At 38.6% G+C, this 72,089-nt stretch overlaps 3 protein-coding genes and 2 long non-coding RNA genes across 7 annotated transcripts; 3 read left to right on the plus strand and 2 right to left on the minus strand.

Annotated features, from left to right (window-relative positions):
- Nucleotides 1–7,296: 7,296 nt before the first annotated feature.
- LOC128508008 (uncharacterized) lies at nucleotides 7,297–8,219 on the minus strand. The gene is made up of 3 exons (XR_008355849.1): nucleotides 7,985–8,219; nucleotides 7,512–7,604; nucleotides 7,297–7,393 (listed from the first exon to the last, which is right to left on the minus strand). It is a non-coding gene; the product is annotated as an uncharacterized LOC128508008 (long non-coding RNA).
- A 6,114-nt stretch (nucleotides 8,220–14,333) lies between these two features.
- Nucleotides 14,334–20,060, plus strand: LOC128507943 (tripartite motif-containing protein 16-like). Of its 3 annotated transcripts, none has more exons than XM_053479118.1 (6): nucleotides 14,334–14,990; nucleotides 17,519–17,614; nucleotides 17,798–18,031; nucleotides 18,161–18,332; nucleotides 18,553–18,612; nucleotides 19,160–20,060. In XM_053479118.1, exons 1-6 carry the CDS (start codon nucleotides 14,397–14,399, stop codon nucleotides 19,687–19,689), a joined length of 1,686 nt encoding a protein of 561 aa, XP_053335093.1. In that variant the 5' UTR covers nucleotides 14,334–14,396; the 3' UTR covers nucleotides 19,690–20,060. The 3 variants fall into 3 exon arrangements, with proteins under 3 accessions (XP_053335093.1, XP_053335085.1, XP_053335104.1); XM_053479110.1 differs by having other exon boundaries at nucleotides 14,354–14,990; nucleotides 17,798–18,043; XM_053479129.1 differs by having other exon boundaries at nucleotides 14,354–14,990; nucleotides 18,161–18,347; nucleotides 18,526–18,612.
- Nucleotides 20,061–30,691: 10,631 nt separating this feature from the next.
- LOC128508022 (uncharacterized) lies at nucleotides 30,692–50,618 on the minus strand. Its single transcript, XR_008355853.1, has 3 exons — nucleotides 50,479–50,618; nucleotides 32,651–32,725; nucleotides 30,692–31,228 (listed from the first exon to the last, which is right to left on the minus strand). It is a non-coding gene; the product is annotated as an uncharacterized LOC128508022 (long non-coding RNA).
- Nucleotides 37,457–41,229, plus strand: LOC128507854 (E3 ubiquitin/ISG15 ligase TRIM25-like). The gene is made up of 6 exons (XM_053478986.1): nucleotides 37,457–38,073; nucleotides 39,076–39,171; nucleotides 39,329–39,562; nucleotides 39,692–39,863; nucleotides 40,084–40,143; nucleotides 40,525–41,229. The coding sequence occupies exons 1-6, from the start codon at nucleotides 37,480–37,482 to the stop codon at nucleotides 41,055–41,057; spliced, it is 1,689 nt and encodes a 562-aa protein (XP_053334961.1). The 5' UTR covers nucleotides 37,457–37,479; the 3' UTR covers nucleotides 41,058–41,229.
- Nucleotides 50,619–51,577: 959 nt separating the features above from the next.
- LOC128507956 (tripartite motif-containing protein 16-like) lies at nucleotides 51,578–58,317 on the plus strand. The gene is made up of 6 exons (XM_053479142.1): nucleotides 51,578–52,204; nucleotides 55,680–55,775; nucleotides 55,919–56,152; nucleotides 56,282–56,453; nucleotides 56,674–56,733; nucleotides 57,274–58,317. Exons 1-6 carry the CDS (start codon nucleotides 51,599–51,601, stop codon nucleotides 57,804–57,806), a joined length of 1,701 nt encoding a protein of 566 aa, XP_053335117.1. The 5' UTR covers nucleotides 51,578–51,598; the 3' UTR covers nucleotides 57,807–58,317.
- The last annotated feature ends 13,772 nt before the right edge of the window (nucleotides 58,318–72,089 follow it).

Genomic DNA, 72,089 nt, shown 5'->3' on the forward strand with positions numbered 1-72,089 from the left:
TTGCGCGCACATGCAACGTGATGCCCCAGTGTGCACACCCGTACACTTTACACTGCATGGCTCAGGTTCTGTGTAGGAGAACAGAGAAAATTACTGCATTGAGTTTAATTATACACAAAACAGTGCATCACTACAATTTTCCTGTTTATTCATATGCAAAAAATGTAACTTAAAAAGACAAAAGCAAGTCATTAAGTGCACATTTTATTTCACACATTTACAGATATGCAATACAACCTTTAATTAAAAATCCAGTGCATCATCATCATCCTTTGTGCCACCACCGAGCGCTGGTAACTCAAGGCGTGTACTGACGGAAGAAGTCATGCAGACCCAACGTCACATGGTTCATGCTGTTAATGCGGTGTGTTCCGAACTGAAAGGAATAAAAACTATTTTGTCAGAAATAAGTGGTTTACTTAAAGAACTTGTGAAAAAATTCACTTGCCTTTTTACATTGCATTTATTACATTAATACGCCGCTGTATTGCCATAGCATTATGCACTGCATTAGGAGGGCCAGGGTCGGGTTCATTATCCTCAGTATGGGTGTTTGATGGAACAGGTATACCATTTTTTTGAGCAATGTTGTGCAACACTGCGCAAGCCACCACAATGCGGCAAACCTTTGTAGGGCTGTACAATACTGTGCCACCAGACGTATCCAAGCACCTCCAGCGTCCGGCATTGCTTCTCGTTATAACGCCGTTCTTGTTCGGTTTGGGGTCTAGTTAGTGGAGTTAGCAGCCACGTTCTAAGGGGATAACCACTGTCTCCTGAGAGGTAAAACATTTACAATTTTTTTTAAAGAAAATATAACAAAACAATGAATGTAAAAAAAAAGGAACAATTAATATAACATTTCAAGTGCTAGGCAGAGGTAACAATTATAAACAATATTATAAGAATATTTTAAAGAAAGTACATGCTTGTAAAATAGCCTCCAGATAGTTTTTTGTTTTTTCCAGGGCAATTTTGATTCAATATAACATTTAACTTAATTTTTAAATGCTATAAAACATGTTTTGTTTCCTGAAAATTTGCATTGATTGATGTGAAATTTTGCATTAAAAATATTAAAATAAGTGTGGGTTTGTTTATCATTGGAGATTATAATTATACCTAAAAGAAAAAACTTTTTTAAAAGGTATGCTTTAAACACATTTGCATCATTACTCAATTACAATTACATGCGCACTCCTGCCGACTTACCAAGAAGCCATCCATCACGCACAGCTCCTGTTTGCAGTCTGTTTCCTACACTGCTGTTGGACAAAATGTAGGAATCATGAGTTGACCCAGGCCATCTCACAACTACATTTGTCAGAGACATACGCGCATCACATATGATCTGCACGTTCAAAGAATGAAAATGTTTTCGGTTAACAAAAGCAAATTCATTCTCAGATGGTGCCTTTATTGCAACATGAGTGCAGTCAATAGCACCGATTACATTGGGAAAACCGGCGATTGCTGCAAATTGCATTTTGATGTTGGCTTGTTCAGCTTGCGTGTAAGGAAAACGGATGTATCGGGGTGCCATCCCCACTGTGGCATCCCATACATATGGCATGACACGGCTCAGGGATGACTGCGACATACCCGATCGGTCTGCCAACTCTCGCTGGAAAGTACCAGTGGCCAAGTGGCCTAATGTGGTCAATACTTGTACTTGAACACACAGTGTGGTTTCTCCGCAAGGGGCTTTCCAATACTGGCCGTAATTCAGAACACAATTCCAAGAGGATGGCTCTTGGGAATTGAAATCGGCTCATGAGCCAATCATCATCATGAGCAAGGAAATCTTCACGGTCTCTGAAAACACGCTCCCTCCATAGAGCGTCATTAGCAAGGTCTTCTAACAGCGCTAGAGCATCCATTATGATGATATGTTATATACGCACATACCTTTTTATAGCCCATTCATTAAAAAACATAGTAAATTCAAAGTATTTGCACCTGGTTAAGAATGCTGATGATAATTCAGGTTGATGCAATTTGATTTATTGGGTGATGTAATAGAATAATTTAGAAGTTTTTCATTTTAAATAGTTATTGCTATTTGGGCCAGTTGGTGTCGCCAAAACACATACTGTTCTAAAAGAGTGCGTACGCACGGTCAAGAGCATCCTTACGGTGCGCAGCTTACGTATTTACGCCAAGTTTATTTTTTATAAATCCCGATATGTGCGTGGGAAAATGCGTAGGCATATTTCTATGCCTATTTTGGGCGTACGCAACGTTTATACATCAGGTCCCAGGTCTTTCCAATTAAGGGCACATTGCATTCCACAGTATAAGGACGTTTAAGTGCAGGTGGGTATTGTTGTGTGTGCATGATTTGGGAAGTCGCTTAGAGGTGGAGCTTACCAGCTGGGACTAGTGCTATACTCTGGTATCTGTCCATCCATCAACAGAGACCTGATCCCGTTTCCCTGAATTTTAGTCAGTTTCAACCACTTGACTGCTCTGTGTCCTGTCACCACACACACAAAGCAATGGTTACACTCCTGCAAGCTTTGTTCTGTACAGTTTCTTTTGATTTGATTTTACTTTTATTGCAGCAAGTTTGCCTGAAGGTGTTTGAGAGGGAGGAGATGACAGGGTTTGGGCTGATTGTGCAAGTGAACAACTGATTATTATTAATGTTATAATATAAAATGACTTATGAGTTATCCTCATTCATTTAAGGCACCCTTTCAGTTTCGGAGCTAGTAAAATAAAAGTACTCCTTATACCTCACTACTATAAATCCAAAATAAACACAAAAATGATCACACAATGTATGTGCATGACAATTTATGTGCATCTAAATGCTCAATAAGACACTTAAGAGCTTTAAAACCTATTCTGTGTGTTCCATAAAATTGATCCTAATAAGTGTTATAGTTATGTGTTATGTGTTATACTGTAATTATGCACTGAAGGATGGTGAAACAGTTAACAGAGGATTATTCATCAATTCTCTGTCATGCTGCTCCTCCTCCTTCTCATCTCTCTCTCTCTTACACAGAGCGACCAGAAAGAAACTGAAACTGTTCTCTCTCATTCTTCCTTTTACTATGACTGCAGAAAAGTGGCTGAGGCCAGTATTTTAGCACCAGTGCAGCTGTAGATCAGCACCAGTTCAGCTGTCCAGTGTGTCTGGATCTCCTGAAGGACAGTCACAGTCACAGTTAAGGTGTGTATTAATGGTCACTGGGATCAGGAGGATCAGAAGGGCGTCTACAGCTGTCCTCAATGCAGAGACACTTTCACTTCAAGGCCTGTTCTACGCAGAAATAACATGCTGGCTGAAGTGGTGGAGAAACTGAAGAAGAAGACCGACATCCCAGATGCTTCTCCTGCTCAATGTGACACTGGACCCGGAGATGTGGAGTGTGATCCCTGCACTGAGAGAAAGTGCGAAGCCTGTATGTGCTGTATGATGTGTCTGTCTTGCTTTTGTTTAAAAAAAAATAGAACCAAATATACAATATTTGATGCAGAAAAGATCTGCTCTGAACACAACAAGATGATTGAGATTGACTGCTGCACTGATCAAAGCTATATTTGCTCCTTGTGCATGTTGAATAAACATCAAGGCCATGCTGTATCAAATGAAGCTGAGAAACAGGTGGGAACTTATCTTAATGATATTTTCTTAATGATTATCTTAATGCTTTTCTAATAAATGAGAATAATGTCTATGCCAGTAATCTTGCGGTTTTTTTAGACTATGAAAAGTGAGCCTTCAAAGGTGGACGGGCAGATCAATGTATGTTTATTCTTCCTGTTTAAAACCAGCCTAAAACCAGTTTGGCATTAATACCAAGCAGTGATGTGAAGTGCCACTATGAGATACAACATTTGATGGCGTGTAGTATACTCCTGATAGACTGTACAACTGATAGTCCAGTATGAGTCAGCAACCAGAGTCCTTTCACATTTATTTACAGCTAGCAGTGTGCAATGTTCACTTAAAGTAGAATGGGTTTAGGGGCAACACAAACAAAGCATTTACAGATGGGGTATTTGTAAAGGAATAATTGAACACGGTGGCTGAAACTTTGGTTGAGGGTAAATAAAAGAAAGCTGCTGATTCATTCCATTCCTCATACGTTATATCAGAGAGCTTTCAATAGAAGTGAAGCAGATCTTTCAGTGGGCACATGACCATATTGATCCCTGTTCTAACCAAGATAGCACTACACGTCGGGTTCGGATCTACTTACAGCTGTGAGTCAGCTTTTCCCACCTCAAACAGTTTTAAAACTAAGTATTGATCCAACGAGCACTTATTTTTGTGGATGCCATTTCTCTCATTAAACAGGGAAAGTACAGGTTTTAGTGGAATACAAATGGAAGGAAAATCGATAAAGATAATTATTGGTTTAAATAGTCTTTAAAGGGTAAAGGTGAAGTAGAAAAAGTGTGGTTGTGATTGGGCTACCTACGATTTTTATTATTTTAACATGTTTATTTAAAAAATCATTGTTTGTATTCTATATAAATACAAAGAAATATACAATACCAACAACCTGAGTGTACTTTATCTGCAATTAATATTTATCCTTTCATAATTTATAATCACATTAATGTAATTAATACAATTATTTTGTTCTCAGAGTGAGTTAAAGGAGAAGCAGAAGAAGGTGCAGGAGCTGAAACAGGCTGTGAACACTATAAAGGTGAGCAGTGAGCAGAGACAGAGCTGCTCCTAGAAACACACACAACATGGACAACATGGAGTCATTTAGAGTCGCAGTAAGAGAGGGAATGATAGATGAGCTTTAAATCCTGTGTGTGTGTGTGTGTGTGTGTGTGTGTGTGTGTCCATCCCAACAGGCAGCAGTGGAGCAAATCGAAGCTTGGGAGAAGACTGAACTGAGTCAACCTCAACATCAGTCTCCCTCATTTGATGGAGTGAGGAATTCTCTCTCAGATCTGAAGAAGAGACTCGAGGAATTCTGTGAGGAGGAATTCAACAAAATCCCTCCACATGGTAAGAAGAGCTGTTCCTGATGGTCCTGAACTCTGCACTGTTTCGAGTTTTTAACACTCGCCGTGAATTTGTGTTAGAGCTGAGAAACTCTGCACTCTGGTGCTTCAGGACTGAAGTCATGTGACTTACACACATTTCTGATTTCTAAATTTACTTGGCGTTTTACCATCTGACCTTTTTTCTTTCTGTCTCCACAGTGGAGAACGCTCAGAGTTTACTCACAGAGCCTCAGAGCAGAGACGAGTTTCTGAAATGTATGTCACACATACAGTACATGCATACATACACATACATATAGTAGGTGGACAGGCAGTATGCAACTTTTACCGTCGCTGTGCACGGCAACTGCATTTGGGTTTGTGTGTTTGCTGGCTTTTACCGCTGAGAGGCGCTATATAACTACAGACTGACTCCTCAGGCCTTAGTTCGTTCTCTCCAGGATTAATGAGTCGCAGCTCGGCTATAGTCGCATGTAGTTGCAGATAAAATCAAGTGAAACATTGTAATTAAACGAATTCATAATTACAGTATTAACATTACAGTACAAATTTATAATTACAATTATTTTAAAAATATTTTTAGGATTGAATTTAAGCAACGTAAACGTTAACACACTGAGCTTTTAGATTTTATGTGTAATTAGAAAAGCTACACGTGTAGGGTCTTGCGTCATCTTTTATTTTGTGTTCTTTAAATTTGTAGTAGATTTATTAACTGAAATAAATTAAACTAAACGTCCATAAAATTAAAACACTGTCAGATTAATGTGCAAAAACTATATAGTAAAACTATATAAGCTACACAGGCTTTATAAGACTCTAATTTTATTTAGGTGCGCTCACAATAACGAAAAAACTTTATGATTTTGTTAAATAAAGAAAGTAAACAGGGTGCGCTATTCTGTATTGTTTTCAGTGAACTTGAGCGCGTCAGAAAATGAGCCGAGACTCCGTGTATACTCGCCTCACAGACGTGAAAAATATATACTTATAGGAACCGAAATGTCTGCTTTTATATAAACCAATGAAAAACAAATTATTAGATTATGTAATTCGTATGTAAAGTGAATTGTAGGCGCGTTCACTTGTGCACAGACGACGAGATGACATTATCACCATCAGCACAGCCGAAACCAAAGAAATCACTAATTTATTTATTAATTATTAAAATGGTCAGAGTGAGTTTCATTGCTCTTTTTTCCCGAAGCATTCATAATCATTGCTCTACTTCTGCCGGTGCGCTCTGGAAAACTTTACGCGTGCTGATGCAGGATCACATACACATACATACACACACATACATACATACATACACACACACATACAGGTACGTCTGTATGAATAAATTGTTTAAATGTATGTATCTCATCGCTGTGCTGTTTGGGGAGGGGCGTGCTAATGACGATTTCGTCTGCTGTGTGTGTGTGTGTGTGTGTGTGAAAGAGAGAGAGAGTGAGTGTGTGTTTGTGTGTGTCAACTTATCAATGAATTATTAAAATGGCCAGTCAGTTTCCTTGCTGTTTTTCCCGACGCATTCATAATCATTAGTTAGCACTTCTGCCAGTGCGGTGTTTCTTATCCTCACCCCGTTAAAACGTCGTATTTAGACGCTCACCAGCGAGAGGTTGTGCGCGCGCGGTCCACTACAAAGCAAACATATGTTAATATATATTATAAAGCAGCTCACACCGGCGTGCGTTTTGTACAGCTCCGCAAAGACAGCGCTTATTTAACACGTATAGATGTGTGTTTGTGGTATTTCTGGGAAAGATAAATCTCTTATAAATCTCTCGATTCGACGTGAAGGAGCGCACACGCGCCATGTTCTCTTTGCTGTTTGAGTTCAGCTTCGTGTAAATTCATCCCAGTGGGCACAAACTCGTGGAAACCACGTGGAAAAGACGGGTAATTTAGGCGTAAAAGGCAAGTCGAATTCATTCGTGGATTTGACACATGGAATCCACGTGTTTTTTACCACTTGGAAAAGACATGGATATAAGCCCATGGAAAATACGTGTTGTGTTCAACGTAAATTCTGCAAAGTTCAAAATGTCCACAACATCCTGTGTAAAGCAGGTACAAATCACATAAAAGTTGTAATAACTAATAATTTATTCATATTTCAAAACAAACAATACAAAATGCACATAAAAACTGGGTGTAGTGCATAATACTAAAATATCATAAAAATGTGAATACTAAAAGACTAATTAAACAAACAAAACATCTAAGAGAAGATAGAAAACTGTCTCAAACAGCAAAAGAAACAAAATTACAAAAACATTTACTTAACACTTAATAAGTGATACTGCATCCAGCCTTTCTTTCCTCTTAGGTGCATTTCGTAACCGATTGGCAATGGAGCTGAGGGCAAAGGCTTCTGTAACATCATGCGCCTTTACTACACTGTCTGTCAAAGGACAAAAATGTTTAGTATAATTTAGATGCATGGACTGCAATTTATCAATACAATCATTGTGTTAATATAAAAAAAATACACGACCACAAGGGACTATTCAATTACTTACCAGTTATTAATTTGCACAGCGCTGTCAAATGATGTTTTATCCCCTCGTGATCCCTTCATGTTTAGTTGAAACATAAGTGAATTGGTAAGGAATCTAAAAGAAAACAAACTTATCTATTTATCTTCAAAGAAATAAATGGGTAGAGTAACCACATAAGTTACACTGAAAAGTTCCTTCTCCTATTCTTAGTATTTAATGGAACATATTCTGCAAGTGAATGTTAGTGTTCACTGTCAGAACTCCTCAGTGCATATAATATATTATACATGGTGCTGGTGTTGCATTTATGACAAATTATACCTGTTCATCAAATACTAGCCTGTTTTTATGATTTTTGACAAATTAACGTTTGCAATTGCCTGTTATGCTTCGAATCCTACGTTAGCTACATACATAGATTCACAATCAAGCTAACCGCGTCGGTTAGAACCTACACTAACTGCCACAGAACATACTAGAATATTACTGCTTACCTCAGTGCTCACCCTGTAACATCACACACAAATGTTCTCTGTATGAAACACGATTGCCACGGGTACTTTGTAACTTCAGCAGACCGCAAATTTAAACAAATTTCGAAGTTTCTAATTTCTTTTTATTAGCTATAAATGTTTCGCGCTTCCACTTAAAAAAACGGGATCCAGGAAAGGCTGATCACTGCGCATGCTCAGTACCACTCGCTAGACTGCAAAGTCACTCTGCGCAGCGACGCCTATGTGTCGCCTCTAATAGCACATCGGTGTTCTGAACTACTTTTTAGTTTGCAAATCCAGTGTACGTTGTAGTCAGATGTGGCATTTAGGCGATCAGTAATACATTTTGAAAATGCCATTTTAGAACACATTTTGGCTCATGTGTTCAACTTTAGAACACATTGGACGTGTCATATGCGTCATTTTATTTTAGAGTGTGTTTAATGTTAATTAATGATTGTCACATTTATGTAAAAGCGTACAAAATATGCATTCAAAATTAAATCCAGCAACCATCAATAGGTGGTACAAAATTATTTTTCACGTGATATCCACGTGGAAATGGGCGAAGAATAATGTAGATCTAAAACTCCATGTGGATTCCACATTAATTTAGAACAGGTTTTCCACGTGCCTAAAACCACGTGGAATCAACGTGGATATCAGGTGAAAATTGGTGGATCCACCACTTCACCAAATATCCACCAGAAATCCACGTGGATTACATGTCTTGTGCCCGCTGGGATTATACTGTATATATACATATGTGTGTGTGTGTGTGTGTGTGGGGGGGGGGGGGGGGGGGGGGGTGATGGTGAAATAATCTACGCTGCGAATCAGGTGGATGGTCACTCAAGGCTGTCTTTATCGGCCTGGGATAAACAGCACCATAAGTTGGTTATATTGCAGATCATTGATGATGTTTGAGTCTTAAATGAAGTAAACAGAGGTTCAGAGTTTACAAGCAGCCTAATACACATTATTCTTAATATGTTTTCATAAATAAACACATACTAGAAGCTCACAAACCGAAGTAATAACGCGTGTATAGTATAAAATGTCGGTTTTATGCTTGAAAATCTTTCCAAACCGAGTTAATAAGACAGAGCAATCATCAATGCGTCTCACCAGCAGAAAGTCAGTATGAAAACTGCTGCCGTTTGTGTAGCTCCGCCCCCTATTTGTGATGGACGTGGATACAGCAGAGCGCAACCAATGGCGTGTTTTCACAATTTCTGCATCAATTTAATCAACTTAATTAAACTCCGTTACATATGTATATGACCATTATTAAGTTAAAACATGTTTGTCAGTCAAACAAGCAAAAATTTCACAAAAAAATGCATTTTTTCTCTTTTAATCAGAACTCCTGTTGAAACAATGAACGATTTGCAAATAAAAAACAAGAACCTTCTAACAAAAAGTCTCTTCTTTTGCAGAGCTAAGCACCGTGTGCGTTTCTTTTCTTCTTCGCTTACCCCTGTCAGAAAATCAACATAGCGGCCTCCAGTGTGCAATCATGGTACTGCACCAACCCTTAAAGGCACAGTGTAAAACTTCACATTCCACATTTGATTTGTCACATACAGTCATACACAGTACGATATGCAGTGAAATGATTATACAACCCTCTGATACCTTAAAAATAAAAGCTTATAGATAAATAAATGTGAATAAAAAGAAATTCAATAGAAAATAAATTTAACTAGAGCCGTATAGGAACAGTGGCAGCTGGAACACCTAAAAATAGATGCAGGATTATTTTTAGCTATAGTCTAAATATTTTTACAATATTTCTTAATTTAATTTAAATGAGATGTTGAACATCGTGATGCTCCTCTTTAATTTCAACTGTACGTATAAAGTTTTTCAGAGTGCATCGACAGAAGTAGACTAATGTGTCGGGGAAAAACAGCAAGGAGACTGAGTCTGACCATCGTAATAATTCATTAATAAAATAGTGATGCCTTTGGTTTCGACTGTGATGAAGGTAATCATGTCATCTTATCATCTCCACAGAAGTGGACGCGCCTGTAATTCACGTTTCATTCGACTTACATAATCTGAAATTTCTTTTCCATTAGTTTATATAAAAGCAGGCATTTCACTTTCTGCAAGTATGTGATTTTCATGTCTGTGAGGCGAGTATACAAGGAGTTTTGGGGTCCTTTTTCTGATGCGCTCAAGTTCACTGGAACCAGAATAGCGCACCCTGTTTACTTTCATTATTTTACAACATCATAAGGTTTTGTCGTCATTGTGAGTGCACTTAAATAAAGGTAGAGTCTTATAAAGGCTTTGTAGCTTATATAGTTTTATTATATAATTTTTGCACATTTATCTGCTAATAACACACCCACTTTTTCTGATGCACACCCAGTGTCTGATTTCTGGCTACGCGAGTGTTACACATGATAAAATCTAAAGGCTCACTGTGTTAACATTTACTTTGCTTAAATTTGAATGTTGGCATATTCACGAATCAGGACATTCACATAGTTAACACTCAGATAGCCTACTATCAGGAAATTAAATTAATTTCAAGGCCATTTAAACAGAGACATTGCCATGTCTTTCACTGTGTTGTCCCTGTTAAGACATTACAAAAACTATATAAGAAACGTATTAGGAATTTTAAAGTACGAATTTGGGCATCTCATTTCATCATTATGAAAATAATATGAAGCACATATACACACATTCATCATGAAATATTTGTTGTAAAACAAAATAAAATTAATGTGTGCTTCAGCATTGGAAACAATATTGTTTTAGGCTAAGTAATTATACAGAGTTCTTCGTTGTACAGTACTTGGTCCGGCTTTTAGATAAAGTCTTTCCATGCGCCATCTTGTGGATATTAAGTAAAGCACAACACATTTATTTAAATTCCCAAATGTTGCTTAAGGCAAGCCGTGGCACGCCGCGCGCTAAATTGCGGCATCTGACGGGAAGCACGCGCAGTCTTAATGGCCACATCTGTAACTTGCTACAATCTGGACATTGAATGTTTAAGTTCTAACAGTAATTCAGGCTTTGTTTCAAAATTCTCTCCAAGATTACTGAAGAAAATTCAGAGGTGGGGTGTTATAGATCTCACACTGATGGAATTGACTAGCAACAAAATGAGTTACTGTCTGCTAAAGAGTTAAGATTATTAGTGCAGCTATATATTGATTATTTGGAAATTGCCAAACCTTTAGGGACATCTTGCAAAATTCATGTCAAGTCAAGCCAAGTAGACTTTTATTGTTACTTCAATGATATACAGTTCAGTACACAGTGAAAGAAACAACGCTCCTCCAGGACCAAGGTGCTACATACATCATAAATTAACAACATAAATTAACAAAAAACTAACTAGCTAACTTAGAGACATAATTAGCTAGCTAGCTGGGACAAGATAGATTGACATTGACATTTTAAGTAAACAAAGAACCATCTATGTTTTTCAGACAAAATAAAGTGCACATGCAAATGGGCAAATGCGACAAAATGATGACTTGGGCAATGTCTGGAGGAGCTGACACAGAAACCAAGTTAACATGCATCATGCACTACCCTTTTAAAGAAGCAATGCTTCCCCTCAAACTGCACTGTCCATAGGTTCACATGGGCCAAAATGACATTTTTTCGCATTGTGACTTTGTCACTCTTATACTGTTGATGGTACAGATTGCATGCTTAAATGGCATGTTTGTATAAGTGGGGAAAAGTTCCCCAAAACATTACTGACCTACTTACTGAATAATGAGGTTTCATTCCTCTCTACTGACTATGACTGGTGGTATGTGGAACACCTTCTTTGCTATAAACTGTCCCCTACTAAATTAGGACATCATCTCTCTTTTCACCTGCACTCACAACTAAATGATACTGTGACCGTGTGTGTGCCTACAGAATTGATGGACGCTTATTGTTGAGTACAAGGATGTCCTTAACAGTTGCACATAATAAAGACAAGTAAACAGTGAGTTAAATATGTAGCCTGTCTATTCTAAATATACATAGAATGGGGCCCTGAGTCCTTTTACAAAAAAAATAAAAACAAAAACAACATAGCCCAGCAATTATACCAGCACATGTTGTGTTTTGGTGCTGGTATGCTCGTGACCAGCATTATAGTGCCATGATGTTGGTGCTGGTCTGTCAGTCACTTTACTGATGCTGGTCCTCAGCATACCAGCACCAAAACATAACATATGCTGGTATAATTGCTGGTCTATGCTGTTTTTTCCCCCCACCAGCACTAGCATAAGCAGGGTGACCAGCATACCAGCACCAGCGACACAGCATTACGATGCTGGTCACCAGCATACCAGCATGGTACCATATTTATGGTAGGCTGTTCACCACCCCAAGAAATGTTGGTATGGTATAAAAGCTAGAATTCATGCAAATATTACAATACTTCTTTTGCTTCAGGTATGTTAGTAAGTTCCTAGTAACAAGACAAAATTCAGGTTTTACAAGATGGTCATCCAATAACTCTGTAAAATATAGAATAAAATCAGTATAAAATCATCTTTATTGGCCAATACAAACAGTATTAATGATGTGTAACATGTAAGCAATATATATATAATATGCACATTTGTAACAATATGATAATTTAACAATGAACAGCAAACAAGTTTTGATAAAAAAAAATAATAAAAACAAAACATGATAGCAACCTCTCAGGGACACAATTACACTGCTGTGGTGTGAAAGTAACAGTATAAATGAGTGGGTTTGGCCTTTACTCATTATTTAGGGGTCTGCAGGTTTATGGGCTCTGAAGTAGTTCTGACACGTCCTGACATTTGTGTATTTTTCGTACTTATAAACATATAAATGTCACCTCTTTCACCTAGTGCAAAGTAAATGTCCAGGATTGAGGGAAGAGGGAGACAGATGATCTTATACACAGAAGGCACATTTATGGTGTATACTGTAAATATGGCCGTGCAAACAAACATTCAGAGTGACACAGTGCGAACAGGAACAGTGCACTATGAAGAAGGAGTGTGAGGTTGTAAAAGCCCATTTTTACACCCTATACACAGTCATACATCTTTGTGCCTCTCTTAAAAAGCAGTTCCTGTTTAACTAAAGACACAAGTGAACACTGGCATTTTACACCTGTGACACAATAACAGTAATATTTCGAACATTCTGCAGGCTGATATTTGGAGAAACGAAAGAATAATGAATAAACCAGTTGTTGGGTCAAAATAACCCAACCAGGTGTTCATTTGTAAACTACATCTCATATGAGCCAACACGAGCAACCCAACAATGTGTTTAAAGTACCTAAAATAATCCAGAACTTAAATAACAATAAACAGATACAGAGATACGCTGTATAACAGTCGCTATTGTATTTACTGCAACGAGCGAAAATGTCACTTTGCGCCACCTGGCGGCCATTTTACGAATGACTTTAAAATGCAACTGATTTATTTTGGCTGCTGATGTTTTTACACGGCGGTGAGCGCGACGGTAATAACCATTCCAATTGATCAACTACTGTATATGAGACTGTCATAGTGTTGTCCACCCGCACTAGGACATAGTAGACTCTCAATTGCTGGAGGAAGTGCTTTGGGGCCAGAAATAGAGCCCTCGTTTCGAGGAAACGAGAACTCTGGAGTGATACGTCACATTAAACACAGTACTGATAAAGTACTGACTCAAACTGTCTCTGTCTATTTACCTACAATCATTAGAATAACTCTATTCAGACAGAATATGGATCTCAAAGTGCTTCACTACAGTTAAACAGTGACAGACAATAAATATAGTCATAATACCAATAGAGTTATTAATTACTATTTACATTCTTAATTCAATGAACAATATTTTAGCTGATTTTACTAATGTTAATATTGTGTGAATGTGAATCAAGCATTTGAAAATGTTTCAAAAACTATACTGTAAGTATTTGTTTCTTCCATTAGAAAAAAAAAATACATTTGACCAAAGTATTTTGTGCGCGATACATTATGTTATGGGTTTCACATACACACCACATTGAAACATCCACTGTGAGCGAGGAAAAGTAGTAAAAATTTGAAAACTATAAAAATAAACATAAATAAATGAATGAATAAATGAATAAATAAACAGTTAAAAATGTATTCATTAACAAGGCCAAATAATTACTTTATCTGTTTGTATATAGGGGAAAAAAAAACATCTCCACATATTCATGGACTAAAGTGTGATGAAACAGTTAACAGAAGAGCATTCATAACCACTCTCGATTTTAGCTCCTCCTCTCACACACTCTCTCTCTTACACACACACACACACAGAACCAGGAAGTTATTGTCAAAGAAAACGAAACTCAGACTGTCTCTCTCTCTCTCTCTCTCTCTCTCGCTCTCTCTCTCTCTCTCTCTCTCTCTCTCTCTGTGACTTCAGGAAAATGGCTGAGGCCAGTATTTCAGTAGATCAGGATCAGTTCATCTGTCCAGTGTGTCTGGATCTCCTGAAGGATCCGGTGACTCTCCCCTGTGGTCACAGTTTCTGTAAGGTGTGTATTAATGGCTGCTGGGATCAGGAGGATCAGAAGGGCGTCTACAGCTGTCCTCAGTGCAGAGACACTTTCACTCCAAGGCCTGTTCTACGCAGAAACAACATGCTGGCTGAAGTGGTGGAGAAACTGAAGAAGAAGACTGATGTCCAAGCTGCTTCTCCTGCTCACTGTTACGCTGGACCTGGAGATGTGGAGTGTGATTTCTGCACCGGGGAAAAACACAAGGCCGTCAAGTCCTGTCTCACGTGTTTAGCTTCATTTTGTGAAACTCATCTGAAACCTCATTATGAAGTTTCTTCCTGGAAACAACACACATTAATTGAAGCTTCAGCAAAACTCCAAGAGAAGATCTGCTCTGAACATAACAAGCTGATTGAGATCTACTGCCGTACTGATCAAACCTGTATCTGTTATTTGTGTACGATGGATAATCACAAAGGACACGACACCGTCACAGCCGCAGCAGAAAGAGCTAAGAAACAGGTGAGAATGAGAAAGATTTCCAGGATGAGGTTCTTAATTATAGTTTATATCTAGAAACATGTGCACAGTGTTGTGTTAGTTACTCATAAAAGTAATATTACTATTAATATTTAATGTATAAGATATGAAATATTAGTGTGTGACTGTTTGGCTAGATATTGTTTGAGATATACATGAATACACACACACACACACACACACACAGTTGCATCTCAGTAAATTAGAATGTCAGCAAAAAGGTGATTAATTTCAGTAATTCAGTTTTAAAAGTGAAACTCGTATATTATATAGATTGATTACACACAGACTGATATGATTGCAAGTGTTTATTTCTTTTAATTTTGATGATTATGGCTTACAGCTAATGAAAAGCCCAAATCCAGTATCTCAGAAAATTAGAATATTACTTAAGATTAATAAAAAAGGAGAAAAGATTTTAAACACCGAAATGTTGGAGTACTGAAAAGTATGAACATGTACAGTACTCAGTACCTGGTCAGGGCTCCCTTTGCATGAATTATTGCAGCAATGAGGCGTGGCATGAAGGTAATCAGTCTGTGGCACTGCTGAGGTGTTACTGTATGGAAGCCCAGGTTGCTCTGAAAGCATTTTTTAGTTCTTCTGCGTTGTTGGGTCTGGTGTCTCACATCTTCTTTTTACAATACTTCATACATTTTCTTATTGGGCTTTAGGTTGGGGGACTTTCCTGGCCAATCAAACACACATACACCATGGTCCTTAAACCAGGTATTAGTACTTCTGGCAGTGTGCCAAGTCCTACTGGAAAATTAAATGAGCTTCTCCATAAAGCTGATCAGCAGAGGGAAGCATAAAGTGCTCTAAGACTTCCTGGTAGATGCTGTTCTGACCTTGGACCTGATAAAACACAGTGGAGCAACACCAAAGAATGACATCGCTCCCCAAACCACCACCGACTTGGATTCTGTCCCTTTTCTCTCTTCCTTCAGATTCTGGGACCTCGATTTCCAAATGAAATTATCCCTGTTGCTTGTGCACCTTTTTCTATCACATTTTTTTTCCTTCTATTCATCTTTCCATTAATGTACTTGGATACAGCACTCTGTGAACAGTCAGCCTACTGAACCAGACTGAGAGACCATTTAAAGGCTCAGGAAATCTTTGCGGGTGTTTTAAGTTAATTATCTGATTAGAGTGTGACACCATGAGTCTTCAATATTGAACTTTTTCACAATATTCTAATTTTCTGAGATACTGAATTTTTGGTTTTCATTAGATGAGAGCCATAATCATGAAAATAAATAAATAAACATAAATATAAATATATAATTCTGTGAATAATTAGTCTGTATAATATATGAACTTTTATTCATATTCACTTTAATTTACGAGTCGCTTCTGGAATTAATTATGCTTGAGAGAAACTTAAAATACTGTATTACAACAAAGCCAAAATAACAGCATAATGTTATCACTGGAAGTTCCCCTGATACAGCGCTGGACCTCAATACAATCACAGAAAACCTTTATAATGACGCCTCAGTGAAAGTTAACTAAACATTATGTTGTTATGGTTCTGCATCAGGCTACAGACATTATCGTGTGAAACTGTAAAATCATCTGTTCTGTGTTAACCAGTGTAATGTAAGCTAGCAACACAGCACGACATGTTAACCCACATAGGTGTTATACTCACCGTAACTCCTTTTACAGCGGCATGAAAAACTTTATTACATACATACATTTATAAACTGGGCATCTGACATGGATTTTACATTTTATTATCTTTTCTTTTTTTCTATCTGGCTAATCTCAGGACAAACCATTTCATCACAGGAGTGTGTAGACTGGTTTTATATTATTATTAATAATTTTACACAAACTATAAGAATCCACCATGTCTGTGATGTTCTATAGTGTATGTAGACAGTATTATGAATGAACTGTGGTTTACTCAGTGACTGAGTGATCCTGCACTTCCCTGTACTCAGACTTCCAGTGGTGAGACCTGAGGTAGTGTCCACCTCTCCTCCCCTCCCCGTCTCGTACACTCAGTGAGAGATCTTCTTGGGCAGTAACCTGCCTCACAAACTAGAATCAGGGCACCAACCATACGGTGGCATGAAAAATGTAACCTCCATTGAAGGAACAGTAAACTGATCACACAAATGTCACCACCATTACAATTTATTTATTATTGTTTCACGTCTGCATTGTGCTGCTTCACCAACATGCTGTTCTGTGTGGCTGCCCATGGCACCGATATCTAAATCTGACTGTCAGCTTCTTATGGTTCCACATTTTGACTGAACTAACCACAAGCTTCACCTGTCACTCACATCTGAATATGTCACATGATATAAACATTCCTCTACATTCTGATAGGCGTATGTGTCACGGTCACCATCACTGCATGTGCTCTAGTGAATTATATGATTTAAACATCAATTTCAAATTCAAACAGAGAGAGAAAGAAAACATGTATGTAATGAATTATCTTACTATGTAAGTACTTTATAAAAAGCTGAATGTAACTGTTCTGTCCTCAGAGTGAGTTAAAGGAGAAGCAGATGAAATCCCAGCAGAGAATCCAGGAGAAGCAGAAGAAGGTGCAGGAGCTGAAACAGGCTGTGAACACTATAAAGGTGAGCAGTGAGCAGAGACAGAGCTGCTCCTAGAAACACACACAACATGGACAACATGGAGTCATTTAGAGTCGCAGTAAGAGAGGGAATGATAGATGAGCTTTAAATCCTGTGTGTGTGTGTGTGTGTGTGTGTGTGTGTGTGTGTGTGTGTGTGTGTGTGTGTGTGTGTCTGTCCTAACAGCTGAGTGCACAGACAGCAGTGGAGGACAGTGAGAGGATCTTTACTGAGCTGATCAGCTCCATGGAGAAAAAGCGCTCGGAGGTGACGGAGCTGATCAGAGCTCAGGAGAAGACTGAACTGAGTCGAGCTGAACGACTCCTGGAGCAACTGGAGCAGGAGATTGCTGATCTTCAGAGGAGACTCACTGAGCTGGAGCAGCTTTCACACACACACGATCACATCCAGTTCCTCCAGGTAACACTCACTGTCTGATCTACACACACAGCTGTTCCTCACACACTCTCTAAAACACCTCCTGTTAATGGAACAGTGAATGTCCTCTGATGTCACAAGTGTGTTTTACATTTAATCTGCTTTCTGTAGGCTTTAGCTTCTGGACGTCAGTCTCCTGAAATTGGCAGACCAGACTTTCAGACATCCAGCATCAGTGTCCATCAACATCTCTCATTTGATGGAGTGAGGAATTCTCTCTCAGATCTGAAGAAGAGACTCGAGGAATTCTGTGAGGAGGAATTCAACAAAATCCCTCCACATGGTAAGAGGAGCTGTTCCTGCTGGAGAAACACAATGATGGACGTCTTTACTCGCTCTGTCAAGTCTTATTTCTTAGCAATGCTGCTGCTGACCTTCCTGCAGACAGTTTGAACTAAAATACTGATTTAAAATGAATAAACTGACTGTATCACTTTAAACTGTTTCCATCTTTTACAACCTGATGATGCTTTTTGTCTTCATTTCCATTTTTCTCTCCACAGCTGCAGCAGTTCAGATCTTTTCACTACCAGAGCCACAGAGCAGAGAAGAGTTTCTGAAATGTACACACACACACACACACACACACACACACACACACACACACACACACACACACACACACACACAGGTTTATCAGGTCTATAGAGTACTGTTTCCTTTAGAAGCAGCTTAGAAAATATTAAATACAGACAAGTGATGTGCAGGAATGTTGTGTGTGTGTGTGTGTGTGTGTGTGTGTGTGTGTGTGTGCGTGTGTGTGTGTGTGTGTGAGAGAGAGAGTGTAACAGAGAGAACAGAGAAGATTTCCTGAAATGTATATTACACACATAAAAAATATGGATAATAATAATAATAATAATAATAATAATAATAATAAAGTATTATATCTTCCATTAGAAGAATAGAAAACACTAAATACTGACAAATTGGAATAAATAACAGTTTTTTATTTCTTTAGATTAAAATCTGAATGAACATTGAGACATTTCTCCCTCAGATATCAGCGCACACAGACAGCTGTCTCACTCTTCACATGAATATACAGTATTCTGTGAATTAAACCCAACATGTTCACATTGTTCAGTTTCTTTTTCTCTTTTATTTTAGATTTCTGTTATCTGACTCTGGATCCCAACACGACACATCGTAACCTCATTCTGTCTGAGAAGAACAGAGCGGTGAGATTCAGTGAGAGAGAGCAGCAGTACTCTGATCATCCAGAGAGATTTAACTCCTACTGCCAGGTGTTGTGTAAGGAGAGTGTGTGTGGACGCTGTTACTGGGAGGTGGAGTGGAGCGGTTCTGGTGTGTTCATATCAGTCTCATATAAAGACATCAGCAAGAAAGGACGGGGTAATGAATGTCTGTTTGGACGCAACAATCAGTCCTGGAGTCTGGAGTGTTCTTCTTCTTCTCTCTCTTTCTATCACAACAACATTAAGACTGATCTCAGAGCTCCATCATCCTCCAGAATAGGAGTGTATGTGGATCACAGTGCAGGAACTCTGTCCTTCTACAGCGTCTCTGACACGATGAAGCTCCTCCACAGAGTCCACACCACATTCACTCAGCCTCTGTACACTGGGTTTGGGTTCTATAGGTTTGGCTCTACTGTGAGATTGTGTGATCCAGAATAAAGTGTGTAGTGTTTTGTGTAAAATTCCTGCACATTGTCACATTGTTGCTCAGTCATCTGTCTCACTAACACACAATCCAGCTGCACAAACAGCTCAGTAATTTAACACAGTGACAATTAAAGAGTAAATATTAACACTGAATATAGTTTAATAAAAATAAACAGATGTATTATTAAATGTATTAAATGCATTATTATAAAGTTGTATCTGTGTGAAGAGCCGTGGTGAGATTCGGCACATCAGACGTCACTTTAGAATAACTTTATATTTACATTATTGAAAGTAGATGTTTAAAACTGACCACACACACACACACACACACACACACACAAATATATTTCAGCAAAGACTTTTTGTTTTAATCTGCTAAAAAAAAAAATTATATCTGAAGAAAATGTTTGTAATGCAGTGAATTTTTAAATCTTCTAAATAAATATCTTTATACTGTATGTATGTAACACCGTGTAAACACAGACTTAAATCAATATCTGTGGTTTATTACTCACAAAGCCACTAACCCTAGGCAACCTTCCTTCATTCATGTCATCCTGCAACACCTCTAGCGAGTCCTGTCCTAGAATTAGACCAAGAATTAGAATAACAGCTCAACACCATCACTGAGAAAAGTGGTGTAGCTTAAAACCATGAGCCCTTTCCACTCACTCACCCAGACTGAGGAGTTCCCTGTATCACTGTGAGTATCAATTCATAAGTGTCGTTATCTAGTTATGATTAATTTTTTTTTTTTTTTGCCAATTTATGGAGTCCTTATCAGTTTTTATCACCTCCTTACCTGTTCAGCAGCATTTGGCAGCCAAAAATCATTGGACTAAATGTAGATGGAAGTATTGATAAAATTTACAAAGTGATATTTTAAGGAAAACAGTCATGATTAAACACAATTGAAAGATATTTTACATGTTAAAGTTCGATGCACAGTAGAAATGTTTTAATGTGTTTTAATCATTCCTTTTAATTTCATAATAAAGTCTGTTGACAAATTTACCACATCATTTTTATCCCTAAAATACTTAATTTTATTCCTAAAATGCATTTCTGTCAACTTTTTAGAAAAGCTTGGAGTGAGATTTTAAAAATAAGGGCATTGGTTTTGCACACACATGCAACGTGATGCCCCCAGTGTGCACACCCGTACACTTTACACTGCATGGCTCAGGTTCTGTGTAGGAGGACAGAGAAAATTACTGCATTGAGTTTAATCATACACAAAACAGTGCATCACTATTTATATTCACGGCAACATTCTAGGGATAACACACTTGATTAAGAGAGAATCCTACAAAACACACAATATTATGTGTAATGTATGACGGCTCCTGTATACACTCGTACTGCCGAAGCTCAGAATCAAGTCACAAAATAAAAACAGAAATAAATCTTCTTTGTCTTTCGGCTGTTCCCTTTCAGGGGTCGCCACAGCGAATCATCTGCCTCCATCTAACCCTATCCTCTGCATCCTCTTCTCTCACACCAACTAACTTCATGTCCTCTCTCACTGCATCCATAAATCTCCTCTTTGGTCTTCCTCTAGACCTCCTGCCTGGCAGTTCCAACCTCAGCATCCTTCGACCGATATATTCACAATCTCTCCTCTGAACATGCCCAAACCACCTCAATCTGGCCTCTCTGACTTTATCTCCAAAACATCTAACATGGGCTGTCCCTCTGATAAACTCATTCTTAATCCTATCCATCCTTGTTACTCCCAAAGAGAACCTCAACATCTTCGGCTCTGCTACCTCCAACTCTGCCTCCTGTCTTTTCTTCAGCGCCACTGTCTCTAAGCCGTAGAGCATCGCTGGTCTCACCACTGTCCTGTACACCTTTCCTTTCATTCTCGCTGATACTCTTTTATCGCACAACACACCTGACACTTTTCTCCACCCATTCCAACCTGCCTGTACCCGCCTCTTCACCTCCTTTCCACACTCTCCGTTGCTCTGGACCGTTGACCCCAAGTACTTAAAATCCTGCACCTTCTTTACCTCTGCTCCCTGTAGCCTCACTGATCCTCCTGGGTCCCTCTCATTTACACACATGTATTCCGTCTTGCTGCGGCTAACCTTCATTCCTCTGCTTTCCAGAGCATACCTCCACCACTCCAAATTTTCCTCCACCTGTTCCCTGCTCTCGCTACAGAGCACAATGTCATCTGCAAACATCATAGTCCATGGGGACTCCTGTCTTACCTCATCTGTCATCCTGTCCATCACCAGAGCAAACAAAAAGGGGCTTAGAGCCGATCCTTGATGCAGACCCACCTCCACCTTAAACTCTTCTGTCACACCTACAGCACATCTTACCACTGTCTTACAGCTCTCATACATTTACATTTACATTTAGGCATTTGGCAGACGCTCTTATCCAGAGCGACTTACAAAAAGTGCTTTAATGTTTACAACATTGGATACATACTTACACTGGGTTAACTAGGTTAATAACCAAGTACCATTAGTCCAACACAACTGAGTTTTTTTTTTTTTTTTTTTTTTTTTTTTGGGGGGAGGGGGGTTAGTCCAAGTACTGGAGAAACAGATGCGTCTTGAGTCGTCGTTTAAAGATAGTCAAAGTCTCTGATGTACGGACATCTAGAGGAAGTTCATTCCACCATCTAGGTGCCAGAACAGAAAAGAGCCTGGATGAATGCCGCCCTCGATCCCTGAGAGATGGTGGGATGAGGCGAGCAGTGCTGGAGGATCGGAGGCAACGTGGTGCAGTGCGTGGTGTAATTAGCGCAGAGAGGTAAGTGGGTGCTGGGCCATTTTTGGCTTTGTAGGCAAGCATCAGTGTTTTGAATTTGATGCGGGCAGCTACAGGAAGCCAGTGCAGGGAGCGGAGGAGTGGGGTGGTGTGGGAGAACTTGGGAAGGTTAAAAACGAGTCGTGCTGCTGCATTCTGGATCAGTTGCAGAGGACGAATCGTGGACAGAGGCAGGCCTGCCAGGAGTGAGTTGCAGTAGTCCAGTCTTGAAATAACAAGGGACTGAACAAGCACCTGAGTAGCCTGTGAAGAAAGAAATGGGCGAATTCTTCTGATATTGTAAAGAAGAAATCGACAAGAGCGAGTAAGGTTAGCGATGTGTGGGGAAAATGACAGATGATTGTCCACGGTTACCCCAAGATTGCGGGCGGTGGTTGAGGGAGTGATTTGGTTGTTGTCCATGGATATCACAAGGTCTTGACCTGGAGATGAGTCACAAGGGATAAACAACAGTTCGGTTTTACTGAGATTGAGCTTCAGCTGATGAGCAGCCATCCAAAATGAGATGTCTGCCAGACATGCTGAGATCCGGGTAGAAACCTGAGTGTCAGAGGGAGGAAAGGAGAGGACAAGTTGGGTGTCGTCTGCATAACAGTGGTATGAGAATCCATGCGATGATATGACCTTACCAAGAGACCGGGTATAGAGGGAGAACAGAAGAGGACCAAGTACTGAGCCCTGCGGGACACCAGTAGAGAGTCTACGTGGGGCAGATGTAGATCCCCTCCATGTTACCTCATATGACCTATCTTTAAGGTAAGAAGCAAACCATTGCCACGCTGTACCACAAATTCCAAGGCTTGTAAGAATAGATAATAGAATCTTGTGGTTCACGGTGTCAAATGCAGCTGACAGGTCCAGGAGGATGAGGACAGATGAAAGTTTAGCAGATCTAGCAGCATGGAGCTTCTCAGTGACTGACAGAAGGGCAGTCTCTGTGGAATGTGCCACTTTGAATCCAGATTGGTTTGGGTCATTAAGGTTGTTCTGTGAGAGATAAAGAGACATTTGATTATAAACCGTTCTTTCAAGAATTTTGGAAATAAAAGAGAGCAGTGATACCGGGCGATAGTTGTTAACTTCTGATGGGTCCAGGCAGGGTTTCTTGAGGATGGGAATAACCCTCGCCTTCTTAAAAGCGGCAGGAACATGACCAGATGATATGGATTGGTTGATGATGGCTGTGGTGAAGGGAAGGAGGTCTCGTGAGATGGCCTGGAGCATTGTGGAAGGGATTGGGTCTAATGAACAGGTGGTGGGGTTAGATGACGAGATGATCTGTTGAATCTCGTCAGATGACAAGTTGGAAAATTCTGCTAAAGGAGGGAAGGAAAGGTCCTGAGGTTCTGCCGTAGGACTTTGGTTGAGAGCGAAGGACTGGCGGATTGCTACAATCTTCCCATCGTAGAATGTGGCAAAATCGTCAGCAGTCAGAGAGGAAGGGGCAGGAGGAGTCGGTGGGTTGAGTAGTGAGGAGAAGATGTTGTGGAGTTTGCCAGGATCATGTGCAGACGCTTCCAACTTTTGTCTGAAGAAGGTAGTTTTGGCAGAAGTCACATCACATGAGAATTTGGAAAGAAGAGTCTGGTAAGAGATGAGATCTGCATCAAGCTGTGATTTCTTCCATCTTCTCTCCGCAGTTCTTAATTCTCTCCTGTTGTTGCGCAGTACATCAGATAGCCAAGGAGCAGGACAAGATTTCTTCCTTGGTTTAGATGACAGCGGGCAAAGGAGATCTATGGATGAGGAGAGAGAGGAGAGGAAAGTTTCAGTCGCAGTCTCTAGTGGTAAAGAGGAGAAGGAGTCTGGGTCTGGGAGGAATGATAGGGTGTATGAAGACACAGAGGAAGGGGAGACAGAGTGAAGGTTTTTGCGGGTAAAAGAGACATTTTGGTGGTTAGGTTTACATAGAATGGGAAGGGTTATAGTGAAGGATACCAGGTAATGATCAGATTTATGAAGAGGAATAGTAGTGATATCTGTGACTGGGGAAGGGCGGCAGAAAACAAGGTCGAGAGAATTTCCTGCCTTGTGTGTAGGAGGGCAGCTGTTTAGGGTTAAAGAGAAGGAGTTAAGGAGAGGGAGAAGGAAAGAGGATTGGAGTTTATCAGATGGAAGGTTGAAATCTCCTAGAACAGTGAGAGGAGTGTTAGCAGAAGAAAAAAAGACTAAGAAGTATGTCCATTTCATCTAGAAAGTTTCCAAGAGAGCCAGGAGGACGGTAAATAACCAAGATGTGGAGGTTAATTGGAGAGGTTACCTTAACTGCATGAAATTCAAATGATGAAAAACTGAGATGAGACAGGGTGATGGGCGAGAAGGACCACCTCTTGGACAACAGGAGACCCGTACCACCACCTCTGCCAGTTTCTCGTGGAGTGTGAGAGAATACATAGGCAGAGGATAGGGCAGCCGGTGTAGCTGAGTTCTGAGGAGATATCCAGGTCTCAGTTAGTGCCAGAAAATTCACACCTTAAGGAAGCCTGAAACTACTCTTGATTAATTACCTGAGAACTAATTGCTTTAGACCTACTTCAATCACACTGCAATCAACACTACCAAACAGCAAAAACTAGGTACAGTATACAGTATGAACCAATTGTGTTTTCAAAAACAGTACAAAAGTTAAAAACCTACCTTACCAGTGGAGAAGAATCCAATTTAGAAAACTAAAGCACACTCTCATACATGTCCTGCACCACTCTAACATACTTCTCTGCCACTCCAGACTTCCTCATACAATACCACAGCTCCTCTCTTGGCACCCTGTCATACGCTTTCTCTAAATATAAAAAGACACAATGCAACTCCCTGATACCTTCTCTGTACTTCTCCGCCAGCATCCTCAAAGCAAATACTGCATCTGATGTACTCTTTCTAGGCATAAAACCATATTGCTGCTCACAAATGCTCACCTCTGCCCTTAACCTAGCTTCCACTACTCTTTCCCACAGCTTCATTGTCTGGCTCATTAGCTTTATACCTCTATAATTGCCACAGCTTTGCACATCTCCCTTGTTCTTAAAAATTGGCACCAATACACTTCTCCTCCATTCCTCTGGAATCCTCTCACTTTCCAAGATCTTGTTAAACAAACTTGTCAAAAACTCTACTGCCACCTCTCCCAAGCACTTCCATACCTCCACAGGTATGTCATCAGGACCAACAGCCTTTCCACTCTTCATCCTCTTCAACGCCCTTCTCACCTCACTTCTACCAATATTTGCTACTTCCTGTTCCACAACAGTCACCTCTTCTACTCTTTGTTCTCTTTCGTTTTCCTCATTCATCAACTCCTTAAAGTACTCCTTCCATCTTCCCATCACCCTCCTGGCATCTGTCAGTACATTTCCATCTCTATCTTTAATCACTCTAACCTGCTGCACATCCTTCCCATCTCTATCTCTCTGCCTTGCCAACCTGTACAGATCCCCCTCTCCGTCCTTACTGTCTAGCCTAGCATACAAGTCCTCATATGCTCTTTGTTTGGCCTTTGCCACCTCTACCTTCACCTAACTCTGCATCTTCCTGTACTCCCGTCTACTCTCTTCAGTCCTCTCAGTGTCCCACTTCTTCTTAGCTAGCCTCTTTCCCTGTATACACTCCTGGACTTCCTCATTCCACCACCAAGTCTCCTTGTCCACTTTCCCCTTACCTGATGATACACCAAGTACCCTCCTACCTGTCTCCCTGATCACATTGGCTGTAGTTGTCCAGTCAACTAAAAGCACCTCCTGACCACCCATAGCCTGTCTCAACTCCTCCCTAAAGACTTCACAACATTCTTCCTTTCTCAGCTTCCACCACTTTGTCCTCTGCTCTGCCTTTGTCCTCTTCGCCTTCCTCACCACCAGGGTTATTTTACACACGACCATTCTGTGTTGTCTGGCTACACTCTCCCCTACCAACACTTTGCAGTCACTGATCTCTTTCAGGTTACAACGTCGACACAAGATGTAGTCGACCTGAGTGCTTCTGCCTCCACTCTTATATGTCACCCTATGTTCCTGCCTCTTCTGGAAGAAAGTATTTACCACTGCCATTTCCATCCTCTTTGCGAAGTCCACCACCATCTGTCCTTCTACATTCCTGTCCTGAAGACCAAACCTGCCCATCACATTTTCATCACCTCTGTTCCCTTCCCCAACATGTCCATTGAAGTCTGCACCAATCACCACTCTCTCCCCTCTGGGGATGCTCTGCATCACTTCATCTAACTCACTCCAGAATTTCTCCTTCTCTTTTAACTCACATCCTACCTGTGGGGCATAACCACTAACAACATTGAACATTATCCCTTCAATTTCCAGCTTCAGACTCATCACCCTATCTGATACTCTCTTCACCTCTAGAACATTCCTTACAAACCCCTCTTTCAGAATAACTCCTACTCCATTTCTTTTCCTATCCACACCATGGTAAAACAATTTGAACCCTGATCCTAAGCTTCTAGCCTTGCTACCTTTCCACCTGGTCTCCTGTACACACAGTATATCCACCTTTCTTCTCTGCATCATATCAACTAACTCTCTTCCCTTCCCTGTCATGGTCCCAACATTCAAAGTCCCTACCATCACTCCTAAACTCTTGCCTTTCCTCTTCTCTCTCTGCTTACGAAAACGCCTTCCTCCTCTCCTTCTTCGACCAACAGTAGCCCAATTTCCACCAGCACCCTGTAGGTCAACAGCACCAGTGGTGGTCGTTGTTAACCCGGGCCACGACCGATCCGGTATGGGAATTATATTCTTGATTCGCATCATTGATTTGGCAAATGTTTTACGTCGGATGCCCTTCCTGACACAACCCTCTGCATTTATCCAGACTTGGGACTGGCACAAGAAGACACTGGATTGCGCCCCCCCCGTGGTTGCATTAAAAACAGAAATAAATAGATAAAAAAAAGAATACACACACATTTAACTGTACAATCAAACATAAAGTGATGTCAGGGATAAAAAACTAATGAAGATCAAAAGAAAAAAGCAAAGGAAATAACAATAATAATAATAATAATAAATAAGACCAATAATAGTACCCCAGTAAAACAAAACTCCCTAGCTGTGTTAGAGACGCCGTCTGTTTGGCCACTTTAGTTTCACTAAACTGAAATATATACTCACTAAATAAACGTTGGCTTTTGCACAGTGAAAGTGCCGTTGATGTGAGCAGCTTTATTTCAGTCATAATACACTCAGATTACACAAAAAATCAACAACAAATACAAAACATAAAGTGTAACATAATGACATCATTTTCATATTGTTAACACCTCCGTAATAGTTTGTTATAGTCAGTAGCGTTATTTTAATTTCTCTTTATGATGGTACTGTTGTTACTGGTTTCATTATCATTTATTTAGGGCTCAGTTAAATTCCTTAATGGCAGTTATTGAAACTTTATTATGTACATAACACGTCCTTATTTCATGTACTGTATTGCTCATGTAGTCTCGTTTTCATGTCCTTATGAGTTTGTTTCCATTGAACCAGTAGAGACCACAAAGACTTCAAGATTTTAAATCGGGAGACATCAGGAGAGGTCGGTAGCTAATTCAGCTCAGTGGAACAGGCTTACTTTTCTCATTAAACTCTGACCATTGGCTGAATCTGTGGAATACCCATCACACTCTGCTACCTGTTATAAGCCCTACAGTCTAGGGTTAGGGACCAGCAGCATTGTGGAGTCATGCCGTGGAAGTAAGAGATCCCAACCAATCATCTCCAAAAGACTTGTCAGATACTTCAAATTAATCTAGTAATGTTTAATTTACTAAAATGTGATTTTATGTACAATTAGGAATCGTGGTATAATACAAAGACAGATCAGGAAAATCTGACAGAAAGGCTGGACAATGGACGGTGCTGAAGAAAAGAAGAAATAAAAACTAAAGCTCAGCTTCACCTTCTCTCACATAAGTATTTGTTAGCTGGTAATGTAATGAAATGCATTAACCATATGGTAACACTGAGTTGTTGATCGTAGTTGATCTTTGTGATGTAAAAACTGTATACACAAACTATACCAGCAGTTCCCAGCCATAGACTGTATAAGAACTGGACAAACAATCCATGGTGTCACCCACAGGTTTTAATGAAGAACGGTTTTGAAGCTCAACAGTGGGAGCTCTGTAATCAGCTCGTTAATATATAAACTAATTACTCCAAACTGTGTAACATGTATTTTTTAACACAATCGTAATGGAACAAGTTCAATTTGAACAGATTTTATGTTTAGTGTTTAATTTGATGAAAGTTTTATTTGTTTATTAAGTACAATTAATTAATGACAGTAATTTTCCTATTGACTTTATTAATAATTTACAGCCCCATCTAGTGGCAGGTTTAGTGTTAGTTTAAACCACAATTCCAGGTGTTTACATGATGCAGAAAAATTTGAAAGTGCTTTATGCGAGCAGTAATAACTATGGCTCTCTTAATCTCTGTGCATCTCTGTAATATTTAACATGGCAACACCATCGCTTGTAAGTATTTCTGGAATTACAATAATGTTTGTTATATTTGTGTATAAATGTGACCTGTTGTGGTTAAAGTTAATTGATTGTCTATTTTAATTAAGCTGTAGTATTGGCCACGTTGTGTGTTGGCGTCATGTAGCTGTGCTGTATATTTGCATATAGAAAGAATGTTTGTTTCCAAGTATGATAGAATGTTATGACTGTAATTTTGTTCCTGGACATTATTATTTAATGTGTTGTTTATTTGTAGTTTCACTTTATACCCAAGACCATTAAACCTGTGGACACTCAATGCAAACTTCTTGTCTTCAGTTTAGTGTGAGGGAGGGGAGTTTATCTGACTGTCAATACCAACACCACAGCTTTGTTGAGGACAGTACAACAATAATTTCACGTTTTCAAGATAAACGTGATTGCTCATCATATTCGCATGAAATTCAACACACTCATGTTTATAAGATGAAATCATTTTGAGAAACTGAAACCAGAAACCAGAAAATCAAAGCAAGCATCGCGAGAAGAGAACACAAGACAAAATGTTTGGTGGACATGTGGAAAAGGTAAGCAGGAATTTATTATCATCTTTCTATAAATACAAACGAAATACTGAACATAAATGTCAGCACTGTTAGTCCGTCACGTTTAGTAATGTTTAGTCATGGTAGTTTGTTAATATTTTGTGTTAGACTATTTTGTGTATTTTTAAACACTTAAAATGCTGATGGACACCATATTCATGAGGCTTAACCTGCAGCTCAGTTCTAGTTTTGGTCCGTTCTTATGAGTTTTAAAGCAAAATTGACAAAACGATCAATATTCTAATGGTGTGAATTATTTTAAGATAATAATACCACAGCAATATCATTTCACCTAAACAATAAGGCTACATATACAGATTAATATGAATTTCATACATTTATTCTCATTGTTTTCTATCATTTTTCTGTCAGCTTTGGAGGGACAGGCTTGGTTTATCCCTTCTGTATTGTAACCATATGAAGCCTGGGATATGATTTTAGGAACAACACCAGACACAGGATAAAGAATTTAGATGGGATCTTTTATTCCAGACTGCACTTTAAATAGAGCAGTGTTTATTGTGCAAATTGTACAAAATGTACTTTTCAGTAAAACACACGTGAATCACGATTAATAACTCATTTTTGGAACAATAAAACTAAATACTTCACACTCACACTGGAAACACACAGATGGCCTATGGAGCGGTTTTCTTCCTTCATGAATAAACAAAATAACGATGTTTTAATGAAGCTGTTTTACATGGAGATGCACACAGAAACAGACTCAATACTCTGATAAAGTGGATTATGTCCAAGCAGTTACGCTTTAATCCACAGTGTTGATTTGGTTCACCCACACCAGCGTGTCCAGTTTAAATCACCAGAAATCACACGTTACACAACCACACTAACAAGCAAAACACTGAGGAGCTTTAATTTACCTTTGTGATACATGCACATTTAATGATAGTTTGCTATTTACTAAACTTTGATGTAAATTTTGCTCCACTGCACGAGCACACTCCGTGGTATGAGATCACACTGCTTTTAGGTAACTGCCGTGACACTTTTAGGTAATTACACACTCGTGTCTTGTCATTAAATGTAATAAAAAGTCATAATAATACAGTATGTTGTATTGAAGAAATACTACAGTGATGGGAATTTCCACATCTGAGTACTTTATACAACAAACTTGAAAATTGTAAACCAGAGCTATTGACATTTACGTTAAAAAAAAAACAAAAAACAAAACATTAGTTAGAAAAAGATCCCGTTCTGACAGTTTTATTTGTACAAAGAATGAACTGTTATATAGCTTATCTCTGTTTGTATCTGTTTATTGTTATTGTTTAAAAATACATTTAAAGACATCAAACTTAAAATATAAAAATAACTGGAAAAATAGACTCTGAGAATAGAACATTAGAATAACTCAGAAATACACTCTGTATGTTTGTTATTTCTGTAAATGTCATGTCTTGCATACTGAAGATGCGAACGCCGATGCAGTGTAAATTAGTACAATATTTTATTAATGGTCACGAGTCCAAAAAATAGAAGAAAACGAAAGAAAACACCACATGCTGGTTACTTCGCCAGGCTGGGTCTGCAGGTGGGCTATCAAGAACAAAAGAAAACAAACAAACAATAATCGTCTGCAACCTTGAGACGAAATGGGAGCTGCTATTCCTTCAGCCCAACCTTGACCTTGGAGAAGGACTTCCACACAAAGAGCCTCGCCTCCAGACACCGATTAGTCCTGGGATGGAAATAAACACAATCACACACAGTCAGGGATACAGACATGAGGGTGCACAACAGTGAACAGTCGAAGTGGTACGGGTTCGACTGGAATAAATAGTGAGACACACGGGGTTGACACAGGTGAACTTAATTTGGTGCTAAACGAAATTAATGGTGAACAATACACACGCAGACACACTAGGGGAGACAAAGCGGCGGCTCAGTAATCCGGTGAGCCAAATCTTATTCCCCAGGGCTGAGGTGGCTCAGGTGTGACAGTAAACACATTGTTGTGTTGCTCATGTTGGGTCAAATGATCAGGCTGTAAAAAGTAAAGGAGATCTCAGTTCTCACCAGCATGACATCCAACATGTGAATCAGTCTCTAAGATCTATTGTTGACACGCTTGGCTCCTTAATCACCCAAATACAGCAACTTCAGTCTTCTCCTTGAGGCTAGGCAGTCCACATTCCATCACATGCGCCATGATAGCCTGAACCTCAAGTTTATAATGGAACTTGCTGGTCATTCCTATTTCAGTGCTCCTTGCCATAGAGCTGCAATCATCTTATGGACCAATTGAAAGTGTCATAGTGTCATCACTCTTCTTTCAGGAAAAGCTCCTGAGTGGGGATCTGCTTTTTGGGATGCACATGTTGCCTGCATCAGTACTTAAAAAAAATTTTGGGCTGAAATGAAGTGGGTATTCGACAGCGCATCTTCTGGATATTAAGATTAAGGGAACAATTCTACATACATAATACATTTTGAGACCACTCCCACTTCTGCACAGACACTGGTCATATATCACTCTCAAAGTCATCACAGGTTTTCTGGATTCAAACAATAACTCTGTATGTGTCCTTCCCTTAATGCCTTTTTTCTCCTCCTCCTTGGCTTTTTCATTGAGGAGACATCTAAAGTCACAATGGTGATGATGAGGCATTCAATACAACATGGGTTGGGAATGTTATGGAGCCGAGGAGAGACGTTTGGTGCCAGCAAGATTTATACTGGATCTTTCTCTAATCACTGATTTCTATGGGCATCACCCAGAGGATATTGTCATAATATGGTCATAATATGATTCCGCTCTTTGACCTGTGCATTCATCTTTTTTTTAGACTTCACCACATACAAGTAGGAGTTCCACAGACAGACCATCAGCATTGGTCTTGGTGATAGTGATAAAAGAGAAGAGTACTAACCTACATTATCAGAGTGTAACAAAGGCGAACCACACATGAAGGTAGGTGTAAGGATGACTGATGTTTATTTACAGATCGGTAAGTCACAGTAGTTTTTCAAGATATGCAGTACTTTTAAAGGTAAGACTTTATTCAATGGTAACTTTAAATGGGTGGAAGGCGTTTACTGATATTCCTTTTTTTCTGTTCCTTAAGTACCACAGGAGATAAGGAGTTTAACTCAGAGATACCTGGGAGTGGCGATGGAAACACACACACCACAGACCCACTGAGACGAAGACGATGGAAACAAAACAGGAACACTTCTAGGGAAACACAAGGAGTTCAGGTAAGTAGTTAAATAAGTAATCTCTTTTACTTGCAAGTCAGAGATTTGGTCCACTTTCGTCGATACGAGCTTGGATGTTGAGTGTAGTGTGGTGTGTGTATTTATGGGTGTGTCCTGATTGACCTCAGGTGGCGGTGATTAGTATTCCTGAGATGGGGTGCGTTGTGTCTGACTTGGTTCGGAGCCTGGCCCAACTGTGACAGTGAGGTTGCCTATGGACCAGTACAAATTGTAAGATTTCGTTTGATTATTCAGGCTGGTTTAATATGATACCATCCCCACCTGAGATGAGACCAAAAAGGTCAACAGGTAGGTGAGGATGGGAAAAGCCTGTTAACTCATGCTTTAAGTGATCCTTCCAGTTATCCTTCTCTTTAGTTGGGTTGAAACATATGTAATAGGGTGAGATTTTGTCGCCCAGCAGATTTGCATTGTGGATGATATGGAGAAGTCCTGGAAGGGCCAACACTGGATAGCTGCCTATGTCTTCTGATCAGTTCAGAACTCATCCATGAATACTCAAACCTGGCAATATACTGTAATTATTGAGAAGCTGGGCTGCAGCAGTCTTGCCAGCATTATTCCTGGCGGGATAGGCCTGTGCAAAGCAGATAAGGTGGTCCATTACTATCACAGTACTTAACTCACCCTGACAAGCTACCAGGTTAAGGATGTCAATGCATATAATCTTAAGCGCCCAAGCTCTGCAAGACAGGTTTTTTTTTTGAGGAGAACTAGATGTTTTAGACTGGTAATTTTTTGGTAAAGAAGACCATCATCTATATGTAACTTATTTCATTTCCTTCATTCTGTGATTGTGTCAAGTTATCCTTTGTTGTTCACTGTTAGCAGTGTATTATTTTCTTTTAACTCTAACACCCTCCCGATGGCAAGAGCTGTCCTCTGCTGTTTTATTAATTCACTATTGCTGATGTTTTTGCTGATTGATGATGTTCAGAGCTCAGTAAGGGGGTCCCTGGATGAGATGATTTAACCCCTCCATTCTATTGCCCACATTTCTTCTTCCATTCCAAAAATGTTGACAATGGAAATTGCCAACTATAGTTCCGTATCACCAGGAGGTTTTTTTCTGTTAAAAGTGGCTTTAAGTACATATTACCTACTAAAGAGTGATGTAATGAAAGCTGAATAACCAAGAAGGGAAGTTGCATAGTGGTATTGGTGTTATTGTTACAGTGCACTAAGTTGATAGTGTGCTATTACAGTGAGTGTGCTAAGTTGACCAATCACAGGGGATGGCCTGTCCATTTACTACATAGACATCAATGCCCATGCCTGTATAATTAGCTACTAACTGTGTTATACTAACTGTATAATTAGTGATATGAGTGTCAGCTAATTCTCTCTAACCTGTAAGTCTGAATCCAACAGAAAAGCTACTGGATATCCATTGAGCTGACATTTAGGTAGGCCAATTCCAATTCCAGGTCTTTCCAATTAAGGGCACATTGCATTCCACAGTATAAGGACGTTTAAGTGCAGGTGGGTATTGTTGTGTTTGCATCATTTGGGAAGTCGCTTAGAGGTGGAGCTTACCAGCTGGGACTAGTGCTACAGTATACTCTGGTATCTGTCCATCCATCAACAGAGACCAGATCCCGTTTACCTGAATTTTAGTCAGTTTCAACCACTTGACTGCTCTGTGTCCTGTCACCACACACACAAAGCAATGGTTACACTCCTGCAGGCTTTGTTCTGTACAGTTTCTTTTGATTTGATTTTACTTTTATTGCAGCAAGCTTTCCTTCCCTTTTCCATGAAAGTTTGCCTAAAGGTGTTTGAGAGGGAGGAGATGACAGGGTTTGGGCTGATTGTGCAAGTGGACAACTGATTATTATTAATGTTATAATATAAAATGACTTATGAGTTATCCTCATTCATTTAAGGCACCGTTTTATTTTCGGAGCTAGTAAAATAAAAGTACTCCTTATACCTCACTACTATAAATCCAAAATAAACACAAAAATGATCACACAATGTATGTGCATGACAATTTATGTGCATCTTAATGCTCAAAAAGACACCGATGTCGCCATTAAGACTGTGCGTGTTTTCCCGCGAGATGCTGCAATTTAGCGCGCGGTGCGCCGCGACTTGCCGGAGGCAACATTTGGGAATTTAAAATAAATGTTTTGTGCTTCACTGAACATCCGCCAGATGGCGCATGGAAGGACTTTATGAATGCTGAAGCAAACATGAATTTTATTTTGTATTACAACAGATATTTCATAATGAATGTGTGTATATGTGTTTCATGTTATTTTCATAATAATAAAATGAGATGCCCAAATTCGTGCTTTAAAAGTTTTTTATAAAGTTTTTCTGATGTCTTAACAGGGACAAAATAATGAAAGACATGGCAATGCCTCGGTTTAAATGGTATTGAAATTAATTTAATTTCCTGATAGTACGCTATCTGATAGTGTTAACTATGCGAATGTCCTGATTCGTGAATATAGCAACATATCTTATTTAAAACATTAAATATTGGCAGGGGGAAATGGCAGAATTGAGGGGTTTAAAACTATTTAACAAGACTGAGCAGACGTCTCTGCCCAAAATGTATTTCGCCAGCAAAACAGAGAATAAATAGAAATAAAATGTTTATGGTACCAATCAAATCAGACTTTATAATTACTTTGAGTGTAATTCACAAATTTACTAAATATAGTATGTTTTTATGTGTATACAGCATGTGTTTGTATGTGAATATATTATATAAGTATGTGTTTGTACGCGCGTCTCATATGTAACATTCATATTAAATGCAATTCATGATAACATGAAGAGTTTCTGTTGATAAGTGTATGTGGATAAGTTGATAAGTGTATGTTGTCAAAGTATTTGTGGACATAAAATTAGGAGAAAAATCTCAATTAAGGATGTCTTGAAACATAATGCAGTAAGCATTTTAAGCCCGCAATCCTATTCACGTTAATTATCGCTAACCGGCACGAATAGGCGGCAAAGGGACGGAGCCTACGGAGTGAGCGAGTAGCGATAGTAGATTTGGGCGCACACCCATCACAGGCGCACGCCGTCACAGAAAGTAAAGTTGAGAATCACGATGCTCAACATCCCGGAGCCCAAACTCCATTTAAATTAAATTAACAAATATTGTAAGTAAATAACAATAGCCCACGTTTAGAAAAGCATTTTTATTTAGATTGTAAAAAAATAATCCTGCATGTGTTTTAGGTGTTCCAGCTGCCACTGTTCTGGTGGCTCTGTCAGAGTCAGTCATTCTGTAACAAACCTGTAAATTTCCATGTAAAACAGGAACATCTGTATGAATAAATTGATATGATGAGTTATTGATCAGTGACTTATGTGAACGACTCAGTTCAGATGTAAGGAAATGAAAAGAAAGTAAAAGGCTGCGCTGTTTGGGGGAGGGACGTGCTAATGACAATTTGGTTTGCTGTGTGTGTGTGTGTATGAGAGAGAGAGAGAGATGTCAAGAGGCCTTACATACTTACATACAAAAAGTCAAGAATTATTTAGTGAAACAGAGGATCTGCTGAAAAATGTTAGGCACATCAGTCACTTAACCCCAAATAAAAGGTCTTTCTGAGTGTTATGATATAGTTAAAATAACAGATGTACAAACGGTGCGCACTGAATACTAAACCTAAGCCAGGCACGAGGATTAATAAACCAAGATAGCCACATAGCCATTTTTTATTTTTTAAATAAAAATACCAAAGAATATTATTGTGTATAGAGTGTTTAAAAACAATGCAATTTATGCTATCATAAGGATAACCTCGATTTCTTCCATCCCAAGGATTAAAAATATTAACAATGTCAACTTTAGAATCTAGAATCCAGAAGATTAAAATTACACAAATTTAAATCACTGAAAGTCTTCAGAAGAGCCTCAGATTCAAGAGGTTTTTTTAAAGTGTAGAGAGGTGCATTACAGTTTCTCTGAATGTATAGGTGAGAACAGCTGATTCACACCTGGGGAGGGTGAATAGTTTGTATTTGAATGTTGTCTGGCATTGTAAAGCTCACACAGTGACAGTAAAAGAACAACAACCCAGGATTAATAGGGATAAGAGGCCCTTACTGCATAAATATTATTTAGTACAACAACATTCCTCCGCGCTCGGGAAAACGTTTTGGTGCGGTTAAGCGCTGATTAGACTGTAGGAAATGTAGGAAATTATGATGTGGGAAATTAAAAAGAGAGTTTTTATTTAGACTATAAAAAAATTAACCTGGTTCTATTTTTAGGCGTGCCAGCTGCCACTTTTTACGTAGTTAGAAGTTTTCAATACAAATCTTATAATGCCCACATGACATCAAACATTCCCCTTGTTGATATTTTAACTATTAATTTTACTATTTTAACTATTACTATTACGTTTACTTCCAAATAACATTAAAACAAAAATAAAACGTTTTATATATATATATATATATATATATATATATATATATATATACTGTATATATATATATATATATATTGTTGACTACATTTGGGCCATGTAACGGTTTTGAATCTAAGTGCACGGGCGGCACCATGAAGCACGGACTCGAGGGGGTTAACAGAGGAGCATTCATAACCACTCTCGATTTTAGCTCCTCCTCTCACACACTCTCTCTCTTACACACACAGAACCAGGAAGTTACTGTCAAAGAAAACGAAACTCAGACAGTCTCTCTCTTTCTCTCTCTCTCTCCCTCTGTGACTTCAGGAAAATGGCAGAGGCCAGTATTTCAGTAGATCAGGATCAGTTCATCTGTCCAGTGTGTCTGGATCTCCTGAAGGATCCGGTGACTATCCACTGTGGTCACAGTTTCTGTAAGGTGTGTATTAATGGCTGCTGGAATCAGGAGGATCAGAAGGGCGTCTATAGCTGTCCTCAGTGCAGAGACACTTTCACTCCAAGGCCTGTTCTACGCAGAAACAACATGCTGGCTGAAGTGGTGGAGAAACTGAAGAAGAAGACTGAAGTCCAAGCTGCTTCTCCTGCTCACTGTTACACTGGACCTGGAGAAGTGGAGTGTGATTCCTGCACCGGGAGAAAACACAAAGCTGTCAAGTCCTGTCTGACGTGTCTGGCTTCTTACTGTGAAACTCATATTACTCCTCACTATGAGTCTCCTGCATTTAAGACACATAAATTAACAGAAGCTTCATTAAAACTACAAGAGAAGATCTGCTCTGAACATGATGAAGTGCTGAAGATCTACTGCCGTACTGATCAAACCTGTATTTGCTCCTTGTGCATGTTGGATAAACATAAAGGCCATGACGCTGTAACAGTTTCAGCAGAAAGAGCTGAGAAACAGGTGAGAACTAGAAATTGTTAATATATACAGTATATATGAGCCTATATGGAAGCGTTGCCAGTGTGTGTTAATAGGGTGGCTTCAGACTTCAAACTACGCACTTGAGTTTCCAGATATGTCAGGTAGAAGAAAGGTTATCATGTTGCAAACATGTAGAACTCTTAAAATGATGTTTTATTGTGGATACAACCAAAAACAAAAATAAAAAATATTACCAAATATTAAGAATATGATGACATTTTTTGCTCAGTCACATTTGTATAGTTCATTAAAATGAAATCAAATTTATTTTATCATATAGTATATTTTGTGCTAGAAAAAAATGTCACTCTATACTGCACAATCCTAAACCCTATACACTATGTAAAAAACAGCAAAACAACACATTTCTTCCACTACACTCATTCTTTTTGTCAATTCATGTTTCAGTCAGTTATCAAATTAAAATGCAGCATTAATGGCCCCATTCAGCAAAATAATTTTAATTTGTCTTAAAATGAATGTGTTTGAATAATCATGCATTAATTGACTCAGAGTTAATCAGATCAGAATAATCAGATATTTGGATCATAAAGCATGAAGAGTTAGTGCAGTAAAGTGTTTAATGTATTTACCGTTATACAGACAAAGTCATGTCTCTTAACACCTTTAACTTCTACTTCTAATTCATTAGTCAGTATTTTGCACATGGACTATGAAGTAACAACAGCATTAAACAAAACCGAGTGTTAAATAATAATGTGTGTGCATTATGAAGAGCTTAATAACTGTTTTATCCCCAGACTGAGTTAATGAAGGAGAAGATAAAGTCATGTTTGTCATTGTAATCTTTTATACAAACCACATGTGGTCAAGTGATCATGGCTTTATGTCTCAACTCTTTAGTTAGTTATAAACATGCAGAAAACGCAACAAATATGTGGACAAGGCTGTGTTGTGGATTGATGATATACATATACACATACAGTATACACAATATCCATTACATTGTTTTATCCTCAGAGTGAGTTAAAGGAGAAGCAGATGAAATCCCAGGAGAGAATCCAGGAGAAGCAGAAGATGGTGCAGGAGCTGAAACAGGCTGTGAACACTATAAAGGTGAGCAGTGAGCAGAGACAGAGCTGCTCCTAGAAACACACACAACATGGACAACATGGAGTCATTTAGAGTCGCAGTAAGAGAGGGAATGATAGATGAGCTTTAAATCCTGTGTGTGTGTGTGTGTGTGTGTTTGTGTTTGTGTGTGTCCTAACAGCTGAGGGCACAGACAGCAGTGAAGGACAGTGAGAGGATCTTTACTGAGCTGATCAGCTCCATGGAGAAAAAGCGCTGGGAGGTGACGGAGCTGATCAGAGCTCAGGAGAAGACTGAACTGAGTCGAGCTGAACGACTCCTGGAGCAACTGGAGCAGGAGATTGCTGATCTTCAGAGGAGACTCACTGAGCTGGAGCAGCTTTCACACACACACGATCACATCCAGTTCCTCCAGGTAACACTCACTGTCTGATCTACACACACAGCTGTTCCTCACACACTCTCTAAAACACCTCCTGTTAATGGAACAGTGAATGTCCTCTGATGTCACAAGTGTGTTTTACATTTAATCTGCTTTCTGTAGGCTTTAGCTTCTGGACGTTGTTCTCCTCCAATTGAGAAACCAGACTTTCAGACATCCAGCATCAGTGTCCATCAACATCTCTCATTTGATCGAGTGAGGAATTCTCTCTCAGATCTAAAGAAGAGACTCGAGGAATTCTGTGAGGAGGAATTCAACAAAATCCCTCCACATGGTAAGAGGAGCTGTTCCTGCTGGAGAAACACAATGATGGACGTCTTTACTCGCTCTGTGAAGTCTTATTTCTTAGCAATGCTCCTGCTGACCTTCCTGCAGACAGTTTGAACTAAAATACTGATTTAAAATGAATAAACTGACTGTATCACTTTAAACTGTTTCCATCTTTTACAACCTGATGATGCTTTTTGTCTTCATTTCCATTTTTCTCTCCACAGCTGCAGCAGTTCAGATCTTTTCACCACCAGAGCCACAGAGCAGAGAAGAGTTTCTGAAATGTACAAACACACACACACACGTGTGTCCTTGTGTGTTCGTGTGTGTGTGTGTGTGTGAGAGAGAAAGAAAGAGTGAAAAATAGAGAAAAATGTATATTACACACATAAAAATTATGGATAATAATAATAATAATAATAATAATAATAATAAAGTACTATATCTTCCATTAGCAGAATAGAAAACACTAAATACTGACAAATTGGAATAAATAACAGTTTTTTATTTCTTTAGATTAAAATCTGAATGAACATTGAGACATTTCTCTCTCAGATATCAGCGCACACAGACAGCTGTCTCACTCTTCACATGAATATACAGTATTCTGTAAATTAAACCCAACATGTTCACATTGTTCAGTTTGTTTTTCTCTTTTATTTTAGATTTCTGTTATCTGACTCTGGATCCCAACACGACACATCGTAACCTCATTCTGTCTGAGAAGAACAGAGTGGTGAGATTCAGTGAGAGAGAGCAGCAGTACTCTGATCATCCAGAGAGATTTACTTATTGGGAACAGGTGTTGTGTAAGGAGAGTGTGTGTGGACGCTGTTACTGGGAGGTGGAGTGGAGCGGTGAGGATGTGTCCATATCAGTCTCATATAAAGACATCAGCAGGAAAGGAGAGGGTGATGAGTGTATGTTTGGACGCAACAATCAGTCCTGGAGTCTGTTGTGTTTATCTTCTTCTTCTCTCTATTTCTATCACAACAACATTGAGACTGATCTCAGAGCTCCATCATCCTCCAGAATAGGAGTGTATGTGGATCACAGTGCAGGAACTCTGTCCTTCTACAGCGTCTCTGACACGATGAAGCTCCTCCACAGAGTCCACACCACATTCACTCAGCCTCTGTACGCTGGGTTTGGGGTCTACTGGTCTGACTCTCCTGTGAGATTGTGTGATCCAGAATAAAGTGTGTAGTGTTTTGTGTAAAATTCCTGCACATTGTCACATTGTTGCTCAGTCATCTGTCTCACTAACACACAATCCAGCTGCACAAACAGCTCAGTAATTTAACACAGCGACAATTAAAGAGTAAATATTAACACTGAATATAGTTTAATAAAAATAAACAGATGTATTATTAAATGTATTAAATGTATTATTATAAAGTTGTATCTGTGTGAAGAGTCGTGGTGAGATTCGGCACATCAGACGTGATTTTAGAATAACTTTATATTTACATTATTGACATTGTTTAAAACTGTCACATCTGCACCTCCACAGTCCGGGGGGTTAAGATCTGGGTCTCCGGACTACTGAGACGCAGCTTTGTCCCCCCCTAGTGTGTCTATGTTGGTATGTCTCCCCATCACTAATCATGTTCACCTGTGTCTCTCCCCTTTGTGTCTACTTAAGCCAGTCGAACCTGGAGAATCACGTCCGTGCACTGTTATAGTCATGTTTGTTTGTCTCTAACCCTTCATCTTTGCATATTTCCTCCTCAGGGCTGAGTCAGAGTCTGCTAGCTCGGGGTAAGTTCTGTCATAGACAGACACGCTTTTTCGTCAAGTTCAAGTTTGAAAACACCAGACAGCGGGCTGGTAAGCCCTAGCGTATGTCTCTCTTTTGTTGGGAATTAATCTTCTAAGTATAAACATTCATCCGCCTGCAGACCCCGCCTGAGGAGGCTCGGAAGAAGCCTGTTGGGCTGATTTTGTTATTTTTTGTGTGTTTTTGTTTGATATTGTTAAAAGAAGAAAAAGAAAGAGACTGTCTGAAAAAATAAACTCTATATTCACCATTCCTGCGTTTGCGTCCTCTAAATCCATACCCAGAACATGACAAAAACTGACCACACACACACACACACACATACTAATAAATGTATGAAAAATAAAAGAATTCAGTAATAAATCAATATCTGTGGTTTATTACTCACAAAGATTTTGCCCATTAATACATTCTGTGATATAAACTGTAGGAACTATGATGGAGGTGGGGACACTGGGACACAGAGACCAGTGGAACAGAGAAACATGAGCTCTTTTATTATCCAAAGCTAGGAATGTGGAGAATCCAGTGCAGGCGTCTTTGCAGTGCAGGGAGACAGTTGAGAAGCAGTGACTCAGGTGGCAGTGTAGAGTTACCTGTGTCAGTACACCAGTAAAGGCGGGGTGGCAGCCAAGTCGAGGCAGTGAGGCAGCCAGTTCTCTGTGGTCTGGTGTAGTAAAAGAATCAGTGTAACTATTTTTAGACAATAGGGTCAAGTCTGATCTGCAGCTACTCAGTGGCAACCTTCCTTCATTCATGTCATCCTGCAACACTTCTAGCGAGTCCTGTCCTAGAATTAGACCAAGAATTAGAATAACAGATCAACACCATCACTGAGAAAAGTGGTGTAGCTTAAAACCATTAATGTGTTTTAATCATTCCTTTGAATTACATAATAAAGTCTGTTAACAAATTTACCACATCATTTTTATTTCTAAAATACTTAATTTTATTCCTAAAATGCATTTCTGTCAACTTTTCAGAAAAGCTTGGAGTGAGATTTTAAAAATAAGGGCATTGGTTTTGCGCGCACATGCAACGTGATGCCCCCAGTGTGCACACCCGTACACTTTACACTGCATGGCTCAGGTTCTGTGTAGGAGGAGAAAAAATTACTGCATTGAGTTTAATCATACACAAAACAGTGCATCACTATTTATATTTACGGCAACATTTTTAGGGATAACACACTTGATTAAGAGAAAATCCTAATCAGAACCTAGAATCAAGTCACGAAATAAAAACAGAAATAAATAAATAAAAAAAGAATACACACACATTCAACTGTACAATCAATCATGAAGTGACGGTAAGGATAAAAAAAAAAAAAAGCAAAGGAAATAATAATAATAATAATAATAATAATAATTATAATAAATAAGACCAATAATAGTGCCCCAGAAAAACAAAACTCCCTAGCTGTGTTAGAGAGGCGTCTGTTTGGCCACTTTAGTTTCACTAAACTGAAATATATACTCACTAAATAAACGTTGGCTTTTGCACAGTGAAAGTGCCGTTGATGTGAGCAGCTTTATTTCAGTCATAATACACTCAGATTACACAAAAAAATCAACAACAAATACCAAAACACAAAGTGTAACATAATGACATCATTTTCATATTGTTAACACCTCCGTAATAGTTTGTTATAGTCAGTAGCGTTATTTTAATTTCTCTTTATGATGGTACTGTTGTTACTGGTTTCATTATCATCTCTTTAGGGCTCAGTTAAATTCCAGTTATTGAAACTTTATTATGGACACAACACATCCTTATTTCATGTATTGCTCATGTCAAAATGTGTATCATCATGTATAAATGTGACCTGTCGTGGTTAAAGTTAAGTTAAAGTTCTGAGGTGCTTATGTTACCATAACAGGAAAGTAAAGTTGTTCAGCTGTGGTAGATCTGATTTATTCAAACACAATAATAAAGCTTTATATCCTCAGGAGGGGTCATTACATTGTTTTAGCAATGATTTCACGAAAGCGAGTTCAGAACTAATCTAAAGCACTGTCACACTAAAAAAACATCCAAAAAGTTCAGAAGCTTCAGATAGAATGAACGAACTAATGAATTTTCTTAAAACGTTATAAAATTAAGTAGAGCTAAATCCCTAAAGATTCTTATAAAATATTGCTGATTATCAATGCGGGAATAAATGGCAAATTGTCGATATTTCATGGTAGCATATATATATATATATATATATAAATGAAACCTGAGATAGTTACATTTCCACACCAAATGGCGCGATAGTATGTGCGATCCCTTGCGCCATCTGCTGAGAGAAATGAGAATCGCAGGTTGGAAAAGGCAGGAAATGTCATGCCGCCGCGCAGCTGTCAGCAATTTCACATAAATAAGAGCAAAATAGCTTTATACTGGCTTTTACCTGTGTGATTTTGAAAATTTAAGCATGCTGGGTGATTAAGCTCACAGATCTAGGAAAGGTCATGAAGGGAGGGTCCTGGATTTTGATCGAGTGTGGAGTATTTTTTTCCCCCATAGCGGTCAAATGCCCAGTGCTCTGCGCTTCTAGTGTTAAATCACCAGAAATCAACACGTTACACGACCACACTAACAAGAAAACACTGAGGAGCTTTAATTTACCTGTGTGATACATGCACATTTAATGATACTTTGCTATTTACTAAACTTTGATGTAGGGTGAAAAGTGGTAAAGTGGGACAGTTAAGCTTAATAATTTATATCCTTGCATGGATATGTTTTTATTAAAAATCAACAATGAGTTCATCATTAGCAAGTATGTGATAAAAAAATAAATAAATCTGTGGCTATGACATCACTTCCGGGATGTGGCACATCATATTTAACAACCATTTTCAGAAAGTGTCCCACTTTACCACTATTCACCCTAAATTTTGCTCCACTGCACGAGCACACTCCGTGGTATGAGATCACACTGCTTTTAGGTAACTGCCGTGACATTTTCAGGTAATTACACACTCGTGTTTCTTAAAGGGTCAGCGTTACATTTCCTCAATGAATTAAAACCCCAATAATACACACCACATATGCAGTGCATTCAAACAGGGGCACGAATAACCATTCCTGTGATTAACAGGTCGGCTTTTCAACCTGGTTACACATAATTTTCCAAATAACAAAAAACAAAAAATAGTATACATTTTAGGTGCCTGTTTTATGAGTAGTATTTTCTGATGCGTTATACATCTACTTTACTGCATTTCATGCAATTGTAAGTGTATTTTGAATCAATAAGTCAATGAGAATGCCTATTACTGCTGTGCTGACCGCCGCGCAAAACGACAGCGACCAAAATAACTCAGCTGCATTTCGTGTCATTTGTGAAATGACCACCAGGTCCCCCTGTTCGCAGCAGTTACTTTTTATATGATAGAGAGTTTACTTGAGCAGAAGTGGACGATTTCAGCATATGGGGCTGATCATGACCTGCCAGCCACTTTGACAGCCAACCAGTGGGCTTTGCTAGAAAAAGCGGTTACTGTTTTGGCACCATTTGAAGAAGTAATTAAACAGATTAGCCCCTCCACCTCATCTGTAGCGGACGTGATCCCCTCACAGTTATAAAACGGCTACTTGCTCGAGAGAACCAGGAGGACACTGGTATAAAAACAATGGAAACCACCCTTCTTGAGGCCGTCAAGTAACGATTTGCAACCATCGAGGAAGAGCCCTTGTATGCAGTTGCAACTCTCTTGGATCCACGCTTCAAAGAGAGGTATGTCTTTAAAAAAAAATCATGTCCATATTGATTATTGTCATTGCCATATTGAGTATATCAGTTCACTTATGTATTATTTTAAATGGTACTGTATAATTGCTATTTTAAGTTTTTTTTGTACCTAATAATTCAATAATTACAGATGCATTAAGTCTGTTATAAGTAAAGGCTGCTTTGAAGAAGATTATCTATTTGTTACATGTATTTACTGTTTTTCTTATTGTTTCTTTCAGATACTTTTCAAGTACAAACAACATCAAACATGCAAAGGATGCTCTGACAGTAGAAATGGAGAAAATTGAGAAGTCTACAACTGTAGCAGAGACAATAGTAGAAAACCCCAAGAAAAGGCCACGAATGGAAGTGCAGGTAGGTGGCAGCAGCAGTAGAGAAGGTAGCTTGAAGGGCCTGTTTGAGGACATCCTGCAGGAGCATGATGAGGAACATGCAGGTACAACTTTTAACTTCAGACGTATATGATGGAGCAAACTATCTCACGCTCAGACAGCCCATTCCAGTACTGGGCAGTCGACCAAGTTTGGTTTCCCACTCTGGCTGCCACTGCTGTTTCTCTGCGCCCCTGGTACTAGTGTGGGCAGTGAGAGACTGTTTAGCACAGCATCTAATAGTGTGGATGCAAGGAGAAACAGGCTGGGAGGAGAGAGAGAGCAGAAATGCTCATTTTCCTGAAGAAGAACTTGCTACTGTTAGTGAAATTGTGAGCAATACTAAGTTTCCACAGCAGTGCGAACCTAGTTTAAGTTACTTGAAATATTTATATTTTCATTCTGGGTTTAATACTGCTCTTGTTGAAGCTTAACTTGTTCAGTTTAGGTTTATTTTTGTACTCTATTACTTAAGTCTATTATTTTACTACATTGTGGCTGCACTTACTTTTTTAAAGGACTACACAGATTGAGTACAACTTACTGTTGCACTTTTTTTGTACTTTTATATTTAAAAACTAAAATGCCTTTTATTTAACAAAATTGTTTGTGCACTTTAAGCTTTAAAGAGATTATTTTCTTATATTATTTATATCTTTTTTTTATATTCCTAGATTTATTTGTTCCACTGTTTTTATACAGTTATATTGTAAAAAAAATACTAAAATACCTTTTTTTTCAGTTTGCAGTGTTAGAATTGTGGCTGCATTTGAAGTTCTTTTTCAGATGTTGAAGTTCAGTTTCTTTTTCAAAAATAAGTAATACTGTTAAATGTATGTCAGATAATAAAACATTCTAGTTCACTATATGTACTTGTTCATGTTTTATTATAGGGGTCATACAGGCCTACATGCACTTTTTTAAGCTGTTTGGACTGAACTGTGTGTTAGGAGAGTGCGTACACAACCACTCTACGATGATAAAGAGCCGCCCAGTGGTTTTCTTTTCATTTATTACAATAACATGCCCCTTCTGAAATCAGGCCAATCGCAAATGCCTTGCCGTGTGACGCCACACCACAAGAGGCCGTTCCTACACAAGTTGATTGACACTGGTGTTAGCAAAGACCCGCTCCGAGTGAGAAGAAGCTGTAGGCCATTGTTTTTCGCCGCTGGAGCAAAATGGCGCCTAAGCGAGCGTTGTGTACAGTTGTTGGGTGTAATAGCGAACACAGCAGTCGTCATTCACTACCTAGGGTTAGTGACCTAGGGTACCTACCTAGGGTTAGGTATCTGAGCCACTGAGGACGCAGTGGCTGAATTTAGTTTTTGAAGCTAACGTCCCCGCCGATTTACCTAAATACGTTCATGTTTGCGATAATCATTTTTCACCAGACTGCTTTATAAACACGAGTCAATATAAAGCAGGTTTTACTAGGGAGCAGCTCCTGAAAATCGGATCTGTACTAACGCTTCGTGTTCCTGCTTCATCTTCACCAGGCTCGGTGAGTGTAATTCCTTTTACTATGATTCTTTGCAGATCGCCTTTTCTAATAATCACGATAAATGCGGAGTGTAAGTTAACTTATACTCTAATAGAACATGGCTATGGCTTCTTCTCTATGTACATCCATCTCTATATAATCCCTAATCGCCTGTTTATAATAAACAATGCATTAAGGTGATTGTCTAGTTGCAAACTGTGTACATAGTCGGAAAACTATATTATGCTTAACTTTGTTACGTTAGATGGTTTATAACGATGTCTGTCGAAGATTAAGAAGTCATGTAAACACATCAGTAAACACATCGCGTCCGTATCTCTCTCAGTAAGCTTCTCCGCTTTATGTTGTTGTTGCTCGCGGCAGCGCAACAGCCCGTTAATTCATGCCCATGCAGTGATGAGAAAGACAAATCGAGTCGATGCATGTCCATTCTTTTAATTTCTGCGTTGTCAGGCGATATTACAAACTTCCGCGTAGGTTCCGTACTTAAATCAAACCAAAAACGACTGAAGAAAACAGGCTCAGGCTCTATATTTCAGCATTTTCCAGTTTGGACTGCATTACCCACAAAGCACTGCGTTGTGGGCAATGCTTTGTGGGTAATGCAGTTCAAAGCATTGCCCGCACTGTACTACACTCCCGTGGCTATACCCCATGTGTGTTGTGAAGACACGCCCCACGGAACTGGGAGGGGGGGGTGGGTCTCAGCAGAGGTCATGGGCATTTTAATTAGCATGTACTGAAACAGGTTGCTGAGAACAGAGCTAGTTTTTACCAGGTAAAAGTAGTGTTTTTCTCACACAATCCTTTTGAATTTTTAATTAACGTATAATACAAACTTTTCATTAGGACCCTAAAGATCATATTAACATTTAATGAAAAATGGGATGTGTAGGACCTTTAAGAGATAAATCTAAAGCACAGCATAAAATAATTCTTTCAATTAATACAGGGCTAGTAGTATCTCCAGCTGTATATACAGATACACACCCAGGTATCGGATCAGTACTCGGTATCGGCCGATACCCTGAGCCCAAGTATCGGAACCGGTATCGGGAGGGGAAAAAATGGTATCGGAACATCTCTATATAAAACTAATGGCTTTATTACACAAACAGTAAATTAGCAATTTCTCAAGGAAGAGATGAATGTATGAGTGACTCAACACAGTAACATGATGTGATGAAGACAATGTGATTTAAATTCAGAAATAAAGAAAAATTAATAAAAATGAAAGTGACCAAAAATTCTCCTGGTCCTTTTTGGTAAATTTGGATTAACATGCAGGTTAATCTTCTAAAACACAAAATACAGAATTTTATATATATATATATATATATATATATGAGTGTGTGTGTGTGTGTGTGTGTGTGTGTGTACATTTAGCTTCTGAGCACATTATGAAATAAATACAACAAAATTTAAATCCATCAGCCTTCCAGACCTCTGTTTGTGAATACAAATTATACAGAAGTATACATTTATTCTCATCAATCATTAGATTTTAATGATCTGTTTTTTCCTAACCTAATTATCTGGCTAGGTAAGACAAGACAGGTTGACATGACAACATAAATTAATAACATAAATCTGACTGTTTTTTCCCCATAAAAAGTCAAACAACTCACCAGAGTTCACAGAAATACATTTTTTCTCTCTTAATCTGAACTCCTCTTAAACAATAAACAATTTGCAAAAAAAAAACAAAAAAAACACAAGAACCTTCTAACAAAGTCTCCTCTTTTGCTGAGCTAAGCACCATGTACACTTTTCTTTTCTTCTTCGCTTACTCCTGTCAGAAAATCAACATAGCGGCCTCCACTGTGCAATCATGGTACTGCACCAACCCTTAAAGGCACAGTGTAAAACTTACGGCGGTTACATGCGTACAACCTCTCGGGGGTGAGGCTTTCTCAAAAAAAAAAAAAAAAACAACTTTTATTTGGAGTAAAGTGGCTGATGTGCCACATGTAACTTTTTTCAACAGAGCCTCTGTTTCCCTGAATAATCCTCAACTTATCATGAATATGTAAGACCTATTGACACCTTTCAGGTGACACCACACACACACACACACACCAAAACACACAGAAAGCAGACCAAACATCATCAGCACGTTCCTTCCCCAAACAGCGCAGTAATGAGCATTTACTTACATCTACGGAGGCCCAGAAGGCCAAATCATCTTTCCCATATATGTGTAAGTTTTTTTTTGCCTGTCCAAATATGAATCTATAAGCAAGTTAATATCATTATGCTAAGCGCTAGCTCACTAAAAGATAGCAGAATGTCAACTGTTGCCTATCAACTATTGGTAATTATCCCTGAGCTGCTCCTGTTATGGGTTAAATGTTACAGATGGTTAATGAATTGTTGTATGTAGTTTATTGGAGCTCCTGAGTGACATATAATGTACACTGCTGTATAATGTAGTGGTTTTATCATAGCTAGAGATCTTCTGAGTAGTTATATATGAGCTTACACAATGTATGTAACAGTCAGGGGCTTCTGTTCAGGTTCTATCTATTCTATTATAAAGTCATTAAATATATGTTTATACTCCTTATAACATGTATGCTTGTGTGTACTCAGACACTGACACTGTATATATCTCCAAGATGACAAGCTGGATTTAATCAGGAAAATATGTTGACAAGGCAAGAACTGCAGCTGACTAAAGCAGTCACTGCTCCACCTGCTGGGACTATACAGCATTGCAACCAGGTTATTAGAACAGCACAAAGGTGTGTTTAGGGGGCGGGGCTTCGTTCACTACGTCATCGCGGGGATCAGGGTCCGTGCAGGTTCCTTTACTCTTTACCTATTAATTTCCTTTCCATAAAGTGTATGTAATTAAATGATGTTTAAGAATCAGAATGTCAGAGAGAATTGTTAGTCTAATACAGTTACACTGTAAAGTGAACTTCAGTTTCATTTGTTTCACTTAAATATTTATTAATTTTGTCAGTTCAGAAATGTAGTGTCAGTAACCTGGAGAAAGTCCTGTAACCTTGTGCAGTTTTGGGGAATATGTACCAGTTATTTAATAGTCCATCTTTTATTATAAACATAAGGTTTTATTATGAATAAAAAGTTACAGACATGTTTGTGTTTGCTGTTAATGCTGTGAGGGTAAAAGCCTTGTGAGGTTTAATGCTGATAAACACTACAGTCATACAGGACATTCAGGAAGAATTGTTTCACTCCGGGTTCACTCACCTCCACTGTATTGTGATAGGATAGTGTAACTGTAACTGTGCTGGACCACAGGAGATCCAGACAGACTGGACAGATGAACTGGTCCTGATCTACTGAAATACTCACCTCCACCATTTTCCTGAGAGAGAGAGAGAGAGAGAGAGAGAGATCAGTTTTCTATACTCTGGATGAACTTTCAGTATCTGTATTTATACGTAGTGTAACAGAGTGAGTGGGTGGAGCTTTAAATGAGGACGGTGAAGCTAAGCTCCATGTACCGTGACTGTAAGTGTAAGTATGTGCTGTAATGTATATTAAAGTTATTAATTTAATGTGAAATTCCTAAATTCTTAAGTAAAGTGAAGTACAGTAAACTTTGGAGAACTCTGGAGTGATACGTCACATTAAACACAGTACTGATAAAGTACTGACTCAATCTGTCTCTGTCTATTTACCTACAATCATTAGAATAACTCTATTCAGACAGAATATGGAGCTCAAAGTGCTTCACTACAGTTAAACAGTGACGAACAATAAATATAATCATAATACCAATACAGTTATTAATTACTATTTACATTCTTACCTAAATAAATAAAGTTTCAGCTGTTTTCACTAATGTTAATATTATGTGAATGTGAAATAAATATTATAAAATGTTTTGAAAACTATTACTTATATGGGATTTTTATTTTTATTTTTATTAAATAGATTTGACCAAAGCATGTTGTGTACTATACAGTCTTTTATGGGTTTCACTACCTACACCATGGAAGCATCCACACTGAACGAGGAAAAATAGTGAAAAATAGTGAACAATAAATAAAATAAAGTAAATAAATAAATATATAAAAATATCAATAAAATATGTAAAATGTATTTATTACCAAGACCAAAGTATCAATTCAGGTGTTTTGTAGACAGGAATAATTTACGTCTCCACAGAATCATGGACTAAAGGGAGATGAAATGGTTAACAGAGGTGTATTCATGCCCTCCCTCTTTTTAGTTCCTCCTCTCACACTCTCTCTTACACACACACACACACACACAGAACCAGGAAGTTCTTGTCAAAGAAAACTAAAGGTAGACTGTCTTTCTCTCTCTCTCTCTCTCTCTCTCTCTCTGTTAGTGCTAGAAAATGGCCGAGGCCAGTATTTCAGTAGATCAGTTTTCAGTGGATCAGTTCATCTGTCCAGTGTGTCTGGATCTCCTGAAGGATCCGGTGACTCTCCCCTGTGGTCACAGTTTCTGTAAGGTGTGTATTAATGGCTGCTGGGATCAGGAGGATCAGAAGGGCGTCTACAGCTGTCCTCAGTGCAGAGACACTTTCACTCCAAGGCCTGTTCTACGCAGAAACAATATGCTGGCTGAAGTGGTGGAGAAACTGAAGAAGAAGAAGACTGAAGTCCAAGCTGCTTCTCCTGCTCACTGTTACGCTGGACCTGGAGATGTGGAGTGTGATTTCTGCACCGGGAGAAAACACAAAGCCGTCAAGTCCTGTCTAACGTGTTTGGCTTCATTTTGTGAAACTCATCTGAAACCTCACCTGGAAGTTCCTGCTTTGAAAAAACACACATTAACTGAAGCTTCAGCAAAACTTCAAGAGAAGATCTGTTCTGAACATAACAAGCTGATTGAGATCTACTGCCGTACTGATCAAACCTGCATCTGTTATTTGTGTACGATGGATAATCACAAAGGACACGACACCGTCACAGCCGCAGCAGAAAGAGCTGAGAAACAGGTGAGAATGAGAAAGATTTCCAGGATGAGGTTCTTAATTATAGTTTATATCTAGTAACATGTGCACAGTGTTGTGTTAGTTACACAAAAAAGTGATATTACTATTACTATTAATATATAAAATATGAAATATTAGTGTGTTGACTCTTTGGCTAGATAATGTTTGTGATATATATGAATATACAGACACAGTTGCATCTCAGTAAATTAGAATATTAGCAAAAATGTGATTTATTTCAGTTATTCAGTTTAAAGGTGAAACTCATATCATATAGATTGATTATTCACAGACTAATATATTTTGTGTTTGTTTCTTTTGATTTTGATAATTATGGCTTACAGCTAATGAAAACCCAAAATCCAGTATCTCAGAAAATTTGAATATTTTCTGAAAATATTAGTTAAGATCAATAAAAAAAGGAGAAAATATTGTGGCGTGGGCGGCGGCTGACGACCAGCATGCCTTGCGGGGATGTCGGTGTGTTCACGATGATGGGGAAAGCTGTTTGGGTTAGTGGCTTCGGCCCTGTTTGTGTGTGTGGGGGTGTGACGTGTGAAATGTGCTCTGGTTCAGGCTGAAGCTGAATTGGATGTAGGTTCCTGAGTGAAGGTGCTGCTCATGCCATACCTTCTGTGTGCCTAATAAAGTACTCCCAGCCATTGCATTGGGCAGCAAATAAGCTCACTCGTCTCTCCAGCATTCTTTCCGGCGTAAAAACGCTACAATATCTTAAACACCAAAATGTTGGAGTACTGAAAAGTATGAACATGTACAGTACTCAGTACCTGGTCAGGGCTCCCTTTGCATGAATTACTGCAGCAATGAGGCGTGGCATGAAGGTGATCAGTCTGTGGCACTGCTGAGGTGTTACTGTATGGAAGCCCAGGTTGCTCTGAAAGCATTTTTTAGTTCTTCTGCATTGTTGGGTCTGGTGTCTCACATCTTCTTTTTACAATACTTTATAAATGTTCTGTGGGCTTTAGGTTGGGAGACTTTCCAGGCCAATCAAACACACATAGACCATGGTCCTTAAACCAGGTATTAGTACTTCTGGCAGTGTGCCAAGTCCTGCTGGAAAATTAAATCAGCTTCTCCATAAAGCTGATCAGCAATGGGAAGCATGAAGTGCTCTAAAACTTCCTGGTAGACGCTGTGCTGACCTTGGACCTGATAAAACACAGTGGACCAACACCAGTAGATGACATCGCTCCCCAAACCACCACTGACTGTGCAAAGTTTATACTGGACCTCAAGCAACTTGGATTCTGTCCCTCTCCCTGTTGCTTGTGCACCTTTTTCTATCACATTTTTTCCTTCCATTCATCTTTCCATTAATGTACTTGGATACAGCACTCTGTGAACAGTCAGCCTACTGAACCAGACTGAGAGACCATTTAAAGGCTCAGGAAATCTTTGCAGGTGTTTTAAGTTAATTATCTGATTAGAGTGTGACATCATGAGCCTCCAATATTGAACTTTTTCACAATATTCTAATTTTCTGAGATACTGAATTTTTGGTTTTCATTAGATGAGAGCCATAATCATCAAAAAAATTAAATAAACATTTAAAATATATCAGTTTGTGAATAAATAGTCTGTATAATATATGAACTTCAGTTTTTGATGATATTCTAATTTATTGAGATGAACCTGTATACACCATGTTTGTTTACGTAAAATTTAATGACACACTCATAGGCATGTTTTAATGAATGTACAATGCCATCTGTGGAATTTTGAGATGAACTAATGATTTTTTTCAAGGTTGATGTTTTTATGATAAGGGCATTTTCCATTAATATTTCAAATTAGCATATCTTCTTTTCCTGTGCGCTGATTGAGATGAAATAAAGCCCATGTGTTACCTCAAGCTCAGCCACTGAAACATTTTAAAATGAGTTCAGTAGTTTTTATCTGATACGTGCACAAACAAACAGACAGAGTTGATGTGTTATATTACTCATCATACACAAATATATTTAATGTACAGACACCCCAACTCTATAGTTTTATTATATGTGTAGATGTATAAATTATATATACAGTGAAACCTCAGATTGCTAGTAACCAGTTTGCGAACGTTACAAAGGATGAGCAAAAAAGTTTTCATTATTTCTTATGGGGACATTCACTTTAATTTACGAGTCGCTTCTGGAATTAATTATGCTTGAGAGAAACTTAAAATACTGTATTACAACAAAGCCAAAATAATGTTATCACTGGAAGTTCCCCTGATACAGCGCTGGACCTCAATACAATCACAGAAAACCTTTATAATGACGCCTCAGTGAAAGTTAACTAAACGTTATGTTGTTATGGTTCTGCATCAGGCTACAGACATTATCGTGTGAAACTGTAAAATCATCTGTTCTGTGTTAACCAGTGTAATGTAAGCTAGCAACACAGCACGACATGTTAACCCACATAGGTGTTATACTCACCGTAACTCCTTTTACAGCGGCATGAAAAACTTTATTACATACATACATTTATAAACTGGGCATCTGACATGGATTTTACATTTTATTATCTTTACATTTTTTTTATCTGGCTAATTTGATAACAAACCATTTCATCATAGGAGTGTGTAGACTGGTTTTATATTATTATTAATAATTTTACACAAACTATAAGAATCCACCATGTCTGTGATGTTCTATAGTGTATGTAGACAGTATTATGAATGAACTGTGGTTTACTCAGTGACTGAGTGATCCTGCACTTCCCTGTACTCAGACTTCCAGTGGTGAGACCTGAGGTAGTGTCCACCTCTCCTCCCCTCCCCGTCTCGTACACTCAGTGAGAGATCTTCTTGGGCAGTAACCTGCCTCACAAACTAGAATCAGGGCACCAACCATACGGTGGCATGAAAAATGTAACCTGCATTGAAGGAACAGTAAACTGATCACACAAATGTCACCACCATTACAATTTATTTATTATTGTTTCACGTCTGCATTGTGCTGCTTCACCAACATGCTGTTCTGTGTGGCTGCCCATGGCACCGATATCTAAATCTGACTGTCAGCTTCTTATGGTTCCACATTTTGACCGAACTAACCACAAGCTTCACCTGTCACTCACATCTGAATATGTCACATGATATAAACATTCCTCTACATTCTGATAGGCGTATGTGTCACGGTCACCATCACTGCATGTGCTCTAGTGAATTATATGATTTAAACATCAATTTCAAATTTAAAAACAGAGAGAGAGAGAGAGAGAGAATAAACATAAACATAAACAAAGCAGATATAATGTGCTCCACTCTACTCTTGTCATCATGCTGGATAAGGGTTTGTGTCTCTTAGATCCAGTGAAGGGAAACTGTAACACTACAGCACACACACACACACACACACACACACACACACACACACACACACACACACGTGCAAAACATGTATGTAATGAATTATCTTACTATGTAAGTACTTAAAAAAAAAGCTGAATGTAACTGTTTTGTCCTCAGAGTGAGTTAAAGGAGGAGCAGATGAAATCCCAGCAGAGAATCCAGGAGAAGCAGAAGAAGGTGCAGGAGCTGAAACAGGCTGTGAACACTATAAAGGTGAGCAGTGAGCAGAGACAGAGCTGCTCCTAGAAACACACACAACATGGACAACATGGAGTCATTTAGAGTCGCAGTAAGAGAGGGAATGATAGATGAGCCTTAAATCCTGTGTGTGTGTGTGTGTGTGTGTGTCCTAACAGCTGAGTGCACAGACAGCAGTGAAGGACAGTGAGAGGATCTTTACTGAGCTGATCAGCTCCATGGAGAAAAAGCGCTCGGAGGTGACGGAGCTGATCAGAGCTCAGGAGAAGACTGAACTGAGTCGAGCTGAACGACTCCTGGAGCAACTGGAGCAGGAGATTGCTGATCTTCAGAGGAGACTCACTGAGCTGGAGCAGCTTTCACACACACACGATCACATCCAGTTCCTCCAGGTAACACTCACTGTCTGATCTACACACACAGCTGTTCCTCACACACTCTCTAAAACACCTCCTGTTAATGGAACAGTGAATGTCCTCTGATGTCACAAGTGTGTTTTACATTTAATCTGCTTTCTGTAGGCTTTAGCTTCTGGACGTCGATCTCCTACATTTGACAGACCAGACTTTCAGACATCCAGCATCAGTGTCCATCAACATCTCTCATTTGATGGAGTGAGGAATTCTCTCTCAGATCTGAAGAAGAGACTCGAGGAATTCTGTGAGGAGGAATTCAACAAAATCCCTCCACATGGTAAGAGGAGCTGTTCCTGCTGGAGAAACACAATGATGGACGTCTTTACTCGCTCTGTCAAGTCTTATTTCTTAGCAATGCTCCTGCTGACCTTCCTGCAGACAGTTTGAACTAAAATACTGATTTAAAATGAATAAACTGACTGTATCACTTTAAACTGTTTCCATCTTTTACAACCTGATGATGCTTTTTGTCTTCATTTCCATTTTTCTCTCCACAGCTGCAGCAGTTCAGATCTTTTCACTACCAGAGCCACAGAGCAGAGAAGAGTTTCTGAAATGTACACACACACACACACACACACACACACACACAAACACAGGTTTATTAGGTCTATAGAGTAGCGTTTTCTTTAAAAGCAGCTTAGAAAATATTAAATACAGACAAGTGATGTGCAGGAAAGTTGTGTGATTTAAAATGTAAACTTAATTATTAGTTTATTTGCGTGTGTGTGTGTGTGTGTGTGTGTGTGTGAGAGAGAGAGAGAGAGAGAGAGAGAGAAAGAGAAAGGGTGAAAATAGAGATAAATGTATATTATACACATAAAAAATATGCATCATAATAATAATAATAATAATAATAATAATAAAGTATTATATCTTCCATTAGCAGAATAGAAAACACTAAATACTGACAAATTGGAATAAATAACAGTTTTTTTATTTCTTTAGATTAAAATCTGAATGAACATTAAGACATTTCTCCCTCAGATATCAGCGCACACAGACAGCTGTCTCACTCTTCACATGAATATACAGTATTCTGTGAATTAAACCCAACATGTTCACATTGTTCAGTTTGTTTTTCTCTTTTATTTTAGATTTCTGTTATCTGACTCTGGATCCCAACACGACACATCGTAACCTCATTCTGTCTGAGAAGAACAGAGCGGTGAGATACAGTGAGAGAGAGCAGCAGTACTCTGATCATCCAGAGAGATTTGACTCCTGGTGGCAGGTGTTGTGTAAGGAGAGTGTGTGTGGACGCTGTTACTGGGAGGTGGAGTGGAGCAGTGAGAGTGTGTCCATATCAGTCTCATATAAAGACATCAGGAGGAAAGGACGGGGTAATGAGTGTAAGTTTGGACGCAACAATCAGTCCTGGAATCTGTGGTGTTCTTCTTCTTCTCCTCCATTTTTCTATCACAACAACATTAATACTGATCTCAGAGCTCCATCATCCTCCAGAATAGGAGTGTATGTGGATCACAGTGCAGGAACTCTGTCCTTCTACAGCGTCTCTGACACGATGAAGCTCCTCCACAGAGTCCACACCACATTCACTCAGCCTCTGTACACTGGGTTTGGGTTCTATAGGTTTGGCTCTACTGTGAGATTGTGTGATCCAAAATAAAGTGTGTAGTGTTTTGTGTAAAATTCCTGCACATTGTCACATTGTTGCTCAGTCATCTGTCTCACTAACACACAATCCAGCTGCACAAACAGCTCAGTAATTTAACACAGCGACAATTAAAGAGTAAATATTAACACTGAATATAGTTTAATAAAAATAAACAGATGTATTATTAAATGTATTAAATGTATTATTATAAAGTTGTATCTGTGTGAAGAGCCGTGGTGAGATTCGGCACATCAGACGTCACTTTAGAATAACTTTATATTTACATTATTGAAAGTAGATGTTTAAAACTGACCACACACACACAAACACACACACACACACACACACACACACAAATATATTTCAGCAAAGACTTTTTGTTTTAATCTGCTAAAAAAAAGATTTTATATCTGAAGTAAATGTTTGTAATGCAGTGAATTTTTAAATCTTCTAAATAAATATCTTTATACTGTATGTATGTAACACCGTGTAAACACAGACTTGTATTATTATGAGTAATATTTATGTGTCATGAATGTAAGAAATGTATAAAAAAAATTAAAGAATTCAGTAATAAATCAATATCTGTGGTTTATTACTCACAAAGCTACTAACCCAAGGCAACCTTCCTTCATTCATGTCATCCTGCAACACTTCTAGCGAGTCCTGTCCTAGAATTAGACCAAGAATTAGAATAACAGCTCAACACCATCACTGAGAAAAGTGGTGTAGCTTAAAACCATGAGCCCTTTCCACTCACTCACCCAGACTGAGGAGTTCCCTGTATCACTGTGAGTATCAATTCATAAGTGCCGTTATCTAGTTATTATTATTTTGCCAATTTATGGAGTCTTTATCAGTTTTTATCACCTCCTTACCTGTTCAGCAGCATTTGGCAGCCAAAAATCATTGTACTAAATGTAGATGGAAGTATTGATAAAATTTACAAAGTGATATTTTAAGAAAAACAGTCATGATTAAACACAATTGAAAGATATTTTACATGTTAAAGCTTGATGCACAATAGAAATGTTTTAATGTGTTTTAATCATTCCTTTGAATTTCATAATAAAGTCATTTGGCAAATTTACGACATAATTTTTATTCCTAAAATACTTAATTTTATTCCTAAAATGCATTTCTGTCAACTTTTCAGAAAAGCTTGGAGTGAGATTTTAAAAACAAGGGCATTGGTTTTGCGCGCACATGCAACGTGATGCCCCCAGTGTGCACACCCGTACACTTTACACTGCATGGCTCAGGTTCTGTGTAGGAGGACAGAGAAAATTACTGCATTGAGTTTAATCATACACAAAACAGTGCATCACTACAATTTTCCTGTTTATTCATATGCAAAAAATGTAACTTAAAAATACAAAAGCAAGTCATCAAGTGCACATTTTATTTCACACATTTACAGATATGCAATACAACCTTTAATTAAACGTCTTTTAATGATTAAAGGAAAAGTTAATCCTGGAATGCTTTCCAGCCCGGTGAGTGGTCCAAGTGGGGTAGACAAGGGATGTAGGCTTAGATCCTACGTGCCGCCGCCGCCATCCTGTGTGCCACCACCGGTATCTTGTGTGCCTCCACCACCATCCTTTGTGCCACCACCGAGCGCTGGTAACTCAAGGCGTGTACTGACGGAAGAAGTCATGCAGACCCAACGTCACATGGTTCATGCTGTTAATGCAGTGTGTTCCGAACTGAAAGAAATAAAAACTATTTTGTCAGAAATAAGTGGTTTACTTAAAGAACTTGTGAAAAAATTCACTTGCCTTTTTACAATGCATTTATTACATTAATACGCCGCTGTATTGCCATAGCATTATGCACTGCATTAGGAGGGCCAGGGTCGGGTTCATTATCTTCAGTATGGGTGTTTGATGGAACAGGTATACCATTTTTTTGAGCAATGTTGTGCAACACTGCGCAAGCCACCACAATGCGGCAAACCTTTGTAGGGCTGTACAATACTGTGCCACCAGACGTATCCAAGCACCTCCAGCGTCCGGCATTGCTTCTCGTTATAACGCCGTTCTTGTTCGGTTTGGGGTCTAGTTAGTGGAGTTAGCAGCCACGTTCTAAGGGGATAACCACTGTCTCCTGAGAGGTAAAACATTTACAATTTTTTTTAAAGAAAATATAACAAAACAATGAATGTAAATACAATGGAACAATTAATATAACATTTCAAGTGCTAGGCAGAGGTAACAATTATAAACAATATTATAAGAATACTTAAAAGAAAGTACATGCTTGTAAAATAGCCTCCAGATATTTTTTTGTTTTTTCCAGGGCAATATTGATTCAATATAACATTTCACTTAATTTTTAAATGCTATAAAACATGTTTTGTTTCCTGAAAATTTGCATTGATTGATGTGAATTTTGCATTAAAAATATTAAAATAAGTGTGGGTTTGTTTATCATTGGAGATTATAATTATACCTAAAAGAAAAAACATTTTAAAAGGTATGCTTTAAACACATTTGCATTATTACTCAATTACAATTACATGCGCATTCCTGCCGACTTACCAAGAAGCCATCCATCACGCACAGCTCCTGTTTGCAGTCTGTTCCCTACACTGTTGTTGGACAAAATGTAGGAATCATGAGTTGACCCAGGCCATCTCGCAACTACATTTGTCAGAGACATATGCGCATCACATATGATCTGCACGTTCAAAGAATGAAAATGTTTTCGGTTAACAAAAGCAAATTCATTCTCAGATGGTGCCTTTACTGCAACATGAGTGCAGTCAATAGCACCGATTACATTGGGAAAACCGGCGATTGCTGCAAATTGCATTTTGATGTTGGCCTGTTCAGCTTGCGTGTAAGGAAAACGGATGTATCGGGGTGCCATCCCCACTATGGCATTCCATACATATGGCATGACACGGCTCAGGGATGACTGCGACATACCCGATCGGTCTGCCAACTCTCGCTGGAAAGTACCAGTGGCCAAGTGGCCTAATGTGGTCAATACTTGTACAGGAACACACAGTGCATGGTTTCTCCGCTGGGGTCTTTCCAATACTGGCCGTAATTCAGAACACAATTCCAAGAGGATGGCTCTTGGGAATCGAAATCGGCTCATGAGCCAATCATCATCATGAGCAAGGAAATCTTCACGGTCTCTGAAAACAACCACTGCCCGCAATCTTGGGGTAACCGTGGACAATCATCTGTCATTTTCCCCACACATCGCTAACCTTACTCGCTCTTGTCGATTTCTTCTTTACAATATCAGAAGAATTCGCCCATTTCTTTCTTCACAGGCTACTCAGGTGCTTGTTCAGTCCTTTGTTATTTCAAGACTGAACTACTGCAACTCACTCCTGGCAGGCCTGCCTTTGTCCACGATTCGTCCTCTGCAACTGATCCAGAATGCAGCAGCACGACTCGTTTTTAACCTTCCCAAGTTCTCCCACACCACCCCACTCCTCCGCTCCCTGCACTGGCTTCCTGTAGCTGCCCGCATCAAATTCAAAACACTGATGCTTGCCTACAAAGCTAAAAATGGCCCAGCACCCACTTACCTCTCTGCGCTAATTACACCACGCACTGCACCACGTTCCCTCCGATCCTCCAGCACTGCCCGCCTCATCCCACCATCTCTCAGGGATCGAGGGCGGCATTCATCCAGGCTCTTTTCTGTTCTGGCACCTAGGTGGTGGAATGAACTTCCTCTAGATGTCCGTACATCAGATACTTTGACTATCTTTAAACGACGACTCAAGACTCATCTGTTTCTCCAGTACTTGGACTAAACACCCCCCCCCCCCAAAAAAAAAAAAAAAAAACTTCAAATGTGTTGGACTAATGGTACTTAGTTATTAACCTAGTTAACCCAGTGTAAGTATGTATCCAATGTTGTAAACATTAAAGCACTTTTTGTAAGTCGCTCTGGATAAGAGCGTCTGCCAAATGCCTAAATGTAAATGTAAATGTAAACACGCTCCCTCCGTAGAGCATCATTAGCAAGGTCTTCTAACAGCGCTAGAGCATCCATTATGATGATATGTTATATACGCACATACCTTTTTATAGCCCATTCATTAAAAAAATAGTAAATTCAAAGTATTTGAACCTGGTTAAGAATGCTGATAATGATAATTCAGGTTGATGCAATTTGATTTATTGGGTGATGTAATAGGATAATTTAGAAGTTTTTCATTTTAAATAGTTATTGCTATTTGGGCCAGTTGGTGTCGCCAAAACACATACTCTTCTAAAAGAGTGTGTACGCACGGTCAAGAGCATCCTTACGGTGCGCACTTATTTACGCCAAGTTTATTTTTTTATAAATCCCTATATATACGTGGGAAAATGCGTACGCATATTTCTATGCCCATTTTGGGCGTACGCAACGTTTATACATCAGGCCCCAGGTCTTTCCAGTTAAGGGCACATTGCAGTCCACAGTATAAGGACGTTTAAGCGCAGGTGGGTATTGTTGTGTTTGCATCATTTGGGAAGTCGCTTAGAGGTGGAGCTTACCAGCTGGGACTAGTGCTATACTCTGGTATCTGTCCATCCATCAACAGAGACCAGATCCCGTTTCCCTGAATTTTAGTCAGTTTCAACCACTTGACTGCTCTGTGTCCTGTCACCACACACACAAAGCAATGGTTACACTCCTGCAGGCTTTGTTCTGTACAGTTTCTTTTGATTTGATTTTACTTTTATTGCAGCAAGTTTGCCTGAAGGTGTTTGAGAGGGAGGAGATGACAGGGTTTGAGCTGATTGTGCCAGTGGACAACTGATTATTATTAATGTTATAATATAAAATGACTTATGAGTTATCCTCATTCATTTAAGGCACCCTTTCATTTTCGGAGCTAGTAAAATAAAAGTACTCCTTATACCTCACTACTATAAATCCAAAATAAACACAAAAATGATCACACAATGTATGTGCATGACAATTTATGTGCATCTTAATGCTTAATAAGACACTTACCTGTAAGAGCTTTAGGACCTATTCTGTGTGTTCCATAAAATTGATCCTAATAAGTGTTATAGTTATGTGTTATGTGTTATACTGTAATTATGCACTGAAGGATGGTGAAACAGTTAACAGAGGGGTATTCATCTATTCTCTGTCATGCTGCTCCTCCTCCTTCTCCTCTTCATCTCTCTCTTACACAGAGCGACCAGAAAGAAACTGAAACTGATCTCTTTCTTTCTTCCTTTTACTGTGACTGCAGGAAAATGGCTGAGGCCAGTATTTCAGTAGATCAGGATCAGTTCATCTGTCCAGTGTGTCTGGATCTCCTGAAGGATCCGGTGACTCTCCCCTGTGGTGACAGTTTCTGTAAGGTGTGTATTAATGGTCACTGGGATCAGGAGGATCAGAAGGGCGTCTACAGATGTCCTCAGTGCAGAGACACTTTCACTCCAAGGCCTGTTCTACCCAGAAACAACATGCTGGCTGAAGTGGTGGAGAAACTGAAGAAGAAGACCGACATCCCAGATGCTTCTCCTGCTCAATGTGACACTGGACCTGGAGATGTGGAGTGTGATCCCTGCACTGAGAGAAAGCGCGAAGCCTGTATGTGCTGTATGATGTGTCTGTCTTGCTTTTGTAAAAAAATAGAACCAAATATACAATATTCGATGCAGAAAAGATCTGCTCTGAACACAACAAGATGATTGAGATTGACTGCTGCACTGATCAAAGCTATATTTGCTCCTTGTGCATGTTGAATAAACATCAAGGCCATGCTGTATCAAATGAAGCTGAGAAACAGGTGGGAACTCATCTTAATGATATTTTCTTAATGATTATCTTAATGCTTATTTAATAAATGAGAATAATTACTATGCCAGTAATCTTGCGTTTTTTTTAGACTATGAAAAGTGAGCCTTCAAAGGTGGGCGGGCAGATCGATGTATGTTTATTCTTCCTGTTTAAAACCAGTTTAAAACCAGTTTGGCATTAATACCAAGCAGTGATGTGAAGTGCCACTATGAGATACAACATTTGATGGCGTGTAATATACTCCTGATAGACTGTACAACTGATAGTCCAGTATGAGTCAGCAACCAGAGTCCTTTCACATTTATTTACAGCTAGCAGTGTGCAATGTTCACTTAAAGTAGAATGGGTTTAGGGGCAACACAAACAAAGCATTTACAGATGGGGTATTTGTAAAGGAATAATTGAGCATGGTGGCTGAAACTTTGGTTGAAGGTAAATAAAAGAAAGAACAGACTCAGGAAAAAATAGAAGACGTTTGTCCATACAGTATGTTGACTTCCTGCTGATTCATTCCATCCCTCATACGTTATATCAGAGAGCTTTCAATAGAAGTGAAGCAGATCTTTCAGTGGGCACATGACCATATTGATCCCTGTTCTAACCAAGATAGCACTACACGTCGGGTTTGGATCTACTTACAGCTGTGAGTCAGCTTTTCCCACCTCAAACAGTTTTAAAACTAAGTATTGATCCAACGAGCACTTATTTTTGTGGATGCCATTTCTCTCATTAAACAGGGAAAGTACAGGTTTTAGTGGAATACAAATGGAAGGAAAATCGATAAAGATAATTATTGGTTTAAATAGTCTTTAAAGGGTAGAGGTGAAGTAGAAAAAGTGTGGTTGTGATTGGGCTACCTACGATTTTTATTATTTTAACATGTTTATTTTAAAAATCATTGTTTGTATTCTATATAAATACAAAGAAATATACAATACCAACAACCCGAGTGAACTTTATCTGCAATTAATATTTATCCTTTCATAATTTATAATCACATTAATGTAATTAATACAATTATTTTGTTCTCAGAGTGAGTTAAAGGAGAAGCAGAAGAAGGTGCAGGAGCTGAAACAGGCTGTGAACACTATAAAGGTGAGCAGTGAGCAGAGACAGAGCTGCTCCTAGAAACACACACAACATGGACAACATGGAGTCATTTAGAGTCGCAGTAAGAGAGGGAATGATAGATGAGCTTTAAATCCTGTGTGTGTGTGTGTGTGTGTGTGTGTGTGTCCATCCCAACAGACAGCAGTGAAGGAAATCGAAGCTTGGGAGGAGACTGAACTGAGTCGACCTCAACATCAGTCTCCCTCATTTGATGGATTGAGGAATTCTCTCTCAGATCTGAAGAAGAGACTAAAGGAATTCTGTGAGGAGGAATTCAACAAAATCCCTCCACATGGTAAGAGGAGCTGTTCCTGATGTTCCTGAACTTTGCAGATTTTGGGTTTTTAACACTTGCCGTGAATTTGTGTTAGAGCTGAGAAACTCTGCACTCTGGTGCTTCAGGACTGAAGTCATGTGACTTACACACATTTCTGATTTCTAAATTTACTTAGCGTTTTACCATCTGACCTTTTTATTTCTGTCTCCACAGTGGAGGACGCTCAGAGTTTACTCTCAGAGCCTCATAGCAGAGACGAGTTTCTGAAATGTATGTCACAGTTACATGCATACATACACATACATACTGTACACAGCTACTGCCTTGTTTAGTTTTAATAATTGTGATTTTTTTTCTCTCGCAAACAAGCACAGAAAATATCACCATCTAAAACATTAAAACAGTATATAAGTACATGATATCCTGTGAATTACCGTAGTCATCATTTTTTAATTTGTTGATTCTATTTTAGATTTCCGTTATCTGACTCTGGATCCCAACTCGGCACATCGTGATCTCATTCTGTCTGAGAACAACAGAGTGGTGAGATACAGTGAGAGAGAGCAGCAGTACTCTGATCATCCAGAGAGATTTGACTCCTGGCCTCAGGTGTTAAGTAAGGAGAGTGTGAGTGGACGCTGTTACTGGGAGGTGGAGTGGGAAAGTGACATAGGTGTGGCCATAGCAGTTGTATATAAGGTGAAAGGATCAGGTGAGGAATGTAGGTTTGCATGTAGCAATCAGTCCTGGAGTCTGGAGTGTCCCTCTGTGTCTTCTGTCTCTTTCTATCACAACAACATTAAGACTGATCTCAGAACTCCATCCTCCAGAATAGGAGTGTATGTAGATCACAGTGCAGGAACTCTGTCCTTCTACAGCGTGTCTTACAAAATGGAGCTCCTCCATAGAGTCCACACCACATTCAATCAGCCTCTGTACGCTGGGTTTGGGTTCTACGATGAGGTTTGGAATAAATCAGCACCAACTATTAGGCTGTGTGATTCAAAGAAGTCAAGACACATAAGGTTAAATTTATGCGCATTGCTTTGATCCCAAACTGTGACAAAATTATTCCTCACATTAACATTATGGCATTAGTGTTTAACATTAAATCATTCAAACACTAAAACTCTGATGTAATACTCCTATGACATACATATTTCAAAACTAACTAGCTTCTTACTGACATATTCTAACTAGCTTCTAACACAAGGCTGAATTCAAAGTCCCTCTCTAAAACCTGATCAAGGGCACTACTTCAGCTGTGGAACAAGGGATTATACACCCTACATAGCACATAGCTTTCCTTTTAATGCTCTTTGGGATCCAAGCTTAGAACTCAGATGAAAATAGTTCTGATATTCTGAAGCGGCATGAGTGAAAATATTAAGTCAATCTCCTAAGTTTCTCATGACTGTCCACCACCTCCATGGTTTATGCTCCTCACCTTTTGGCTACATAGTATCGGTAAGCATTTACAACTACTTTCACCACTGTTTATTACACTAATTGCCACTTGCTAACTGTCAGTCTTCAGCTCCCACAGTCACGGTTGGTTAGTTCCACCAAGCTCAGAAGGATATGTACTTTATTGATGGAGCAAAATAACTGGTTAAATAAAGAAACAAATCATAGTATGTTGATAATAAATGTTTTTTGTGGAACTGTTGTATAAAAGCATAATCATACTCAAGATTGCGCTGTATTACTGGATATAACATGGCTGTGATGCGATATTGCACTGATATCCAATACAACACAACAAATTTTGAAATTTGAAATTGCTTAATTAGCATACAGGTGGAATTTAATATTAAGAAGAATATTCTGCAAATGAGACCTTTTTTAAATGTAATGTACTATGGACATGAGTGTAAATGACTTAATAAACCTCTAAGTAATCAATTATCAGATAATTAATTATTGTGCAATGTATATCAGACAGTAGTATTTATATATTATACAATCAAATGTGCACTATAAATGAAATATTAATTTATTTATCAGAAGTAAAACTGTTAAATGCTGACGGAATAACATTAGTACTGAGGTGCAGGTGATGTATGTCATACAGTGTGTACAAAGCTGTAAAGGACATGGACTGCAATCCTCAGGTCAATACTTCCCCGTCACGTCACCCTCATCACTGCTATCCCCCCCACCTTCATATCATCCTGTGCCCATGTTTTGATATCCAGATTGCTCATAATAAATAAGTCACTACTCAATGCTTCCTTTTGTCAGGTTATGAAACAGGTTGTGCCTGCAGAGATTATTAATCACTGCTTTGACTAGGGATGCACCGAAATGAAAATTCTGGGCCGAAAACGACACCGAAATTTTTGGATGCACTTGGCCGAAAACCGATACCGAAACCGAAAATGGCTTCATTAAAAAACATGTTTAAAATATTTTCTTTTTGTTTGTATTAAAAAAACTACAAATTAATTAAGCAATTAAACTTTTATTGATAATAAATAACAGTAATAAGGCTGTTTAACAATAACAAAACTAAATAAAATTTCTTTCTGTAACAAAATTGTGCAAAAAAAATGCTAGCTGCTTTTTTACTTCAATTTTAAATTACTGTACCAAACAACAGTGCACAAACAGAAGAAAAATAAATAAATCCAACCTCTTACTGTAAACAACATAACTATACACACTAAATTGGTCTGCTTTTAATTTAAGCAAAAGAAGCAGGTTTATCTTTATGAACAAAAGTTTTTCAGTTTTCTGGCTGAAGACACAGTTCCTCTTCTCATGAAGAACATACTGCACTGAATAAAATCACTCAGTCTGTGCTAGCTTTTAGTGCCTTTACGAATTGTGCAAAATATTACCTGCATTAAACGTTTTACTTCAATTTTAAATTACTGTGCAAAACAACATTGCAATAACAGAATAAATAAATCAAACCTTTAACTGTAAACAACATCAAATTAGGCTGCTTTTATTTTAGCAAAAGTGGCAGATTTCTCTTTATGAACAAAAGTTGTTCAGCTTTCTGGCTGGAGAGACGATTTCTGTTCTCATCAAGAACATGAGATGCTGCACTGAATAATCTCTCACTGTCTGTGCTGGTGCTTGGGGCAGATAAGTACTTGCGCGCAGTCCATGCAAGCAAAGGAAAGCGATCTTTGTTCGCGCATATTGCATATGTTGCATATTGCAACTTTGCTGTCCTCATCTGAAACTTTGAAGTGCTTCCAAACCGCCGACATACTCCATGTTTGATGCGTAATGACAGCGCGAACGAGACGGGAGGATGGGAGAGGCGTGGCGACAATTTCGGCTATTATTTTCGGCGCTTTCTTACGTTTCGGCCGAAACCGATAATGCTATTTCGGCCGAAAATTTTCGGCGGCCGAAATTTCGGTGCATCCCTAGCTTTGACTGTAACCACCAAACCCACAAAGGGGTTGTAAGCTCCAGGATTAAAGCTTACCATTCTACGCCTATGCAGTTGGGCCGAACCAGGCTAAGCTTGGCAGAGAGCAAGAAGCAGAAAAAGGAAGGGTCAGGTTCCACTACGGCATCCCAATTATTTTGTGGCACAATTCTGTTTCTGGAATAATGTGCAGACCTATTCCAATTCCACTGTCAACCTCAAGCCATCTTACCAAACCTTCAAGTTTAGCCATTTAATTTTTCTTAAACATTTCATTGTCCTCATAGTGATGATGGTGCAGCAGGCAGCTTTCTGGAGCAAGGCATGCCAATAAACCCAACATACCCATACTGCCCGTATGGGATTCATATGGGAGATTCGTGCCATTAATAGAGAACCCATTGGAATTAAAACAGTCATAACATGTACCAAATCCTTTTTGCTTCAGGTGGATCCTTTACCCAGCACTCCTTTCCCTGAAAGCAATTCCTGAACCTGCAGATATACTGACTCAATAAAGAATTGACAAAATGCTTCCAATAATGTTTCAGCCCTCCGTACAGTACCTGCTCCCAAAACCCATTCACCTGTAAGTAAATTCCCATTGTTCCATAAGTCCAGCAAGGCCAAATCTAGTGACCTACCCCCTCATAGAACATATGACTGTACCATCAAAGCTGGTACCAGCCATGCCACCATGCAACAATTAACACCCACTTTTCCTGGATGAGTAATGAGCCATAATGAAGTATGAACAGGAGAAGCTTCAGCAAGGCTAAATTCATCACTCCATTTCCTTATTTTCTTTGTAAAAAAAAAAAAAAAAAGAAAAAGAAAGAGGACATTGGTCTTGCAATGATTATAAATAACTTAACCAGCTCATAGTCAAGTAGGCCTACTGTAATCCCTAACCCTGGTCCCCTTACCCCTAGAACAGTTTTGGCTAGCCCATATATCCCAGAAACTCTACACAATGTCTATAATCCTGTGAGCATTAGAGATAATAACAAGTGGAAGATTGTGTTTGCACTAGGTAAAAACTTGTAAAAGTTTGAATGTTAATTGGAGATCTAATTCTTTGAATATATCTTTGGTCTATATAATATATATTAAATATCCTAGGTAGTAATGGGCCATAATGGGACCCAATGTCTTGGGATGGAACACAACCCATCCCATTATCTTCTTCACTAACCATAAAAACCCAGAATACCTAAAAATTGCCAGGAGTCTGAAATATTTTCAAGTTCAATTGGTATTGTCTGTTTAAATTTCTCATTCTCGTACCAACCGCATATTCAAGAACATCATATCTGACTCTGTATTCAGTTCTCTAAGTACAAGGATGAATGACCTGGTTTATTTATGCTAAATAAGACACAGTGCTTGGGACATCAACAGAGAGATCACCCCTGTCCCTGGGCAACACTACCTTCCTGCTTTCCACAAATTTTTTTACACATTGCAACAGAAGCAGATGATCCAGGTTACAGAGGTAGATTATCATATCCTGAATTTGAAGCTCTGGCCAGACATAATCTGATATCCAGATACTGTCAGCCATGATACAATGCCCTTGGAACAGATAGGGTTAAGGGTCTTACGTAAGGGCTCAACAATGACAAATTGGTGAAGCTGGGGCTCAAACAACTACTGTTCAGTAACTCATTTTTTTAGCCCTCTAAGCTATCACTGCCTGTGAAATCTGTGCTTGAACACACAGTTATGACATCATAATGGGGTACTTTACATCGACTCTTCTACACCCTGTTGCTCAGAATCGCCCAGGAGGATCTCACTGTGATTTCCTACAGCAGACGCACAAAAAAACAATATGTCACAGCTAAGAGTAAACCACAGTCAACGCCTGAACAAACCAATGAGCTTTTACCCTCCCCCGGCTTGTAGGGTTTTTTTTACTACCAACTGCAAGTTATATCACATGAGTCATTCATAATTTGCAGTACTATTCATGTCTGAGGAAGATATTTGTTTAAAAAAATATAATTTATTTTAGAAGTCAAAAAAACTAAAAAGAATAATGTTTTTAAAACATTTATTTCATAAAGAAAGTTTTATATATACTTTTATTATTCTCCACAAACAGTTACTGACAGTCTTCCCTCCTGTAATTTACATCACATGATTGTAGTGGCTTACATTTTAAATTTGGGACTTTGCAAAGTGTTCCCCTGTTTTTGGACAAGTTCATCATCAGTCAATCCATCGATGCACTGACCATCAACTATGTAATGTACACTGTTATGGCTTATGATTTCCTTTTAATTTTTATTAAATTGTTTGTTAAAAGTGACTTTAACAGAATTGGTCATCCAGGGGAAGTCCTACCCATTAAATTATGGGTACAAATTACCCAGTTACCCAGTAGCGTAGATAATTAGTCATCCCGTAGCATAATCAGTTACCATCATCAGTCTATACAGTATATGACACAGCACACATTACTCATATCGGTACGCTATCACTTTCTTTGTCTTTAACACATTGTTAAAATCCAACTGTTTTAAATTGATGAAAAGAGGAGATACAGAGCTGGTTGTGATGTTAATCCTGCAAGCAGGGAGGGGGGGGAATATCTGAAGAAGTTAAAAGAAGCCCAGCACAACAGTGATCAAAAGCCCCAGAACACAATGACATCATGTGACGATGATCACTCTGAATTGGGACAAATTATTTTTGAGTTTCAGGATAAAGTTCTGTTAGTCAAAAAAATGACAAAATGAATAGTAAAACAATCTTTTACCTTGAAAAGAAAATGGTAATGTTTAAGCTTTGCAAATAGCAGAAACTAGCTGAAGTATTATTTATTCTATTAGGAAAGCACATTGTTTTGTACTTTTTTTTACTTATGTGAAATGTACGTCAAATTGTAGAATGACTCCTGTAATTTATTATAAACCAATTTTTACAAACTTTACCAAGATTTAACCTTTTTTATATATTTATATTTAAATTTTAAGCATAAGACAAAAATATCAACAAATATTTTTTTTTTATGTTTTTTAATAATTATTATTTTACATAAGATTTTACAAACTGCTCAAAAAAGCATAACTCATGAAAATCTTATGACTAATAATAATACCTAATTAACATTGGCTTAAACGGCTGTTTCTTTAAAGTTGTTTTAATAATAAGATAGTCAAGTAATATATGAATTTATTTCTATCAAAGATTTTAGATATCAGCTTGATCAAAGTATATACAATCAATATGCTACTTTAAAAAAATCACTAACAAAATCTATTTCTTTTATTATGTTAAAACTCCAGTCTTCAGTCTGTGAGTGTGTAAATGTGCCTCTGTACTATATATATATATATATATATATATATATATATATATATATACAGTGGAACCTTGGATTACGAGCATAATTTGTTTAGGAAGCGGGCTCGTATTCCAAACCAAAAAATAAAATAATCAGAGCAAATTTTCCCATAAGAAATAATGGAAACTTAAATTATTCGTTCCACAGCCCAAAAAAATAAATACATAAAAATAATTAATACAAAATACAAAGTAAAAATAAAATAAATTAACCTGCACTTTACCTTTAAAAAAAAGGAAAAATAAATCCTGACAAATAAGTGTTTTCGTTTAAGCACGCAGGCGCTGTGTGTGTGTGTGTGTGTGTACATTTAGCTTCTGAGCACATTATGAAAAAAATGCAACAAAATTTAAATCCATCAGCCTTCCAGACCTCTGTTTGTGAATACAA

Source organism: Clarias gariepinus, chromosome 2, assembly GCF_024256425.1.
Source record: "Clarias gariepinus isolate MV-2021 ecotype Netherlands chromosome 2, CGAR_prim_01v2, whole genome shotgun sequence".
Classification (NCBI taxonomy): domain Eukaryota; kingdom Metazoa; phylum Chordata; class Actinopteri; order Siluriformes; family Clariidae; genus Clarias; species Clarias gariepinus.

Bases quoted from the DNA above. Each gene is read 5' to 3' on its own strand.
- LOC128507956 (XM_053479142.1), top strand. From the start codon at position 51,599: ATGGCCGAGGCCAGTATTTCAGTAGATCAGTTTTCAGTGGATCAGTTC. The intron at 52,205-55,679 runs GTGAGAATGAGA...TTTTGTCCTCAG, and splicing joins CAGAAAGAGCTGAGAAACAG to AGTGAGTTAAAGGAGGAGCA. The intron at 56,153-56,281 runs GTAACACTCACT...TGCTTTCTGTAG, and splicing joins ATCACATCCAGTTCCTCCAG to GCTTTAGCTTCTGGACGTCG.
- LOC128507943 (XM_053479129.1), top strand. From the start codon at position 14,397: ATGGCTGAGGCCAGTATTTCAGTAGATCAGGATCAGTTCATCTGTCCA. The intron at 14,991-17,518 runs GTGAGAATGAGA...TTCTGTCCTCAG, and splicing joins CAGAAAGAGCTAAGAAACAG to AGTGAGTTAAAGGAGAAGCA. The intron at 18,032-18,160 runs GTAACACTCACT...TGCTTTCTGTAG, and splicing joins ATCACATCCAGTTCCTCCAG to GCTTTAGCTTCTGGACGTCA.
- LOC128507854 (XM_053478986.1), top strand. From the start codon at position 37,480: ATGGCAGAGGCCAGTATTTCAGTAGATCAGGATCAGTTCATCTGTCCA. The intron at 39,172-39,328 runs GTGAGCAGTGAG...GTGTCCTAACAG, and splicing joins AGGCTGTGAACACTATAAAG to CTGAGGGCACAGACAGCAGT. The intron at 39,864-40,083 runs GTAAGAGGAGCT...TTCTCTCCACAG, and splicing joins CAACAAAATCCCTCCACATG to CTGCAGCAGTTCAGATCTTT.